At 37.8% G+C, this 63544-nt stretch overlaps 2 protein-coding genes across 2 annotated transcripts in view; both read left to right on the forward strand.

Annotated features, from left to right (window-relative positions):
- The window catches only part of TYRP1 (tyrosinase related protein 1), a 14332-nt gene extending 6229 nt beyond the window's left edge, over positions 1-8103 (forward strand). Inside the window, exons 4-7 of the mRNA XM_015816818.1 lie at positions 1948-2115; positions 5064-5243; positions 6975-7121; positions 7904-8103. Of these exons, the coding sequence (XP_015672304.1) occupies positions 1948-2115; positions 5064-5243; positions 6975-7121; positions 7904-8103 (695 nt within the window). The remainder of the gene's footprint in view (positions 1-1947; positions 2116-5063; positions 5244-6974; positions 7122-7903) is intronic.
- Positions 8104-35578: 27475 nt separating this feature from the next.
- LURAP1L (leucine rich adaptor protein 1 like) lies at positions 35579-60661 on the forward strand. Its single transcript, XM_015816820.1, has 2 exons — positions 35579-35854; positions 60141-60661. The coding sequence occupies exons 1-2, from the start codon at positions 35579-35581 to the stop codon at positions 60516-60518; spliced, it is 654 nt and encodes a 217-aa protein (XP_015672306.1). The 3' UTR covers positions 60519-60661.
- The last annotated feature ends 2883 nt before the right edge of the window (positions 60662-63544 follow it).

Below are 63544 nucleotides of genomic sequence, written 5' to 3' on the forward strand. Positions count from 1 at the left end.
AAGGTCTGGCTTCTCTTAAAGTATATTTAATCTAACAATTTTTGTCACTTTATTTATGTGGCTGCTTCAATGTTTAGAACAGAGGAAGTCCTTAGTCAGTGACTCCATTTTTAATATTTTTCCTCAACAACCAAGACCTGTAGAAGGTGAAGTAATTATATCATTATATTACAAGTTATATATTTCTGATTATATATTTATGACTTTTGCTTGGTTGGGGGTTTTTTGGGGTGGTGGTAACCTTTTATTTTGTTTGTCTCAATTTGCAAGAAATCTCACTTCTAATTTTTATCTATTTATTTTGGTGATTTGCTCTTGAGTTCTTGAACAAACTCAGGGGATTCCAAGATCCTGAAAAAAGAGCTTATGGGTTGCAGGCAGATCCATATTGCATAGCCCTAGTTTCAATTAAAAAAAAGTAGACATCTAACAGCTCAGCAATTCTCATCCCATTTTGTAAAGCCTTCCTTTCCTAACAGAATAAGCATATGGCAAATATTATTTAAAGTATTTTGTATTGAGTATTCTGTAAAACAATATTATAATGTCAGATAACATTATTTTTGCCATATTGAGAAGATGAGAGAAAGTAGTGGCTTGCAAAGCCAGTCTATGGGTATCTTAACAGATGTTAATCATTCTTATTTCCAGGAAGACTGTCTCAGTAAATTTGAATAGTTATGTATGCATGTATGTATGCATATATGTATGTGTGTATATGATTGTCGCTCAAGGCAGAATGTCTAGCTTTTTTCTGGGACACATTGGTTTGAGATCCACATTGGAGGTCCCAGTTCAAAAACATGGTTCTTCCCTGTGTTAATTTTTTCCCTACTATTTCATTAAAAGTTACAATTTTGCAACAACATTTTGCAGAGGCTATATGTGTTGTGTACAAGAGGTTGAGGGAGACAAATGGGTCTCTAGCACAATGTTTCTCAACCTTGGCAACTTTAAGATGGGTGGACTTTAACTCCCAGAATTCAGTTGAAGTCCATCCTCCTTAAAATTGCCAAGGCTGAGAAACATTGCCCTAGTGCAGGGGTCTTCAAACTTGGCCTTTTTATGACTTGTGGACTTCAACTCCCAGAATTCCTCAGCCAGCCACTCTGGCTGAGGAATTCTGGGAGTTGAAGTCCACAAGTCATAAAAGGGCCAAGTTTGAAGACCCCTGACCTAGTGTCTCAGCATTACATCTGTAATCTAAGCCATTGATTTAATTAATGGCAGAGGCAAAAATTAAATAAGAATCTTTCTGACTCAATGTCTTAAAAGTAGGTCTTAATATCACAATGATCTATTACCCTTTATATAAGCCGAAATGATATTGCTGTCACCCTCCTTCTACTACCATACAAGAGCCCCAAAGTAGCAGAGAAAGAGATCTATTCAGACTAATGTTTTGTGTTTAAGTGATTCAATTTACCCTCTTCAAACTTACATAAACACCAATATACCTTGTATATATCAATAGCTGCACATTTGGAATTTTCTAGTTTAATTCACAGCTCAAAATATCTACACCAAAAATATACATATTGGGAAACAATGTATATGCAAATTAATACCATTTATTTCATTTTATTTTTATCCAGCCTGCTTTGGGGAAAACGAACGCATAAATAGAGTAAAATAAAGTTCCAGTTAGGGAGAAAACATAACAATTGAGCACAAGCAGATCATGTATAAATCACCTATATATTTTCGGTATTTAGCATATGATAAGTTACCTTTGGAAAAATAAAAGGAATTCAGCAGGTTAGGTAGTGACATGCAACATTAACTGTGAATAGTTCTTAGCTAAAAAGGAAGAATATGGGATTTTTTCCCCCTAAAATGCCTTCCCTGCATTATTTCTTAGATTATGAGATTAACCTGATAATCCATTAAATCTTATTCCCCCTGCCTCATGCCCATGTTTTGTTTTTGGTTTTTTTCAAATGTCAGGCACAGAAGGTGGTCCAATTAGACGCAATCCAGCTGGAAATGTAGCCCGTCCCATGGTGCAGCGCCTTCCAGAGCCTCAGGATGTTGCTCTTTGCTTAGAAGTCGGATTCTTTGACACACCTCCGTTCTACTCCAATTCAGCAGACAGTTTCCGTAACAGCGTAGAAGGCAAGTCACTCCAAAGGAAACAAATAAACAAACTCTTGAAGCCAAAGGTGAAATCCACCACACTCCTAACCCACACTGAAGTGGGTAAAAACTGTTCAAATCCTTTTGTGGGAAAAGAAATGGTTTAGGACAGGGATAGGCAACCTTGGCTTTTTTATGACTCGTGGACTTCAACTCCCAGAATTCCTGAGCCAGCCATGCTGGCTCGGGAATACTGAAAGTTGAAGTCCACGAATCATAAAAGAGCCAAGGTTGCCTACCCCTGGTTTAGGAAATCCTCCCCAAGTTTCATTATCTGATTTTCCAAGTCTGGAAACAAATAGGATGAGGGGAACTCTTTTATTGAATTCAGTGGGTTTTCTCAAAATCAGTAACCCTGCCAGTTATTGGCGAAATTAAAGCAAATGTTGGTCTTATCAACATCAGCAGTAATACTATTTGAAGCTAAGACTTACAGTACTTTGTCCAGAGAATGATTTTTTTATTATTATTAAACACTTCAAAGCATAGCATATTCTTGATTTTATTAAAAGCAGTGATATTCTCAAAATGTCCATCTCTCTGCATATTATATTATACCTATACATGTTAGGCAGCACATAGGCAGAGGAATATAGGTCATAGCAAATGTCTTACCCATCATTAGATCATGATTTATCAAGCCTCAGGGTAGCCCATCCCTGAGAGATCCAGGGTCAAATGGAAACTCCCAACTTTCTGGTGGGCCCAGGAAACCATTTTGAGATGTCTCTGGAAAATGAAAGGCTAAAATTGGAGGATGGGGTGGGATTAAAGGTGGAAATGAGATACGGAGACCTTTGAGATACAAGCTGCTAGAATTCCTATCCTTTAAGTTACACACACACATGTGCACACACACACTCCATTTCAGAAAATAGGCCCAAAATAGTCCTCAGGGTTACTTTGATGTGAGAATAGGAACATGAAGTTTTAGGGAGATAAACTACTACTGTTGCTATCCTTCAAACCCTGTTAAGACTTGAAAACCCCTTTGAAATGCTGCTGCTGAAATTCTGCTATTTTGCCACCAGGTTTTGGTAATATAATCTTAGTTTTATAGCAGGCATCATTTTTTATTGTGCAAAGTGGACTTTACTAATGTACAAAAAGCATTCTAAATAAAATTAGCATGACCTTTCCCAATTCATTAAATTAAGTGGCTCCGCCGATCAACTTTGATTTAATTAAATATATTGACCGAATACAGTTAAATATAATATGGGCCCAACTGGACAAATTATTTACACAGGCCCAGTTTAGGTGGTATAGCTATCCTTATATTAAGATATGGAGGCAAGTCAGAAAAGAACCACCGACAGCAAACAATTCAGAAACCCAATTCAGCAGAAGAAATACAGGTAGTCCTCATTTACTGACTGCCTCATTTAACAACACTGACTTTTTGTCTCAGAGGAAAATTATCATGGTTAATCTAAATCATCATAACAGACATGTCCACAGGTATTTTTACTTGTATCACATTTGGAGATACAATATTACAGCTTAATATCTGACATGATCAAATGGCTCAATACATTTCACCTACAAGACTGAACGGTGAAAATATATAATCCCGTACCCTATTTCAATTGATGAGAATGTCATCTTGTCCTCAACCTTAAAAAAAAAATAAGTATATCTGGGAAATAATTGGTTGTATCATCTTTCCTTATGTTATTGCATATTTAGAATAATATATTTTGGTACAACCAAGTTGGCTTCTGCAGTTAAGGTGTACCAACACCTGATAGGAGAGTGTGAACTCCCAATTATTAGTTAAGTATGCAGGTTCTGGCATTTTGCTTAATTGCTTTGTATTTACTAGCATTGAACAACATGGATATTTTATGCAAGCAAAATTAACAGAGTTTTTTTCTTTTCTTTTCTTTTTTCTTTTTTGCCGAGACATGGCAAACATCAGAACATCAATAGCAAATGGAGGAGAGGTGGAAAAGAAAAGGGCTGAGAAAAATTAACACAAAGTTATTTATGTGGATTTAAATTTGGCCACAGGCACTTCAGTTGAGTTGAGCATTTTTTATATATATGTATCTGGTACTGACTATTTTTTGGTCTCCTATAAAAACTCTTGAGCTCCTGATGAGAGTGAGCAGGGGAATATTTCTCTCTCTTTCTCTCTTTTACTCGCTCAGATTTTGATGAAGGCTAAAAACATAGTCAGCACCAGATACATATTTAAAGACAGAGTTTTAAGAATGAGAAATATCCCAGAACCTAGACAGGGCTGTTCCACAAGTGTGTTAAAAAAAAAAAGCATAGTAATATTGCAAGAATGAATTTGCAAGGAATTAATATACAGGATGCTAAATACACTATACTAAATACTTAATTTTATTCACTCCAGCCACCTAACTTCATCCTATCATTAGGCTGAATAACAATCGAGATTCATACATCCCAAGAATCTAGAATGTTGGAACAGTTGGGTTTTTCAGAAGCCCAAAGTCACTTCACACATGGAGAACTGAAAAAAATATCTTCTTCCCTGGAGAGCAGAGGAGCACCCACATTTATTAAATGCATACAGAGATTTCAAGTATATTATTGCCAATTTGATACAAAGTAATTGTTTTATTCAAGGATGGAAAGCACATTCTCCCTCTTCCCTCCCTCTTCACTTTCCGTGTCTTCCACCTCATTTAGTGCAACAAACATCTGAGCCCAGCATATTGTAATATGTTGCTAAAAATCACTGATCTCAAGTTTATCTGTTCTTGGGAAACAAGAAGTTATGTCAGGGCTATGGGATGATCCGTTTTATATACATACATATAGCAATGCAATTTCTGCGGAGAAAATCAAGACAGTTTTCTGATGTTATGTTAGGCAGGATTGTGCTTAGCTAGGACAGGCAAGAGTTCCAGAATTGCTTCTCAATTGTTCCTCTTCTTTATTTCTATGTCCAGGCTACAGCAATCCTTCGGGAAAGTATGATCCAGCAGTGCGAAGCCTTCACAATCTGGCTCATCTCTTTTTGAATGGAACTGGAGGGCAAACTCATTTATCCCCAAATGACCCCATTTTTGTCCTCCTCCACACGTTTACAGATGCTGTTTTTGATGAATGGCTGAGAAGGCATAATCCTGGTGAGATGTCTGGATTTATGATATTCCTCTGTATAAAATCCGAGGTACAATCCATACCCAATACAAATGCTTGAGATAAATTAAAGAAGATGCTAAGATCCCATCGCAGCAAGGCAACCAAATGCAATATCATCCTTTCTCTCTTCTTACTAGAAGCAGAATAAAATCTAGTCCCCAAAAGGAATTACTATATATACTGTTGATAAAGGATAAACCATACCAGAAGAGCTTATGGTCTTCTGGTATGGTTTATCCTTTATCAACAGTATATACAGTAATTTCCTTGCATCAGCAGATCCAAGAAACAGAAATACTAACCTTTTTTTTAATCTCCTAACTTCACGAATGTGTATCTGTTTTTCCATCTCCCAAAAGAAAAGCAAAACAATACACACTCTGTTGTAGTGTATACATTTGAAGGTAATCTTTAAAAAAAAATCTTATGGCAACACTCTCTGTGTGTTTTAATAGCAAGTCAAATGGCATTTCTTAAGATTCATATGACTGTTCATTGCTGCAGGAGAATTCCTTAAGTTCATGCCATGCTTTGCTGAGCAAAAACAGCCAAAAGGAAGTGGCACGGTAGAAGTTAAATGGTTCTTTGTGAGTCTTGCAGAATAAAAAAATGATAATAAAAAGAAAATTGTAGAGACTGTACCATGAGAGCAACAGCTTTCAAATGCACTGAAAGATAGGAAGGCATGATAAGTCTCACAAGATTATGTCAGCAGAAAATTAATACAGTAGTTGACTAAGAACTTGCTCAGTTTATTCATTGCATCCATGATCAGCGTCCAAGCTTGAATATTCAGATGAATAAATTTTCAGCTTCCATGAAGCAAAAGTGACACTTTGTGAATATCACAAATATTCACAAGCCGTTGTAGCGCAAGTGGTTAGAATGCAGTATTGCAGGCTACTTCTGCTGCCTGCCGGCTGCCTGCAGTTTGCCAGTTTGATCCTGACGGGGCTCAAGGTTGACTCAACCTTCCATCCTTCTGAGGTCAGTAAAATGAGGACCCAGATTGTTGGGGGCAATAAGCTGACTCTGTAAACTGCTTAGAAAGGGCTGTGAAAAGCACTGTGAAGCAGTATATGAGTGCTATTGCTAGTCATGAGTGGGGAAAATTCCTTAAAACAAGAATAACAACCTGGATTTCAACTCCCATCAGTCTCAGTCTTCATGGTCATTGTCAAGGAGTTGTGGAATTGTTACTCAAAGCATCTGGAGTACATCCGATAGACCATCCTTATTTTAGAATGGGTTCTAGAATACTTTTCAATACAAAAATTCTATGGAAGGTTCACAGGGATACTCCAAAGTATAAGTTCAGATTTTCAGATGCTTTAAGGCACCTGAATGGTTTAGAAATACACACACACACACACACACACACACACACACACACAATTGCAAATCTTTGATTCACTCAACGAACAACATTATTATAGAATACTGATTGGTCCTATCTGTGAATCTATTCTAAGCTTTGCGAGGTTTGGCAGTTAGGTGAACATTATGTTTGGTCCCATAGTCAGCTTTTTAAAACTGGACTGGGCATTTTTGTCGATTTATCAAGTCCTTCCCAAAGGCCTGAGATAGGCAGATACTGCTGTTTAATCTAACATTTAGTATTGTTTTATCTGCCACGAATAATGTCAAACCTGAAAACCTATTTAAATATTTAATTCCAAGTTCTCAAATTTTAATAATTACTTCCTTTTCTTTAGATAACTCAACATACCCACTAGAAAATGCCCCCATTGGACACAACAGACAGTACAATATGGTACCATTTTGGCCTCCTGTAACCAACGATGAGATGTTTGTTACAGCACCAGAAAACCTGGGCTACAGTTATGAAGTTCAGTGGCCATGTAAGTTATGTAATCTTTTCTTTTCATCATGCAGCACATTTTTTTTTCACTTAGATCAAAAGAAAATGTACTATTTGCAGATATATCATGTGCAAAATAACCATAATGGGTTGTATTGATTTTTGCAGCTGCTTTGACTTGTTTGAACCATTAAATACTAATCAGGCTAAGCATCAAATACATGGTTTTTAAAATTGGAATATCTTGGTTGATCTGTTTAAGAAAAAATATTTGATAAATGGTGAATGCTCCTTTTTAGAATCAGCAAAATACAGCAAATAAATCTACAAGACAAATCAATTAAAAATTGCAATGTCTTGATATGACAAACAGCCCGATTTTTAATGACGAAGAACAAATTTTCTGAGTTGACTACATGATATTTTCTAGTAATGTTACCAAAAGCTTTTGTTTCATTTCATGCGTTTATATTTCAGAGTAAACAGCTCAAGGTTTGAACTGAATTCAGACTCTTATAGGATGCATTCCATCAATTCAGTATTTCAATTGGCTAAAAAAAAGAAAGAATGGTTTTGGGAACTGGGCAGCTTAGAAATGCTTAGAAACAAACAACACATAAAGCCTATAATTTTAGATCTATGGCAATTTAAGGGGACATTTTTTAAAAATAGCTGTTTCTAGAGGGATAGGGCTGCAGTCAATAAGATTCTGAAATTATTGGAATAAGGTTAATTTCCACATTGTCTAAAAATAAATTCCCAAATGGGTTAACCAGCATACAAAACTGAGACTCTCTTTATGTTTTTCCCCATTTCTTTCAGCTCCAGCTCTCCGTGTGACTGAAATCATAACGATTGCAATAGTTGCTGCTTTGATCCTGGTTGCAATTATATTTGCGGCTGCCTCTTGTATTGTATATTCCAAGAGACAGGAGGAACATCAGCCACTTCTCACAGATCATCATCTGACCTATTCAGATGATTATGACAGCATTCCAACCCCGAGGCAATCAAATGTGTGAAGATAAGTGACTTATCTGCATTTGATGGCATCTATTGTGTCTGATGCAAGCTTTCAAGAAAGCACATTTCAGAGTGAGAAAAATCTTCCTTTATCTAATATTTATATCTCAAATCCATATTCTTTCTTAGACCGGTTCAACGTTTCTACTGATTTCACCCACTTCAATCCTGTTCTATCTACAGTATGTTCACATTATAAAAGACTAACAATGAATATTTTACAGAAGTTAAAGTAGTTATTAAGTATGTATTAACTGCTTTTATGTGGAAGATGGTGCAAAAATTAAGTTTATGCTGATCTTGTTCTGAGAACCAGTTTGATGTAGTGGTGAAAGCATCTGGCTAGAAAGCATCTGAGTTCTAATCCCAATTTAGGTATTAAGTTAGCTGGCTGACCTTCGTCAGTCACTGTCTCTTAGCCCTAGGAAGAAGGCAATGGCAAACCACTTCTGAAAACCTTGCCAAGAAAACTTCAGAGAAGCAGTCTCTGAATTGGACATGATTGAACAGAAGGAAAAAAAAAACTTGTGATAAGATATCACAAAATGCTACTAGCACCAAGGAAAAAGCTGTCCTGTTTTTTAGGATTCAGTCACCAGCTAGTCTGTCTCTGTACACCTCAATAGCAAGCTAATTCTAGTATCTCAGCAGCCTATAACTATGTGTTTTTCTGAAACTAAGTTTATATTGAGGTATGCCCAAATAAGGCTCTAAGCATTTTTGGGAAAAATTCCCTCAAAGAGATATTAATATTGTAACTCCTGAATCCCAAAGATCCATCCATATCCATCCATCCATCCAGGTTAGGCATTTGTCCAATCCACTGATGATATCAAAGAAGATCCTCTCAACCTCCTCAGGCTGAACAAGATCCCTCTGTAAGAGGTTACCTCACTCATCATGCTAGATCATGCCCAACTGACATTCAATCCAACCAAACACAAATGACTAAATCTGAAAAGGAACTGGAAAACATTATCTTTGCAGTCTGCTAGAGCAGAGGTCCTCAACCCCTTGGGCCACAGCTCACTATCGGGCTGCAGACTGTTCGAAACTGGGCTATACAAATGGAGCTTTGCACATGAGCACTCTCTGTTCGTGCAAGTAGAGCTTTACATACGAGCACAAGCGCTCTCTGTTCAAGCGACCTCCACTCGTACAACTGGAGCTTTGCATGTGAGAATAAGTGCCAGCCGCTCATACCAGTGGAGCTGTGTGTGCATGCATGTGTGTGCATGCCACACACATACACACACACACACACACACACACACACAGGCTTGGCCGGGCACCAAGCTGGAAAGGTTGGTGTGCTAAAGTATATCTTGCCTTTCCTTCCGTAACAGATCTAAGTAATTCTGAGCAGGTTCATTGGACAAAGATCTACAGATGCAATAAGAATGCAGAACTATTCATACTTTGCCATTCTCATCTTGACAGTGGAGGCCCAAATCTGGATTCATTCATATTCACTCCAGGATTCCTTTGCCAATATTGTTCCAGGCAAATATATAGTGGCTTTATTTTCCAAATTGCCTCAGTAAATCAAAGGCATCCCCCTTCCCCAAGGATAAGCAACTGTAGAGAGCACATGGGAGCAATCTTGTCCAATGCCCTAATCATTTCTATACAGGTCCTAACTGTGGTGATAAGCTGAAGACTCCCTATATTCCAAAGATATATAATGAAACTGTCTATAAAATCACTGGAAAAATCCCCAAATGCACTCAGAAAGCCCCCAGGGTCCATCTGGTTTTGTACCATCTGAACTAGTCTCCCATCTTCCCAGACATAAAGAGTACCAGCAGTCTAGAACTTGATGACAAAATAAGTTCACTGCAGCACAAAATTGATATAAAAATATCATCCATCCTCAGATCCTCTACTGTGATCTAACACACACCTCCTTGCGTGAACTGGGATTAAGATCAGTTGGGATAAACCCATAGTTGCAAAAGAGCCCCAAATTCCCAAATCCCTCTGAGTATAGCAGTCCCAGAACAAGGAATATGACAAGATGTTTTGCGGGGGGGGGGGGGCGTTGATGTTTTTTATTCAGATAATCTGTGCCTTTTCAGAGGAAAAAAAAATCATTAAATCAAGCACATTCGTAAACTGTAATATGAGCCATTACGTTGGCTGTTGAGAAAAAAAGAGAACACCCATAGCTTTTGTATGTGTGTTACTTGTTCCTTTGCTTCCATTTCACTTTTCCTTTAGAACCTCAGGGCTGTATATACTGTATTTCCTCTTCCCTTTTCCCCCCATAACAACAACTCTTTGAAATACTTGAGCTGAGAGAGAGAGAGAGAGAGAGAGAGAGAGAGAGAGAGAGAGAGAGAGAGAGAGAGAGACTGGCCCAAAATCCTCCGAGGTTTTCAATGGCTAGAGTGGATTACAACCTCGGTCTCCCCAGATTTGTCAACAGACATGTCAAACTTGCGACGTCACGTGACGTCACATGACGTATCGGGATTGTTTTGCCATTGCCGGCAATGGGGTGGGCGCGGCTTCCGTGTGACGCATCCAGCCCGTGGGCCGACAGTTTGACACCCCTAGTTCAAGCTCATTTAATTTTGTTCTGATATCAGTACATCAGAGATCAAAGGTTTCTTATTAACTCTACAACATTTGATCTGCCCAGACAAGAGCAATTTGAGTGGGTTAGCAGCACAGAAAAGCATGTGCTCATTAATTCTGGTGGACAGAATTCTTGGCTTTCCTTAGTTATGTTGGCTGAACCGTAGCGCTGAATTGTCGTGTTGAATTTATGCACAGCTGATATAATTTTCCAGTTTTGAGGGGAAGGGGGTTGTCCCCTTTTCCTGGGTATGGATTTAATTATATTATTGTGATTATATTCCACAACTAGTCTACGTTGAAGTGAATAAGTTCTGCTAGGTTCAGTTTAGTTAGGATTAGCATGGATCAGCACAGGGCAGAACAATAAGAAAATAATTTCTTGGATTAAAATTGAACTTAAAGATGGTAATATTTGCATTGTTCTTAAATAAATGGTGTGAGATGCTAAAGTTCATACATGATCCAAAGGGATTGTGAAATTCAATGATATTTATAATTCAAAGAAAACGGGGTTTGCATTGTGTATGTGCTGTCAAAATGTTACATTTCTGATGATTAAATAAAGGACACAGATGGAGAAAATAGATCATAGAGAAATATATCAGAAAGTATAAATATTTATATGAGGAAGAGCACTGACTGTGACATTGACCGAGAAGCATTATAGTTGATATTTGGGGATCTCATTAGCAGTGATATTTCTTAGAAGCATACACTAATTGCTTTAAACACAAGTCACATACTTTCTCTTTTGCCATCGTGAAGCTACCTGACTACAAGTGAGCAAATAGGATCTACAGAGTTGATTTAGCCCCAGGATTACAAGCTGCGAAGCCCAAGAATGAACAATTGTTTATCAGTTGTTTAAGTGCTCCAGATTTCCTACAAGGAACAGGTTAGCTGGCAATAAAAGTAGGAGCTTTTTTATTTTTTTAATAAAAGAAAAATCTTCATCAGGGTCCAGTCCAAGCCGGGAATAAACAACATGGCAATTGCTTTAGAAAGAAGGTTGTAAAATCTTCATCAAATAGCTGCAGAAATAAGAGGTTGGCAGATATAGCTAGATATAGCAACATCATTTTTGGAATGGAATAGGATTGTCTTAGGGACAACCTCTCCCAATTACATCTGTCTGTCCCACCAGATCCAACAGAGAGACAATGCTTCTGGTTCCAATAGTTAGGGAGCTACATTTGTTGGGCTGTAAGCAATGAGCCTTTTCCGCTGTGACCCCGTATTATGGAATATCCTCCCCCGCCTGAAGTGAGTCACTTTTGACTTTCCAAAAAATTCTCAAGACCTGCTTGTGCCATCAGGCCTGGGAACCCCAGGGCACTAGTGAATTATTGAGGTGGCTCTGTTATTATTTACATCTCTTCAACCAATTTTTTTCTTTTTAGCTTGTTTTTATATGTTTACAACAATAATAACAACAATAATGGTTTGATAATTAGTAACTAATTTTTTTAGCCTGGTTGTACACCATCCAAAGTCACTTGCTTTGTAAAATGGATGGCTATATAAATTGGACAATAAATTTGACAATAAATAAATTGCACCCTTATTCCCATTTTTCATTTCCATGTGTTACTCAAAGACATTTTCTCAATACTTCCTAACATGTACATATAACAATATTGGAACATTTGGAAAAGTTAGGAATAAAGCCCCAGACTAAATATTTTGGATTATAACTTCTTACAATCATGCTAACTGCTGTGGTTAGGCAGTAGTTTAATCAAACATAATTGTCATGAACCAATTCCAGAAGAGACTGGAATAAATTATTTTCATTCTCTAAGAAAATTCACCTTAAAATATGTATGTTTCATTATTGTTCATGTAGGTTTCATGTATTGCCAAGTGTTTCTTTTAATTCCTTGTTTGGAGAAATGCCAATCCACATCCAACTTTGCCAAGTTAAATCAATTTCTCTGGTCCAAAATCCTTTCAACTTGCATAAGTTATAGCTTGTATCAGTTTGGCATACAGAGTAGAAACATTTTAGATATTTCAATGCGTTTGTAACTGTTCCTATTATTTGCTGTCACATTGGCTTCTAAGCTTCCACTGGCACATCAAAAATATGAAGAATCCCATTTGGGCAAGCACAGAGGGAGAAAAAAAGGAAGAAATGGACACCTGCTAGAATTTACACTTTGAATAATGAGATAGATCTCAAAAGAGTTACAGGATCTTGTCAATTCAAAAAGAGTCATAGAAATTGGAATGAGCCCAACAGATTCTCTTGTTCTGCATTAACTGTGGTTATTGTTTGGTCTCACTTGCATAGCACTCCATAAATTCTAAATTTGAGCTGCTATTAGTTGTAATTTCTAAGTGGGCCAGTTATATATTTTAGTGCTGTGTCTAAGGAAACAATCATTTTATAGCTTAAGGACATACCACTCCTGTAGGTATTATTATAGATCTAAGGCCTACCTTTGAAAGTTGTATAATTATATAGTTATATACTTTTTAAAGCACACAAAGCATGCTGAATGCCTATACAGGATATGTGTAGCTTGGTAAATAAGCTTTTGTTTATTTATTAGATTTGTTTTCTGCCCATCTTGCTTCAAGGCGACTCTGGCTTCCAGGCGATCCTTTCATGATGGAATCCAGTCTATATTACTTGTTTCAAGGGTCTCCAAGTATTCTTTCTTAGGTATTCTTAAAAATGTGGAATGAAGAAAAGTTACAGCAATGTTTATATTACAAATATCCAAAGTAAATATGTTGGAATAGGATTAAGGTTACACTTAAGGTCAGGGTTACTTTGTCCTCAATTGTCCATACCCATCAAATTAATTATATTTTACCCCCTTCATGTTCATTTGCTAAAATATTCTCAGGCTTCAAGGTAGCTTTTTATACTTATACAATAGAAAACACATACACAATGCTATATAATTTTTTTAATATTGATGTTTTTCGCTGAACTATTTCAAAGATGGCCTCACTGGGAAACAGAGTGAGGTCCAAGAACTGATCAGTCATCTCCAATTATATAGTGCTTTTGATCACAATTACCTAACAATATATTGGTACAGCTATTCTATAAATATAAAAGTAGGAATGAACAAAACAATGCGGGGAAAAAATTTTGGCATCTTTTCTCAAACAGAATACCTTAAAGCAGTAGCTAAGTAAATCTGAACCTATCCATAAAAGTTTATGGAGTTTGGGAAAAAATAAATCTCTATTTATTACAGTTTTCTGAAGAATGTTCAGAAATTCTGAGAATCACTGAAAATGATTTTAGCTGCAAACCTGTACCTGCTTATCTAAAGTAAATATCATGGTATTGTACTATTTCTGAACAGATATACACACACACACACACACACACACACACACACATATATACATACTGTTAGTACAGTTCATCAAATATCACATTTCTGGAACACTAAGTATGAAAAAGACCAGAACTATGTAGAGAGCCAGATTGGTGCAATATACACCAGGAAACTTGAGTTCTAGCCCAGTCTTACCAACAAGGCCAGCTGGGTGATCTTCGGCCAGATAGTCTCTCTCTTTCAGCCCTGGGAAGCAGACAATCCTTCTGAAATTTTGCCAAAAAATCCTGCAGGGACTTGTCTAGGAAAGTCACAAGGAGTCAAGACTGACTCAAACATAAAAAAAAAGCAGTGACCCTGTATACATGACCTACTAACAATAGTCAATGATTAAATATTAAGAATTGCCTCCTGAGAAATACAGTAAGTGTGTAAATTAGTCATTTGCAAGGTAATAATGGGAGCCTTGCTCTGATGTTTTAGCTTGGAATGATTCTTGATTTTTCCAAACTCCATCTCAGCATTTATTTATTTGTTTGTTTGTTTAGCAAGGTGGGTCCATCAAACTTCCATCAAACTTCCATGGCTCTGAATCTGCTCCTGTTTTCATTGTCAGGAAATCAGAAGAAAATGGATGCACCTTTGGATGCCATGATGTCACAAGAGGCAGGAATACAAGAGTCACAGATTCTGAAATGCCACAGAGAGCTGTGGGCATGGAACAATACAGGGAGCAGCAATTCAATTGCAGCTATGACAGCTATTGTGTAGCAGTCACTGGGCACCTTTGATAAATCAGCCGAAGTCAGAATCATTTAAATCTCTTTCTAATTGGTCTTATGGAAGAAAAAGGACTCTCTTGAGCCAAAGGAGATGCTGTTAGGAATACAAGTTTGTTCCATATTTTCCCTTTAGATGTTCTGGCAACCTTTTGCAAAAGATTCATGCTTTGAATGGGTTGAAAAAAAGGACATTTAACGAACATTTGAAATTATTACAGACCACCACCACCAAAAGTCCCATTTGTCCCCATTTCAAAGTTATGACAATTGCAGGGGGCCTGCAGTCATTTGCCCTTACCACTGCAGCACCTTCTCACCTTTCTCTCGCAATCCCAACCTGATCCCCACACAACCCACACTTACATTTTGAACCCTCCAGATCTCAGGTTGTGGAAGGAAGGCCATACACTAAAGATGTGGTAGGATGAAAAAATTGCTTCATTTTGCCGCCTTAACAAGGTCACCATAGTGCTGCAGAAGCTTCTGAAATCTTTCGCAGCACTGTGCAGACCTTGGTAAGGCAGTAAAATAAAGCAGATTGTCCCCGGCCTGTGAAGCAGTAACCTTAATGCGGCTGCCATTTTGTCCTCCTATTTGTGGTCTGGATAAAATGGCGGCCACTAGACAAACTGCCTTAGAAAGGTCTCCACAGTCCTATGAAGCTTCTGAATGCTGCAGAAAACTGGAGACCTTGTTAAGGCAATAGAACAAAGTAGTTTGTCCCCAGGTTGTATAACAGCAACTCAGATACAGCCACCAATTTGTCCCCATTCATGAGCAGCACTGAAAAAGTGGCTTATGACCATTTTTCACACCACCATTGCAGCATCTCCATGGTCATGTGGTCACTTTTTGCGACCTTTTGACAAGCAAAGTCAATTGGGAAACTAGATTCACTTAACAACCATATTACTAACTTAACAACTGTGGTAAGAAAGCAATAGCACTTAGCACTAGCACCTAGACTTATATACCATTTCACAGTGCTTTACAGCCCTTTACAGCAGTTTACAGAGTTAGCATTTTGCCCCCAACAATCTGGGTCCTCATTTTATTGACCCTGGAAGGATGGAAGGCTGAGTCAACCTTGAGCCAGTCAGAATCAAAGGAATCAAATTTCTGGCAGTGAGCAGAATTAGCCTGCAATACTGCATTCTAACCACTATGTCACCACAGCTCTTGGGTCATAAAATGGGGCAAAATTCATTTAACAACTGTCTTGCTTAGCAGTGGAAATTTTGGGCTCAATTGTGGTCGTACGTCGAGGACCATCTATATCAGTTTTATGAAATTGGAATATTTTCCAAGCTGTAGCCTTTCCTCAAGGTAAATCAGCATTTCAAGGTATAGACTTTGCAGAAAAATTACCCACCACATCATGCAACACAGGATGAGATGTTTCTTCAGAAATAATTCTTATCACATAAGAATATTGCAAGATGAGGAATGATTATTCCTACTTCCCAGATGAACAGACCACAGTGTGATAACAAATATATTCTAGGTTTCTAGGTTTCTATGTGATTGCTCTTTCATCCTCTTGTTCATCTGATTTGTAGCACCTGCTAAGTAAGCATAAGAAGAAACCTCAAGAAACGGGTGCAAGCAACAACAAAAGAAATTTAGTAGCTTTGATCACTCTAATGATATGGAATGAGATCTTATCTATTGCCATACATAATACATTCCTGTGCCAAATCCTTCTTCAAGCTGAGAATGATTTCACCAATTGCACTTAGCTGACTCAAGGAGTGGCATCTGTTATGATTAAGAATGAGAGTCTATCCATAAAATTTACCTAACCAAATGCAATTCCAGATTCAACTTTTCCTTCAAGATGTGATTTAATGGGAGCAAGCTGGTGAACCAGATGTGCTCTTGGTGAAGCCAATATGTATTTAAGAATGTTTTCTTCTGTACTTTATATCTGTATATCTTTTCATCCAGAGACAAAATTGTAAGGTAAGCATGTCCAACCCACAGCCTACGGCTGTATGTGCCCCTGGATAGCTAGTAATGATGCTCCACAAGCTCATAAACTTTTATCATCATTATGTGATTTCTACACATTAACTAGATTATATATTTTATATGCAACCCAAGACAATTTCTCTTCACTCAGTGTTGCCCAGGCATGCCAAAAGGTTGGACCTCCATATTTTAAGGGCTTGGTCTTATCAGACCTGGACAATTGGATCCTCAATGTTTCTTTCATTAGAATGCCAAGATCCACTATTTATTCTTCCAATAAAAGAGTCCTGGAACATAATCTTGGATCTGGAATATATTTTCATGAGCTGAGATCACAATCTTGATGCACAAAAATTCATTCTTCTTCTCCACCTCATACACACCCTGTTTTGTTTTTTTCCCATTTCAGAAGTCAGACTTAGAACAAGGAAGAGACTATGTGTTCCCATTGTTATATAACCACTGACTGAAAACGCATTCAAATCCGATACAGGAATGTCTATTAAGAAAGAAGCTGGTGAGACAGGAATCAGCAGTTCCCACACTCAAGAGAATTGTTGGGTCAACATAGCCAGTTTCTTCTTTGACTTTGAAGGAACAGCCAATACAATTGACCCAGAAATATGAGTCTAGAAATGCCTATAATTTAACTCTGGAATAAATGGAGACAATGTAGTTTAGAGGTTCAGATGTACAACAGGTACCAAGGAGTCCCAGTTCCAGTCTACCTTCAGCCTCAGAAACTTACTGGATTTCTTTGGGTCAGTTACTCTCACTGAATCTAATATGTAATATACAAGTTGTTGTTATGGAAAAGTGGGAGGACAGAACTCTATATATGTCACCTTGAGTTCCTGAATGAAGTACAGAACATAAATCTTACAGATAAATAGGTAAATGATTGTCACATTGCACTATAGAATGTGGATCTTTTCTGTTAATATGGCTTCATTTTTGCTATAAGTAAGGAACTGATCTAAACATGTGATGTTACTGAAGCTTCTGGCAAGAAAGCAGATCTTGACCATGGGGTCAAATACTTGAAGAGCTGGGCTTTACTGCAGAAATCTAATACTTCCGAGGGATCCTTTCCATTCCAATGGATATTTTCTGCTCATTCCAGCTCTTTAAACTATAAAATAGCTTAAGAAGAGTATGTTTTATCAAATTCCCCAAATAAATGTTGCTAAGAATTCTTTGGTCACCTTAGATTGAAAAGGCTTTATAGCCAAGCAGGATTCTTCCCTCCTCTATCCCTACTGATACTGAGCTACATAAGATTGAGGTCTTTCTGAAATGATATATATCACTTCAGAAAGACCTCAATATATTTATATAGTATATTATATAAATTCATACATTGACAATAAGCCTTGTCTCAGTCCCTGGGCCTTCCAATTGCCTGGATATCAGCTGAGCACCCTAATCCCAATGACACAATGAGATGGCTTATCCCACAGCCTTCCTCTCATCTGCACAAGGCTGCTTTGGAAACTGTTGTCTTTACATTGGTCTTTTTGCTACACCTTTGCAAGAAGGCTGATAATATTACTGTATTATAATTAATAATACAGAAAGTAATACGGGGTACAGTGATAGGTTAAGAGCTATAAGAGAGTTGGAGGGATTGATGAGCTGAAGACACTGACTGGCAGAGTGGCAGGAGAATGAGTGGGGGAAGAATGTTGGCTCCTTTAGGACTCACAACAAGACTCTACAACAGAGATCTTCAAACTTGGCCCTTTTATGACTTGTGGACTTCAACTCCCAGAATTCCTCAGCCAGGCACGCTGGCTGAGGAATTCTGGGAGTTGAAGTCCACAAGTCATAAAAGGGCCAAGTTTGAAGACCCCTGCTCTACAAGGAAGAAGCAAATGACTGAAGAGCTCTGTGCTGATCCCAGGTGTTCTTCCCCTGCTGGTGTATAAATCCATTTGTTCCCTCCTTTCTGAAAAGGAATCATTATCTGGCAGAATACCCAAACTTTAAAGAAGGAGAGGCAGTCCAGCACTAGGAGGAAGGAAGGAAGTTCAAAATTCTGAGACCTATTTTGATTGCCCTTTGATTGTTTCATATAGCATAACACAATACAGTATTAATGCAAAAAATTCACAAAAACACCATATAAAATATATACCAAAATGTAGAACCCCAGAACAGTGAATTATTTTAAAAATGCACAATACAAATGATGAATAAAATAATGAATAAAATTAAATTATGAACAGTTACTAGAGTGGTTAAACCAGGTGTGTCAAACTGGCAGCCCACAGGCTGGTTGCGTCATGCGCAGGCCATATCCACCCTGGCTCTGCAAAGGCAAAAAATGTCACAATATGTCATGATACATCACAATACATCACGATATGTCAGGTGAAGCAATCAAGTTTGACACCCGTGGGCTAAATCTCTGGCTGAATATCTAGATTGAAATAAGAAATCATATTCTGTTTTCACTGGAAAATGCCCCCTTCCTGCCAAATCACCTTGATCTGATTTCAACCTGCTTCAGGCTGGCACCAAAATAACAGGTCTCATTGTGAGAGGATAATCCCTGAAAATGGTAAACAGGCCATCTCAGAGCCAGGCAAGGCGAGCTGGGCAAGTCAAAAACTGGTCAACAGAATACATCTCACAGATGTTTTTAGATCCGCATCCTCTTTTTCAAGGATCTAAGAACAGACTGGAGAAATTGCAAGCTACTCATGTAGTTTGAATCATTTATTTCTCAATAACTTGTGAACTCACTTTTGATTTTACCACTCCAGCTCTGAATAATCTGGTGACTGCCTAGCCACATAGTAGGTGCTTTTGACTGATAAAAACACAATACCGTAGATGATGAGCCATCTCTCTTTCACTGAAAGACATCGGTATCAAATGGGTGAATGATTCAGCCTAGATACAAGACAGAATGTCATAGCATCTCACATCATCTAAAACAGAGGACTTTACACTCCTTTGTACGTTTAACAGAGCACCACATCAAATGGAAAAAAACAAAATGTTCTGTGAGATGACCTAATCTTAAGAAAAGGGAGAGGTAGATAAACAAGGAGATAGGCACTTGCATAATAAGACAAAGCCCTGTAGATTTCACATCCCACGCATAATGAGAAGCAAAGAGAAGAAAAGAAATTTTCCTTTGATTCTTAGATTTTTATATAATGAATAGAGATTATTCAAAGCATTAGGACTCTCGTTATAAAAGGTAGTGGTGGTTCTTAAAAGAAGTCCTTCTGGGTAAATCTTTTTGCTAGACAGTTGGAAAAAAAACAGCAAATTGAAGAAAAAAAAGGAACAAAGCCCTTGACACAAATTAAGTAAGTATAAGGTCATGATTTGCCTAAATAAGAAAAGTGGAATTGGCACTTCAGTGATCTAAGTGCCTCCAGGTTGATAACCAATAGAATTTGGTAAAATGAGATGTGGTTTTGAGTATAACTTCAGCCAAACATTTCTACACTAGAAGAGGATACTTCCATGTATAGGTTGGAGACCTGCTCAACTCATTAGCAAGCTAAACCTTTATATTTCACATTTGGAACTTACAAGCTTAAACAGCACAGACTTAAATAATTAGAAGTTACTTGGTTACATCAGAACAAAAAGAAGAGCTGAAAAATATAGAGGCTGCCTCTAGAAACCAAGTATTTTCCCCCAAACACACACACAGATATCCATTTCAGCATGATGTAATGCCAGGTTAAGTATCACCTCAACCATTTTTGAAGGAAACCTATGGAGCAAAAATAATAGAACTTTCGGTGAAACTGACAACAGAAGAAGGATGAGAATTTCAGACAGAGACCTGATCAACTTTTATAGGCAGCTGCTGCCACTCATTAACGTGAATTTTGAATGCCTATCCATACATTTATTTTCTACCTCTAAGAACACACCAAGTTTCAATGTAAATAGATACATGAGGTTTGGTAGAAAAAAAGTGTATGAAATTAGCAAACTAAAAATCATACTAGAATTTGCCTAGATCATAATGGCAAACCATAATACAGCTATAACTGTATATGAAGAAAAAATTATTTCCTGCAAATTAATTACTTATCATTTTACAAATCTCTTTTCTCCAGCTATTTTCTTGGCCAAATTACTTCCTCTTTTGAAATCCAATAGAAGATAATATATGGGAAGGGGAAAGGAATACAGTCTCCATTACGTGTTATGTGAAAATTGAAACTAGCAGATGTTCTTCTACAGTTTTTTTGTGCACTTACATCATTTATGGTTATTTAAGGTGTGGGTTTGATCTTTAAGTGACCTGGGGACCAAAGATGGATATTTCCAGAACTGAGAAATGAAGATTTTCTCCTTTTTTTCTTCTTTTTTAAAAATTATTTTTACAATTTTTATTGAAAAAGAATTTTAAACTATAGAAATGTAAAGAAAAAAGTAGAAGAAATAAAAAAAATATAAAAACGTAACAGAAACAGTGGGAAACAATAAAAAGAGAAACAAAAAGAAAGGTATTTAAAGAAGTGACTTTTGATCTTTTTTGCAACAATTAGAAACATAATTATTAATATTTCCATCCTCCTAAATTACATATCATGGTTCCTTCTTCCCATGAAAATTTATTTTCCATCAGTAAATTGAAAATAATTTACTGATTGATTGATTCCTTTAAAAAACCCAAATCCTCCAGAAGACCTGGATTACTTTGGTCTATATTATATGGCTGGTAGGAGACACTGCCTCTTACTTCCTGCCATATTGTACTGGTACAAAATGGTGAATATTACCGATCACCAATTCATTTCTTGTTTATTTTCAGCAAAACCATAAAGTCCAGTCTTTTATAAAACTCTTTTTTTCTCTTGGTGGATAGATCAGGGATACAAATACAGTAACTTTCCACAAATGGATCAAATCTCCAGGTGAGGGTTGAATTCCTAAGAGTTTATTCACACTCCAAATAAGTGCCTGATATCAGTAAAGCAATGTATAAAGGTAAAGAAATTTTAATCTCCAACAAGTCAGGAGGACTTATGAACTGTCAAAAGGCAATGCAAGGAATATGTGTTCAACCTTTGTTGAACAGGATTATATCTTCTTTGAAAGTCAGGTTCATAGTTTGATGTGTTTTTGGATTCAGCCCTGAACAATATCCAGGTTCCAGTGATTGCCAAGAATAAGTTTGTTCAGCTAACACTAGACTGTCATCAGCAGCATTCTTAAGGATCTCACTATGATGACTTTTGTACTATTAGAACGCAACTGCCTAAGGGTGCCTCACATTCAAAGCATGTGGCAAGTTCAGCAATTATAGAATTGGTTTTGGAAACCAAATATTAACTTTTGAGCAGATATCTGGCATGCTGCCTAAACTTCAGAGTCTGTGCTAAGAGAAGGAAGGAAAGAAGCTCTATCCAAGAGACAAGACAAGGTAAAATTTGCAACTTCGTTGAATACATCACGGTCACGTGTAAATATATCACAAACTTCTCAAGTACTTAATAAGTTAGACATTTTAAAGTCAACTCCAATTCTCTGTCCTAGTATTACCTTTAAAAAAAATCCTCCAGGAGACTTGGATTACTTTGGTAGGAGAAAGTGCCTCCTACTTCCTGCCACACTGTACAGGGAAAAAAATGGCAAATATTATCTGCAGCTAGAAGAATACATGTTTAATGTTCAGAAATTTAAAAGGGAAAAAGCCCAGCTTTTTTAAATGGATACTACAAATGTAAAAAAAAAAAAAAAAAGGACTGGAACTTCAAGAACACGGTCACAGCTGCCATCTTGATTTTTTTCCTAATTGGAGATACCCCAAGTTACAAAGATAGGAATTCCTGTACTTGCTACTAGTTTAAATTTTGGGTGTGGGGAAAGGAATATGCTACTGTTCAACTACAGTTACTCTAAAATCCTTCCTAGATTTCCATTAATGTTTTTGTTTTAAGATGGTGGCAACCATTGATCACCATGGAAATTTTTTTTTAAAAGATCCTCCCAAGTGTGGAAAAAGACAATAAGGTTCAGTCTTTATGTTAATGATTAGTTAGACTTCCATTTACCAGCTAAATACACTTAGAGGTAAGAGCAGGCAATTCCTACAAAACAAATGGATAGAACAGTGTTTTATTTTGTTTCCCGTCTCAGCTTCTAAGACAGCTAGAAACTTGTTTCAAAAAATGAAAGGTGGAAATCTCGAGATTATGACTCTCTGGAGGAAAAATGTATCCATGCTAACATCCATTACTGTAGTACCACAATTGATCTTAAGTCAGATGCTTTTGAACCGTGAGCCAGTTACAACATTCATACTAGTAAACCTCAGCATAGTCAGAGGCTGTTAACTCAACATTGTTGCCATGAATGAACAAACTTTGAAAGTCTGTTGCCAAAGGCATTATTTTATGCTTAATGAAACATTTTCTATTTTTGCATCTTAGTCATTTACAGTAGCTTTAACTAACGTTGAAGGAATCTGAAAATTTTGAGACTGGAGGGCAGCATGCTGAGGGAATTTTGTTTTAATCTTTTCCATGTTTTACCCTACAATCTTTGCAAGGCATACAAATAACCACAAATAGAAGCTCAAAGATTCTGTTTCTTCGTTTGTACTGAATTTACTTGAAATAAAATCTACTTTTTCCCAACTAATTGGAGATGGGAAAATCACCTTAGATATCCTAAAAAAAACATCTAGGCATGGCAGCTGATGAGGGGCCCCTATTTAATCCCCATTTTTGGGGAGGAGAATAATATCCTTTTGGGATATAAATAATACACATTAAAGTCTCATGATACAGAACCTTTCCTCAAAAATATGCCCCAAGAACCAGTTTTTTCCTGCTGTGTTTCCATATTATATATGGGTGAACATATTTTTATGCCACTGCAGTCAAAACAGCAAAACAAAAAACAAAAAACCAGCCAATCTAAAACTGACCCAATAAATAACATATAATAAGATAAGGTGAATAATAACTCTTTCATCTGTTCCCCGGTCCATACCTGAGGTAGCCTTAAGTCATCTATAGTTGTTCCAGTATTAAAGAAGTACAGAATAACAGGACCTTGGAGGTCTTCTAGTCCACCCCCTACTCAAGCAAGGGACCCTGTACCATTCCAGACAAATGGCTGTCCACTTTCTTCTTAAAAACATGATTTCCCCTCCCCCCATACCCTAGCATTTTCCCCATGGATTAAATCCAATCATTTTTTTATTTAATATCCTGCCTTGATTATTTTTTTATAAACAATTCAAGGCAGCAAACATACCTAATAATATTTCTTCCTCCTATTCTCCCCACAACAACAACCCTGTGGAGGTGGGTTGAGCAAGAGAATGTGACTGGCCCAAAGTCACCCAGCCAGCTTTCATGGCTAAGGCAGAACTAGAATTCACAATCTCCTGGTTTCTAGCATGGCTCCTTAACCAATAGACGAAACTGGTTCTCTATCTACTATTCTGTGCAGTCCGAATAGGTGTAATCAGTTGACCAGAGGGTTGAGAATAAACCAACATTCATTGGCCACTTTAGGCTGAAACTGCTATGTTCCCTCCGCTCTAATCCCATGGCAATGCCTTCCAGCAGTGCATTCAATGGAAACTGAAGTGTGGCTCGTTATTGAAAGAAAAAAAAATCCAGAAAACATCTTAGGTGGAAGGAGAGGGAAACATTGATGAGAACTTGAGGGAAATAATCCTTCAGGATCTTATAATTCACCGTAGCTGTGCTTTACACACAACAGAGCTGGGTCCGAAGAAGAAACTCTGTTCTATCTGAGTAGGGTGGACCAGGGACAGCAAGAATATGCTTGCAGGTTCGGATCAAGGACAGTGTCCTGCTTTCTGCACTGACTATCCAGTCATTCATGTATGCAGTGAATGATCCCAAATGATCTCATTATTCAATGAGATGGATTTGGTGTCCAAATTTTGTCATTGCTTTTTTTTTACAAAAAAATATATATGCAGCCATGGCAACTGCAAACTAAAAAGCCGGGGGGTGAGGCGGATGTAATTATAGAGGCGTGCAGGTATGGAAAGAGAGAAAGAGGAGATTATAGATCAGCAAAAGGGCAAAGTTTTAAAATGCATGTACCATTGCAAAAAAAAAAAGATGTTTTTTTAAAAAAAAAATTCTATCGGGCGTCAGTATACTTGGCTGATTGTTATCATGTTGTATTTTGGCCTTTGTATGTAAATGTAACAGGTTATTTTAAAATGGGTGTATGCCTTCATTATGCAAAGAGATTATAGATGCCTTGTGTTGTTTCAGATTACAGTATTTTGTTTTTCAAGACAAGAACCTATCATGTTTTCATCTTGTATACACTGCTGAGGCCTCAAGAAAAGAAAGCCATGGCAGATTAGCTGCTATTCTTTTTAAAGGGCAGCCCATGTGAGATAAAAACAAATAAAAGATCAGGTAAAGTGGTTCAGCCTGTTCCCCACAGTTTAGCAATAATGCAGTCAGCTCAAGGAATCCTCTTCTTTCTTTCCATGAGTGGAAAAAAAAGAAAAGATACACTGAGCAAATATATCAGGCCCAAGATTTAGTTCCAATTCTTGGTTAAGGGTGACACACTTACTGAGTCAGACACGCAGGAAATCAGTGTGGCCAAAATGAGACATGGCATGTTACAACCAGTTATGGAAAGAGGATATTCTGACTCACCAATCATTTAGCGACTGTTTTACATAGCAACCATTTGCGTTTATTACACTGCAACCAGTGTAATATGTTTGCAACCAGTTCTTATGTTTATGACCTTGGTAAATCTATAATGGAAAGCTAAAATTAGATCATAAGCACAGCTACAGTTTCACTTAATGACTGCTTCACTTACCAACTGAGATGCTGGTTTCAAATGAGGACTACCTGTATGATGAGCTTCTCAATCCACGCTGGGAGGAAGCGAGCAAAGAGAGACACAAGAGGAAAAAAAAAGAAAATTGCTCAAGGATCTGGACAGATAATGTACAAATGGTCCTGGCACTGCAAACACCTGCAGCATATACTCTACATATAAAAGACCCTATAAATGGCAATGTAAAAACTCACGTTTTGAGTGACAAGTCTCAGAAAAATGCTATATGGCAGAACAAATGTAGTGTAGTCAGGGCTTCTTTTCTGATAGAACGCCCAGAACGGAGTTCCGGCACCTTTTTTGGATGGAACCTTATAGGGTAGGCAAGGCAGGTTGTATGACATGTGTGAGTTCCGGCACCTTTTTTTTTTTTTTTTAGAAAAAAAGCACTGAGTGTAGTGATTAAAATGTTAAACTAGTATCGAAGAAGACTGGGCTCAAATCACTTGGTAGCTTTAGGCCAGTCATTCTCTCTCAGCCCAAACTGTCCCACATGGCTGCTTTCAGGGTAAAATGAACTGAGGATCCCCATTGAAGCCACCTTGAGATCTTGGAAGAAAGGCAAGATAAAAAAATATATCAAGTAAAGAATGAATGGAAGAATAGAATAGAATAGAATAGAATAGAATAGAATAGAATAGAATAGAATAGAATAGAATAGAATAGAGTTGGAAGGGACCTTGGAGGTCTTCTAGTCCAACCCCCTGCTCAGGCAGGAAACCATATACCATTTCAGACAAATAGTTTTCCAATCTCTACTTAAAAATTTCCAGTGTTGGAGCATTCACAACTTCTGGGACCAAGTTGTTCCACTGATTAATTGTTCTGTCAGGAAATTTCTTCTTAGTTCTAGGTTGCTTCTCTCCTTAATTAATAATAATAATAATAATAATAATAATAATAATAATAATAATAATAATAATAATAATAATAATAATAATAATAATAATAATAATAAAGTTGGAAGGGACCTTGGAGGTCATCTAGTCCAACCCCCTGCTCAGGCAGGAAACCCTACACCATTTCGGACAAATGGCTGTCCAGTCTCTTCTTAAAAACTTCCAATGTTGNACTTACATCATTTATGGTTATTTAAGGTGTGGGTTTGATCTTTAAGTGACCTGGGGACCAAAGATGGATATTTCCAGAACTGAGAAATGAAGATTTTCTCCTTTTTTTCTTCTTTTTTAAAAATTATTTTTACAATTTTTATTGAAAAAGAATTTTAAACTATAGAAATGTAAAGAAAAAAGTAGAAGAAATAAAAAAATATAAAAACGTAACAGAAACAGTGGGAAACAATAAAAAGAGAAACAAAAAGAAAGGTATTTAAAGAAGTGACTTTTGATCTTTTTTGCAACAATTAGAAACATAATTATTAATATTTCCATCCTCCTAAATTACATATCATGGTTCCTTCTTCCCATGAAAATTTATTTTCCATCAGTAAATTGAAAATAATTTACTGATTGATTGATTCCTTTAAAAAACCCAAATCCTCCAGAAGACCTGGATTACTTTGGTCTATATTATATGGCTGGTAGGAGACACTGCCTCTTACTTCCTGCCATATTGTACTGGTACAAAATGGTGAATATTACCGATCACCAATTCATTTCTTGTTTATTTTCAGCAAAACCATAGAGTCCAGTCTTTTATAAAACTCTTTTTTTCTCTTGGTGGATAGATCAGGGATACAAATACAGTAACTTTCCACACATGGATCAAATCTCCAGGTGAGGGTTGAATTCCTAAGAGTTTATTCACACTCCAAATAAGTGCCTGATATCAGTAAAGCAATGTATAAAGGTAAAGAAATTTTAATCTCCAACAAGTCAGGAGGACTTATGAACTGTCAAAAGGCAATGCAAGGAATATGTGTTCAACCTTTGTTGAACAGGATTATATCTTCTTTGAAAGTCAGGTTCATAGTTTGATGTGTTTTTGGATTCAGCCCTGAACAATATCCAGGTTCCAGTGATTGCCAAGAATAAGTTTGTTCAGCTAACACTAGACTGTCATCAGCAGCATTCTTAAGGATCTCACTATGATGACTTTTGTACTATTAGAACGCAACTGCCTAAGGGTGCCTCACATTCAAAGCATGTGGAAAGTTCAGCAATTATAGAATTGGTTTTGGAAACCAAATATTAACTTTTGAGCAGATATCTGGCATGCTGCCTAAACTTCAGAGTCTGTACTAAGAGATGGAAGGAAAGAAGCTCTATCCAAGAGACAAGACAAGGTAAAATTTGCAACTTCGTTGAATACATCACGGTCACGTGTAAATATATCACAAACTTCTCAAGTACTTAATAAGTTAGACATTTTAAAGTCAACTCCAATTCTCTGTCCTAATATTACCTTTAAAAAAAAAATCCTCCAGGAGACTTGGATTACTTTGGTAGGAGAAAGTGCCTCCTACTTCCTGCCACACTGTACAGGAAAAAAAATGGCAAATATTATCTACAGCTAGAAGAATACATGTTTAATGTTCAGAAATTTAAAAGAGAAAAGGCCCAGCTTTTTTTAAACGGATACTACAAATGTAAAAAAAAAAAAAAGGACAGGAACTTCAAGAACACGGTCACAGCTGCCATCTTGATTTTTTTCCTAATTGGAGATAACCCAAGTTACAAAGATAGGAATTCCTGTACTTGCTACTGATTTAAATTTTGGGCGTGGGGAAAGGAATATGCTACTGTTCAACTACAGTTACTCTAAAATCCTTCCTAGATTTCCATTAATGTTTTTGTTTTAAGATGGTGGCAACCATTGATCACCATGGAAAATTTTTTTTAAAAAGGTCCTCCCAAGTGTGGAAAAAGACAATAAGGGTCAGTCTTTATGTTAATGATTAGTTAGACTTCCATTTACCAGCTAAATACACTTAGAGGTAAGAGCAGGCAATTCCTACAAAACAAATGGATAGAACAGTGTTTTATTTTGTTTCCCGTCTCAGCTTCTAAGACAGCTAGAAACTTGTTTCAAAAAATGAAAGGTGGAAATCTCGAGATTATGACTCTCTGGAGGAAAAATGTATCCATGCTAACATCCATTACTGTAGTACCACAATTGATCTTAAGTCAGATGCTTTTGAACCGTGAGCCAGTTACAACATTCATACTAGTAAACCTCAGCGTAGTCAGAGGCTGTTAACTCAACATTGTTGCCATAAATGAGCAAACTTTGAAAGTCTGTTGCCAAAGGCATTATTTTACGCTTAATGAAACATTTTCTATTTTTGCATCTTAGTCATTTACAGTAGCTTTAACTAACGTTGAAGGAATCTGAAAATTTTGAGACTGGAGGGCAGCACACTGAGGGAATTTTGTTTTAATCTTTTCCATGTTTTACCCTACAATCTTTGCAAGGCATACAAATAACCACAAATAGAAGCTCAAAGATTCTGTTTCTTCGTTTGTACTGAATTTACTTGAAAGAAAATCTACTTTTTCCCAACTAATTGAAGATGGGAGAATCACCTTAGATATCCTAAAAAAACACCTAGGCATGGCAGCTGATGAGGGGCCCCTATTTAATCCCCATTTTTGGGATATAAATAATACTTTTGGGATATAAATAATACACATTAAGGTCTTGAGATACAGAACCTTTCTTCAAAAATATGCCCCAAGAACCAGTTTTTTTCCTGCTGTGTTTCCATATTATATATGGATGAACGTATTTTTATGCCGCTGCGGTCAAAACAGCAAAAAAAAAAAAACCCAGCCAATCTAAAACTGACCTAATAACATACAGTAAGACAAGGTGAATAATAACTCTTTCATCTGTTCATACCTGAGGTAGCCTTAAGTCATCTATAGTTATTCCAGTACTAAAGAAGTACAGAATACAGAATAACAGGACTTTGGAGGTCTTCTAGTCCACCCCCTACTCAAGCAAGAGACCCTGTACCATTCCAGACAAATGGCTGTCCACTTTCTTCTTAAAAACATGATTTCCCCTCCCCCCCATACCCTAGCATTTTCCCCATGGATAAAATCCAATCATTTTTTTATTTAATATCCTGCCTTGATTATTTTTTTATAAACAATTCAAGGCAGCAAACATACCTAATAATATTTCTTCCTCCTATTCTTCCCACAACAACAACCCTGTGGAGGTGGGTTGAGCAAGAGAATGTGACTGGCCCAAAGTCACCCAGCCAGCTTTCATGGCTAAGGCAGGACTAGAACTCACAATCTCCTGGTTTCTAGCATGGCTCCTTAACCAATAGACGAAACTGGTTCTCTATCTACTATTCTGTGCAGTCCGAATAGGTCTAATCAGTTGACCAGAGGGTTGAGAATAAACCAACATTCATTGGCCACTTTAGGCTGAAACTGCTATGTTCCCTCCGCTCTGATCCCAGGGCAATGCCTTCCAGCAGTGCATTCAATGGAAACTGAAGTGTGGCTCGTTATTGAAAGAAAAAAAAATCCAGAAAACATCTTAGGTGGAAGGAGAGGGAAACATTGATGAGAACTTGAGGGAAATAATCCTTCAGGATCTTATAATTCACCGTAGCTGTGCTTTACACACAACAGAGCTGGGTCCGAAGAAGAAACTCTGTTCTATCTGAGTAAGGTGGACCAGGGACAGCAAGAATATGCTTGCAGGTTCGGATCAAGCACAGTGTCCTGCTTTCTCCACTGACTATCCAGTCATTCATGTATGCAGTGAATGACCCCAAAGAGCTTATTCAATGAGATGGATTTGGTGTCCAAATTTTGTCATTGCTTTTTTTTACAAAAAAATATATATGCAGCCATGGCAACTGCAAACTAAAAAGCCGGGGGGTGAGGCGGATGTAATTATAGAGGCGTGCAGGTATGGAAAGAGGGAAAGAGGAGATTATAGATCAGCAAAAGGGCAAAATGCATGTACCATTGCAAAAAAAAAAAGATGTTTTTTTTTAAAAAAAAATCTATCGGGCGTCAGTATACTTGGCTGATTGTTATCATGTTGTATTTTAGCCTTTGTATGTAAATGTAACAGGTTATTTTAAAATGGGTGTATGCCTTCATTATGCAAAGAGATTAGATGCCTTGTGTTGTTTCAGATTACAGTATTTTGTTTTTCAAGACAAGAACCTATCATGTTTTCATCTTGTATACACTGCTGAGGCCTCAAGAAAAGAAAGCCATAGCAGATTAGCTGCTATTCTTTTTAAAGGGCAGCCCATGTGAGATAAAAACAAATAAAAGATCAGGTAAAGTGGTTCAGCCTGTTCCCCACAGTTTAGCAATAATGCAGTCAGCTCAAGGAATCCTCTTCTTTCTTTCCATGAGTGGAAAAAAGAAAAGATACACTGAGCAAATATATCAGGCCCAAGAGTTCGTTCCAATTCTTGGTTAAGGGTGACACACTTATTGAGTCAGACACGCAGGAAATCAGTGTGGCCAAAATGAGACATGCCATGTTACAACCAGTTATGGAAAGAGGATATTCTGACTCACCAATCATTTAGCGACTGTTTTACATAGCAACCATTTGCGTTTATTACACTGCAACCAGTGTAATATGTTTGCAACCAGTTCTTATGTTTATGACCTTGGTAAATCTATAATGGAAAGCTCAAGTAAGATCATAAGCACAGCTACAGTTTCACTTAATGACTGCTTCACTTACCAACTGAGATGCTGGTTTCAAATGAGGACTACCTGTATGATGAGCTTCTCAATCCACTCTGGGAGGAAGCGAGCAAAGAGAGACACAAGAGGAAGAAAAAAGAAAATTGTTCAAGGATCTGGACAGATAATGTACAAATGGGCACTGCAAACACCTGCAGCATATACTCTACATATAAAAGACCCTATAAATGGCAATGTAAAAACTCACGTTTTGAGTGACAAGTCTCAGAAAAATGCTATATGGCAGAACAAATGTAGTGTAGTCAGGGCTTTTTTTCTCATAGAACGCCCAGAACGGAGTTCCGGCACCTTTTTTGGATGGAACCTTATCGGATAGGCAAGGCAGGTTGTATGACATGTGTGAGTTCCGGCACCTTTTTTTTTTTTTTTTTTTTAGAAAAAAAGCACTGAGTGTAGCGATTAAAATGTTAAACTAGTATCGAAGAAGACTAGGCTCAAATCACTTGGTAGCTTTAGGCCAGTCATTCTCTCTCAGCCCAAACTGTCCCACATGGTTGCTTTCAGGGTAAAATGAACTGAGGATCCCCATTTAAGCCACCTTGAGATCTTGGAAGAAAGGCAAGATAAAAAAATCTATCAAGTAAAGAATGAATGGAATAATAGAATAGAATAGAATAGAATAGAATAGAATAGAATAGAATAGAATAGAATAGAATAGAATAGAATAGAATAGAGTTGGAAGGGACCTTGGAGGTCTTCTAGTCCAACCCCCTGCTCAGGCAGGAAACCCTATACCATTTCAGACAAATAGTTTTCCAATCTCTACTTAAAAATTTCCAGTGTTGGAGCATTCACAACTTCTGGGAGCAAGTTGTTCCACTGATTAATTGTTCTGTCAGGAAATTTCTTCTTAGTCCTAGGTTGCTTCTCTCCTTAAATAATAATAATAATAATAATAATAATAATAATAATAATAATAATAATAATAATAATAATAATAATAATAATAATAATAATAATAATAATAATAATAAAGTTGGAAGGGACCTTGGAGGTCATCTAGTCCAACCCCCTGCTCAGGCAGGAAACCCTACACCATTTCGGACAAATGGCTGTCCAGTCTCTTCTTAAAAACTTCCAATGTTGGAGCATTCATCGCTTCTGGAGGCAGGTTGTTCCACTGGTTAATTGTTCTAACTGTCAGGAAATTTCTCCTTACTTCTAGGTTGCTTCTCTCCTTGATTAGTTTCCATCCATTGCTTCTTGTCCTGCCTTCAGGTGCTTTGGAAAATAGCTTGACTCCCTCTTCTTTGTGGCAGCCCCTGAGATATTGGAACACTGCTATCATGTCCCCCCTCATCTTTCTCTTCGTTAAACTAGACATACCCTATTCCAACAACCGGTTTTTTATGTTTTAGCCTCCAGTCCCCTAATCATCTTTGTTGCTCTTCTTTGTACTCTATTTTCTAGAGTCTCAACATCTTTTTTACATCGTGGTGACCAAAACTGGATGCAGTATTCTCCTTGGAACACTGCTCGTTGGAACACTGCTATCATGTCACTCGTAGTTCTTCTTTTAATTAAACTAGACATACCCAATTCCAGCAACCGTTTAATTAAAAATGTACCTAATTTCCATGTCTCAAGGGAATTAGGTTCTCCAATATGTCTCCTTCATTACAGACAACTCTGGGGAAATAAATTACTCTTAATGTACAAACAAAATAAATCAATGAATGGATTCACCAGTTCTGCCTAGGATGTGCAGCAAAGAAGCAGCCTTTAACAAGAAAGTTTCTGGTCTTCTTACCTTACTTGGAAAAAATATGGTATGATATAAAATGGAAATACAAAACCAGCTAACTGGTAGCTTGAGATGGATGGAAGATGGTGACAATTGGAGACAAGTCTTGCATGGTCCTTCAACTTCATTTGTTACCTTTTTCCCCCTTCATTGGGCTATAAATATTTGTTTTATGAAACTGGTCTTCGTAAATCCAATGGGTATTTCCTCCAAATCTAGTTGCTATTTCAGATAAGAGAAGAAAGAGTTAAACTATCCCTGTCATCATCACTCAATCAAATATTCTTGTATCTGAAATGCAAAATATAATTTATGGTTGTGTTTTGATGTAATTAAACTTTGAAATCCTATATCTAGTTTAATGCTTAAACTTCAGTGCAACCTATTTTTTTCATTGAAGGAATAGATTTTCAACAGGAATTTTAAGAAAGAGAGAACATGAAAATATTATGAGTTTTCAGTTTAGAAAAAACTTTGGCTGAGTTTTTATTTTGTTGTTGTTTAAACTTATTAGTTCTCCTCTTCCAAATATATCTTTAAGGTTTATTATTATTTCAATTTACTGTCAAGTTTCCTTAGGGCAGAAATACCAAAACAGAATATGGAACAATTAAACCTAATTGCTGGTTTTGAGCTAAAACAATTGCTAATCCAATGACAAGTTTCTGTTTGAAAAGGAAGACAGAAAATTTGGACTGAAGCACAATTCCTTAGGAAGTGCATTCCATAATTTGGGAGTGATGCAGGAAAATGCCCTTGATAATATAGTATTATTATAGTACAACAACAGGTTAGATGGTGATTATCTCCAGCTGAATTCCCAGTAGGGTTTCATCTTTAAAAAGTCTGCAAATCTCATTTCCTGAGTGATTTCTTAGGAACCATCTGCACTGATGGGAAGGTATCAGAAGTTTGAAAGAAACTGGACAGGTTGCAGAATTCAGTAACATAAGCGATCCCAGAAGCTCCAATAATTTATTGCTGGTGGATAAACAAGAGAAAAAAATGGAATGAAATATCCTAAGGAAAGGCACTGTTGGCTGAGCGATCAAAACACCCAACAGGCACCTTTTGCACTGCCATATTTTGTTGCAAGCCCCAGTTGTGCGCCCTTAAAGTACAGAGCAGGTATACAATTTTGCTCCTGAAGAAAGTACCCCTCCCTAGAGGTGCAATGGAACAGGAATGTACTTTATGATTATTGTCATTGAAGATACATCTTTGAGATCAAACTTATGATTGGCAACATTTAGCTGCAGGTTAACGTAAAATAGGGGAACAGGCCTCTTCTCCAGGCCATGGAGTAGAAGGTCTGTCCCCATCTGACCCTTCGGCCTCAGGGGTGTAAATTTTCCAATTTGTGGGACAACTCAAACCGGCTGTCCGAAAACAAATTTGCCTCAAAGTGAAGGATGAATATAGCACAATTGTTGCGAAATGTGCTCTGAACAGAGGCGTGCCATAAACACAGCCTTTAATCCAGGGATGTCCAATCTTGGCAACTTTAAGACTTGTGGACTTCAAGTCCCAGAATGCCCCATTCCCCATGAGGAATGGCTTCGCTGGGTAATTCTGGGACTTGAAGTCTTAAATTTTCCAAGGTTGGACACCCCTGCTTTAATCCAAGGCGCTGACTCTAATATTAAAACAAGACTACAGGTAGTCCTCGACATACAACCACATTTGAGCCCAAAATATCCGTTGCTAAATGAGACATTTGTTAAGTGAGATTTGCCCCCATTTTACCAACTTTCTTGCCACAATTGTTAAGCGAATCGCTGCAGTTGCTAAGTTGGTTACCCAGTTGTCAAGTGAACCTGGCTTCCCCTTTGCTTTTGCTTGTTAGAAGGTCACACAAGGTGATCACATGACACTGGGACCTTCATAAATACGAGTCAGTTGCCTAAGTGACTAGATTTTGATCATACGACCATGGGGGGTGCTGCAATGATTGTGAGGGTGAAAAAATGGTCATCGGTCACTTTTTTCAGTGCCGTTGTAACTTCGAACGGCCACTAAATGAACTGTTGTAAGTCGAAAACTACCTGTACTAAAGATGAGGCGATGGGGAGGGGGGGGAATGGCTACTACCTAAGACCTCCCTTTTGCCCTCTTCTCTGCTGCTGCTGTTGCTGCTGCTAGTAAGCGAGGCCAAGGCTGCCTTGCGAGGCGAGATCGTAACAGCCCGAATGAAAGAATAACAACGCCCCGCAGGTTCTTTTGAGTGTGCCCGCTTTCCGTAACCGCCCTCTCCCCGCCCGCAGCTGGTGCAACCCAGGGGCTGGGGTTTGCAAGCCAAATAATGCTGCTGCCGGAAAGCGGCCGTGGCGACCACTCGGGCTGCCTCCTACGGCGAGTCACCTGGCCGCCTCGCCGCTCGCTCCCGTCCCCCGCTCCACCTCTGACGGTCGCGGCCGGGGTGGATTACAACCCCAGCGGGACGAACATGGGAAGGTCGCCGAGTGTCGGGCGGCACGGCTGAAGGCTTAGCATTTCCCCGTCAAACACCCCCCCCGCGCGCCCACCCTCCCCTTCCCCTCTCCCTCCGCGGCTGCTGTTCCTTAATCCGAAAAGCCGCCTTCGCCCCCAAAGCCATGGACGATTGCGCTTTGCCCGACCTGCGGGACGTCGAGCTAAAGCTGGGGCGCAAAGTCCCCGAGAGCCTGGCGCGCTCCTTGCGCGGGGAGGAGCCCGCCGTCACCCGCGACAGGGAAAAGGACCGGGAGCAGCCCGGCGGAGGGCCTGGCATCGCCGGCTTCTCCGCTGCTCGGCCCCCCCGAGCCGCCATGGTCGATGGCGGCGGCGGCGGCGACGGCTCCAGCGCGCTGGAAAGACTGGAGACCAAACTTCACCTTCTCAGACAAGAAATGGTGAGTATTCTTCCCAGCCCTTGCCTTGCCATTAACAAGGCAAGCAGCGCCGGATCTGACCATTGTGCGCTACTCCTCCGTTTGGAGCGCTGCTCCTCGATTTGGCCGGGGTTTTTCTTAGGGGGGACCATCAAAGGCAGGGGCCGGGGAATGGCTTTGGCCCCTTCTCCAAGAGAAATTGAGAGCGAGAATAAACTTTGGAGGGAGGCCAAGGACGCCAGATGGGCCCAGAGATGATTAGGGCTATTTAAAGCAGGGCAGAATTGTGTGTTTGTGTCTGCGTGTGTGCCTGTGTTGTGATTTGAAATGCAGTGACGTAAAAAGTGTTTCTGAGCGTGGTACAAGTGCGGGGAAAAGAAAGGCAGAATTTTCGTCACTCCCTTGGGATCCTGGGATTAAGTATTAGGTGGGGAAATCTGAAGCTGAGACCCAGCTTTCAAAACAAGAATACTTTATTGAGATACTTTAGCAATGTGTTGTATGCCTCCTTCCTTCTTAACTCCTCTGAGAGTATGTTTTAGGTGAGTTTCCTTAGTTACCCTTTTTCCTCAATCACCTGTCCTCAAAACAGGTCCAGGTAAACTGATGGACTGAATTCAAAATGTGGGTAATGGTCATGTTGTTTCATATGGACCCAGAGCACATATTCTTTCTACTGCCATGTGTCCAGTCTTGCTTTAAAAGACTGGAAGGCGGGCTGTAACCCAACTGTGGGTGTGCTTGTGTGAGCAATTTCTCTTGCGTGTTACAAGTTACCAGAGTAAACGTCCAACTTGTAAGTATTTGAATTCTGTTTTCTCTCTGTAGCCAATAAAGTACTGAGCCCTCTGTAATTTTAAAAAGAAGTCACTCCTTTATTAATTAAATAACTTGAAAATAAGGAATACTTCCTAATGAAGTGTTTACAAATTTCTGATCTTACTTAGTCAGGAGTCACAAATACAGGAGGATTATTTTGATAAATTAAACATTTCCTAGCTGAAGGGCTGTCTACCACATGGATTCATCTTTGCTTAAAATTCAGTTGTTTCTCTCCTTAATGCACACCACTCCATTCCTTGGGATTCTTTCAAAGCTTTAACTTGTACCCTGAATTTTTTCTCAGGACCATGGCTAGTTCCTATAACATTTTTATGTCACTGTAAGGAAAGATGCCACTGGGCACATGCAGAGTATATGCAATTGACCCGCTGGAACCATGTACATCCTAGGGTTCTTGAACCCAAGAAATTTAACTATATCAATCAATCGTTGTACTTAGTGTATTGTTCATAATCTTAGACCCATAGTTCTATATATTGATTTAAATATTTCATGGTACATACAGTAAAGGGTATATATTTTTGTTAGGAAAAATAGAATTGCAATACATAATCTTAGAGCACCCATTACATGCACATCTTCTCCTTTTAACTCTATCCACAAAGCAAACAAACATGGAAAAACTGCCTCACGCTAGTAATTCATTTCACATAGTATTGTTTTGAAGCAAATTATATATTTTTTCAGAACTATTCAAGATGTACAGTCCCGCTTTTTTTCTATGAAATTCAAAACAGCCAACCACATAATAGGGCCATGCAGTCCCCATTTATAATATCAAAGTTTTAGATGGGGATTCCTTCTCAGTCTCCACTATCACCACGATGTAAAAAAGATGTTGAGACTCTAGAAAGAGTACAGAGAAGAGCAACAAAGATGATCAGGGGACTGGAGGCTAAAACATATAGGGAAAGGCTGCTGGAATTGGGTATGTCTAGTCTAATTGAAGAGAAGGACGAGGGGGGACATGATAGCAGTGTTCCAATATCTCAGGGGCTGCCACAAAGAAGAGGGAGTCAAGCTATTTTCCAAAGCACCTGAAGGCAGGACAAGAAGCAACGGATGGAAGCTAATCAAGGAGAGAAGCAACCTAGAACTAAGGAGAAACTTCCTGACAGTCAGAACAATTAACCAGTGGAACAACCTGCCTCCAGAAGCGGTGAATGCGCCAACACTGGAAGTTTTTAAGAAGAGACTGGACAGCCATTGTCCGAAATGGTATAGGGTTTCCTGCCTGAGCAGGGGGTTGGACTAGATGACCTCCAAGGTCCCTTCCAAATTTGTCATTATTATTATTATTATCAGGTTCAGCAAACTCTAAAAATTACAGACAGCAATAGCAGCATTCAAAAGAAAAGGAAAGTCTTGCTACAAAGACTGTTGGTAAATTAATTTAGAGCCTTGGCCTGTTCCGACTGCTCCTTCCTTAAATTAGTTGCTGACCATCATGCCCATCCCAACGGCACTCTCCTGATCTCCTTTGCCCTTTTTGCAAAGATGGAAAAAATGAAATTGAATGTGCTGAAACTTACCACCCTTGACCTATGGTTTAGATGCCAAGGAAGATAAATTAGTGACGTTCCGTGCATGTGGTTTAGCCAGGCCATCTCTCCTTGTTCAGATAATTCAAGGATTACTATGTTGGTAAATCTGTTTGTCCGTGTGCTGCTAAAAAGAGCATCTAAAGACTGCATCTGAGGCACCTGCTCTACTCTAAAGACACATTCAGCAACTGCTGTTCTTCGTCTTGAGATGCAATCATAGCTGTCAAGTGGCAGTACCAGGGAAGCAGTTGCCAAAGTAGCATTACATGGTTCCCAGACATATCCTTTTGAAGATACATTTCATATTTACAGAAGTTATACTGTATAATGTGAACGTGAGTAGAGTTTGAGCTGTTCCATTTTACTATCTTATAGCTGTTACTTAGGAAAGGACTAGGGTTCCTTTACACTACTGCCTTTTTTCACACAGATCCTGGATAGGTGGACATATATTCATCAGAGATATTTAATTTGGGAACTTGTAAGAAATACTAGGACTAAATTCACTTCAATGATCCCTCTATTTTTTAGATGACAGGGCTAGATTCTTTTGAAAATTCTGAGAGACCAGGACCACAATGTTGATTTGAGATTTCTGTCCTCAACTTTCTTCTCATTGTGTCCTATCTCCGTATTAGATTTTTTTTCTTCTTTTGTTTTTGTCTAACAAATCCAATAAATGGGAGTTTGTAGGGAAGTGCAATATCAGAAGTAAGTCTTAAAAGTATAGATAGTTAAACTTTCTTGAATGTGAAATATAGTAGAATGCTTGGTGCTCCCTAAGCTTGGTTGTTTGTTTGCAGAGGTTTCATTACCCAACTAGGTATCTATGGAGATTCTCAGTCATTCAGGTCATGGTTGTCCCAAAGGTGCTTTTTCAAGAGGCAACTGGACTTTCTTGTTTTTCTTTGAAGACGTTTCGCTTTTCATCCAGGAAGCTTTTTCAGCTCTGATTGGATGATGGGAAATGGAAGGATTTATATTCCTTGCAGTCCAGTCACTTCTACACTGGGAGGAAGAATAAAGGAAGAAGATATGAAAGACATAAAAAAGGAATATTTGAAAAAGAGACAATAATTGGTCTCATCCATGTGTTTCAGCCCCACCTTTGTTGACAAGCATCCTCCTACAGATTATCCCAAGGGAATACAGCATGAGGTTGTCCACCACATATTGTGGTGTTTTTTCAACATGACAGGATTTCCAGAACAACTAGAAGGTGTTTTGTAAACCTTTCTGGGATTCAATTTTTCTTACCACCATATTCTAGCTGTACAAGTAGCTTGTCCAATAATGAAGAGATGTTGGCAGATATCATCTCAGATGTCAAATTGAAACAGCTGGGAAAACAGGCCAAAAGAATTTTGGACGAAAGTTCACAAAGAATACAACTTTTGGTGAAAAGGCAATGAAAGGCCTTGCTGCTATTTTCATCGCCTTCTCTTTGTGAAAATAGATTTCCAGACCTCACTGCAATTAAATATTGAAAAACATTGAGACTCCTTTTGTTTATTTGTCAGATTATATAATCTGCCATCTCACCAAAGGTGACTCTTAGTGGTGAACCACCATCAGATAAAAACACAAAAAAATGAAAACATACAATATGAAAAACCATATTAATGCATATGATAATAATGACAGATAGAAACCACAAGAGAGGGAGGTTTAAAATGGCCACCTGAACAATGGAACCATCTGAACAAGTAGCAAATTGTAACTTCAGAGCTTTACAAATTATCAAAAAGGATGGAGCCAATCTGATTTTGAGGGGAAGAATGCTCCATAAAGCACATAACCCAGTCCCATGCCATGAAAGGCTTTAACATTTAAAACCAGCACCTTGAATTGGACCTGGAAGCAAACTGACAGCTACAGCAGTTTGTGAAGCAGAAATATAATATGTATACATAACTGTCTGCATTCTTTACCCACTAAAGCTTCTGGATATTCTTCAAGGGCAGCCCCATGTAGAGCTCATTGCAGTAGTTCAATATGGAGGTGACCAGGGTATGGGTGACTATAAATAGAGCTTGCTGATGCAGCAAAGAGCACAACCAGTGCACCAGATAAAGCTATGCAAAGGCCTTCCTAGCCATGGTTACTGCCTGCTTTGTGAAAAGGAGTTATGAGTCTAGGAAGACCCTCAGATTGTGCACTGGGTCAATCTGGGATAATGCAATCCCATCCAGCAACAAAGATGGCAAAGCCTGGAGCCGGTGGGCCCACAACCCAAGCTACTCACTTGCCAGGATTCAGCTGAAGCCTGTTATTTCCCATCTCTTCACAACTTCCAGATACTAGAGCAAGACATTCATGGCATCACTTAAATTGTTATGGGTGGAGATATATTATTATCATCAGCATACTGATGATACCTTGCCCCAGGGGTCCTCACACTTGGCCACTTTAAGACTTGTGGACTTCAACTCCCAGAATTCCCCAGCCAGCCATGCTGGCTGTGGAATTCTGGGAGTTGAAGTCCACAAGTCTTAAAGTGGCCAAGTTTGAAGACCTCTGCCTTACCCCATAGTGACAGATGACCTTACACAGGGCCTCATGTAGATGTTAAAGAGGAGAAGAGAAAGCACCAAATCCTGGAGCTGAAGATGGGATCTCTCTTCCTGATCAACACCAACTGGAATCAGCTTTGAAGGAAGGGGGTGGACATCATGCAACCCACCCCCCAATTCTTTGAGATGATTCAGATTGATTAGTTGATGGTATTGAAAGCCCCTGAGAGGTCAAGTAGGGAAAAGGTGGATGTAGTACACCCATCCTACCCACACCAGAGGTCATCTAAAAGTGCAACCAACGCCGTTTCTGTCCCATACCCAGATCTGAATCCTGACTGAGGATTTACAGTAACACACTCATGCTAGATATGATGAAATAAACCGTGTGCAATTTGATATAGCAAATTAAGATTTATGGTCAATATCTTAAATGAAAGGAAAAAAATAAGGAGTATTATTAAAACATGTTTTTACTTCAAAATTAGTTTTCTCATTTTCTTAGTGAAACATTCAAAGTCTTGAGAAACATGCCTTCCAAGTGGAATGATCAAGTACATTGTGAGAATGTCTTCTCTCACAAATCTTTGATCTGGCCCACTGGACTTAGAGCTTGTCGATAGCCAGGATGTTAAGATTTTATTCTCTTGAAAAGACACCTTTCCTCCTATCCTATAGATCAGGGGTCCCAACCCCAGGTCCGTGGACCAGTACCAGGCCGTGGCATGCCAGCAACCAGTCCGCAAAAGCAAGCAAAGTCCCATTGGTGGGATGCAGGCAGCACACAAAACCATGCACCCTCCAGTCCGCGGAAAAACCTCTCTCCACGGAAGTGGTCTTTGGTGCCCAAAAGGTTGGGGATCTCTGCTATAGAATAGGTACTTACTGACTAAATCAGATATTTCAGATATTTCTGCTAATAGTTCTCCTGTAAAGAAACTTGAGTTCTTTTGAAGATAACAACCTTCTGGTTGCATTGATACTTTCCCTTCAACTCTCTTCAGCTTAGCATCTGTTACACAAAGGAATCAGAGGCTAAAAGAAGATCAATGGCTGCTATCACAGTATAGCAATTGGCTTGGCCTTCTCAAGTCATTTTACTTTGCTCCTTGACATTTTCAGCTTTCATTTTTTAAAAAAAGCTCTTTATCTTAGGAAGATATACAGTAGGATTGGCAACAGCACTCAACATTCTCAAATTTTTGCTGGAACACAATCATCCCAGACACTTGTGCAACAGGATCCAATCTGAGTCGGTCGCCAGGACCACAGGTTTATTCTTCCAAGCTTTTGGGTTCATGCTGGAGTTCATCATCAGGGAATTTCTCTCTCTTCAGAATACGTGCACTGGACTATTATACCAATTGTGCTTGTATGGTGCCTGGTTATGTATAGCTTTTAGCTGTTAATTAGGGTGTTGGTGGCTGGGTATTAAGTCGTTGATTGTTGTTTCCTTGTGCCACTGCACTCTCAGCTCCTAAGTACCTAATAAGTAAATCAGCGCTCCTGTTGACTGACCCAGGGTGCCTGTTTCCCAAGCTTCAATTATTTCTCTGGCTATTTTTGTCCCTGCTCAGCCAACAATTGTAGTAGCTGCAAAATTGAATGCATGTCCTTGTTCATTGCAGTGTGGAGCTACCAATGAGTTCAGGTCTCCTCGTCTAGCCTCTCACTCATGTTCTTGCAAGAGCTCTGGATGTTGGTTTATGATAGCAAGAGTGGGAAGCCAGAGCACCTGATGTCAAGTTATTAAATTTAATCAGCATGACAAGGTAAAATAAGTATAGACAACCTAAGGGCCCCCCTGGCCCTTCAATATTTATCAATAAATTGGCCAGTTTAATGAAATATGTATGCAGTATTCAGCTGTTTGGTCAGTTTATAGTACTATTTTCCTCTGACCCATGGCCTGAAAGCCCTAATAATGACAAGCTGAATAACACAATTTATGCAATCTCCACCAGGAAAATAGGTATTTAAATGATTAGGGTAATTGTGGAAGCAGGGATATTCATCTGGAAATAAATTTGACATAATGTGGCTTTTTGAGAAGAGGCAGTCAGCAATGGCATCAAGTCCATTACTGGCTGGAATCAATCTGTGTGGTCCCCTTTTTAATATACTATACTTGATTCCCTGCCAGGCAAGGCGCTTGTAAGAACAAGCAAATTATACTGCAACCATGGCTATTTTCATAGCTAAAGTCTATTCAGGAGATTGCAGGTAATGGAAATTTAAAATTGAAGGGGGATCATTTCTTTCTACTGACTTACTTTCATTCTTTAAGGAGGTATATTTCTTACCTAGCTAGATGGCAGCACCACCAATATTGTCTGATCTTAACAAAATAAGCAAGGCAATAGTAATACTTGGATATCAAACCAATCTTGTTGCTTGAAAAAGCATTCCACAAGAAAACAATACAATACTTTCTATACTGTTACCAAAAGAATCACATCATCTTGCTTATGAAATCATCAAGAATACAATATTTTTTTTCTTATTTTTGCCTGGTAGTAGCACCTAGCTAACATTTTCTGAGCTTTTATTTTTAAGGGTTTTTTAAAATCCCACTTTTATTACTTTTTATAAATAATGTTGCAAGCCTATCTAATACTTTTTTCCTTCCTATTTCCCCACAACAGCAACCCTGTGAACTGTGTTGGGCTGAGAGAGAGAATGACTGGCCCAAAGTCATCCAAAACTTTCATGCCTAAGGCAGGACTAGAACTCACAGCCTCCTGGTTTCTAATCTGGTGCCTTAACCACTAGAACAAACTAGCTCTATAACTACTGTATACCGCTTTAGCTTGCTTATTGAACAACTTGGAAGCTAAGAAGGATTTGGCCTGGTTAGTACTTGGATGAGAGGCCACCAAAGGTAGACTGAATTCTAATCTAGACTTTTGAGTTGAACTTGAATAACTTCTTAGAAGAAGACAAATGGCAAATCACTTCCATACCTTTGCTTTGCATAATTATGTCCATATAATTATCAGGAGTTGAAGCTGACTCAGGACTGTCCCTTCTTCTCTATTATCAGGGCTGTAGGAAAAGTGGTGCTGCAGAAGTGGAATGTGGTATATATTGGATATATTTGTACTGAACATGACGATGTGAACGATTTCCTACAAATCTATGATTCTGCTTTTCTCTCCTGTGTATGTATTGTGTGCGAAAAAGGTGGGTCTGAGATGGAAGAAAAGTAGAGCAGATGTACTATTAGCAAAGTGGGGGGGGGGAGTACAGACTTTGATTATTACTTCCAGCTTAAATTATTTGAGGTTTTCTCAGGGTCTGCCTTCTCGAGTTATTTGATACTTGGTGGGGATTGCAAGATAGTCAATGATAATAATAATAATAATAATAATAATAATAATAATAATAATAATAATAATAATAATAATAATAATAATAATAATAATAATAATAATAATAAAGTTGGAAGGGATCTTGGAGGTCATCTAGTCCAACCCCCTGCTCAGGCAGGAAACCCTATACCATTTCAGACAAATGGCTATCCAGTCTCTTCTTAAAAACTTCCAGTGTTGGAGCATTCACCACTTCTGGAGGCAAGTTGTTCCACTGGTTAATTGTTCTAAGTGTCAGGAAGTTTCTCCTTAGTTCTAGGTTGCTTTTCTCCTTGATTAGTTTCCATCTGTTGCTTCTTGTCCTGCCTTCAGGCGCTTTGGAGAATAGCTTGACTCCCTCTTCTTTGTGGCAGCCCCTGAGATATTGGAACACTGCTGTCATGTCCCCCCTCGTCCTTCTCTTCATTAAACTAGACATACCCAATTCCAGCAGCCTTTCCCTATATGCTTTAGCCTCCAGTCCCCTAATCATCTTTGTTGCTCTTCTCTGTACTCTTTCTAGAGTCTCAACATCTTTTTTACATTGTGGTGACCAAAACTGGATGCAGTATGGCAAGAAAGCTATTAGGGAACAAAATATAACCTAGGTAAGGGCTGTGATGTTAATAGGTAAAAGAAGAAACATAGGTGGCAGATATACTGGCTAGTATCACTTCTAAAAGAACCGAGAGGTATATTAAATAAAGAAATGTGAAGGACATGTGCTTTTTTCTTTCCTTCAGGTGGCAGGGGTAGGCAACCTTGGCTCTTTTATGACTCGTGGACTTCAACTCCCAGAATTCCTGAGGCAGCCATGCTCCAGGGCAACATATTTGTTGAGAATTTGGGGAGTTTCAGCAATAAATCAATATAATATACTGTAATAATATAATATAATATAATACTGGGGGTATACCAGGTTTAGGAAAACTGCCAGATACTGTAACTCTGTTTCGTAGAAATTTTGATTGGCTTCCTTATATGGACTCTTTCCTAACAGGTGCTTAAAATAATATGCAATATAAATACCATTCAACTATTCACAGCATTCATTGTATAGTAACAATGAACTCTGTTGCAGTATCATTCATAAAACCCAACCTAAGATATATATTACAAAGAATACTATAGAATAAGATAAACAATCTCGGGGCATTGTTAAAATAAAAATCTAACAAAGCAAAGCAATCTTTGCTTGCTAAAACACATAAAAAACTAATTTCAGGGATAGTATCAACCAACAACGCTTTTGTGGCTGGTGAATATATACAAGGGGTCTGATAAATATCTTCAGGAATAAGCTTCTAATTTCCCTGTTGACCCTGAAGTTTTTTTTAAACAATCTGATACTGTTACAGTGGAATCCTTGGTGCTCTCTGGACTTGTTTGCTTGCAGACATTTCATTACCCCACTAAAGAACGTCATCAGTGCACTATGTCAGGTGTCCCCAACCCCCAGTCTATGGACCGGTACTGGGCCATGGCATGCCAGCAACCGGTCTGCACAAACAAGCAAAGCCCCATCCGTGAGATGCAGGCAGCACATAAAACCTTACACTCTCCGGTCCGTGGAAAAACCTCTCTCCATGGAACCGATCCCTGGTGCCCAAAAGGTTGGGGACCTCTGCACTATGTTACTTAGTTGGGTAATGAAACCAAACAACCGAGCTCAGAGAGCATCAAAGACTCAACCCCAAGCTACATATACTCTCTTCCATTAGTAATAGTTTACTGTGCAATCTAATGATGCATAGAATAAGATAAGCAATCTCGGGGCATTGTTAAAATAAAATCTAACAAAGCAAAGCAAACTTTGCTCTCTAAAACACATAAAAGAGCCAATTTCATCTCAGGAAGGAGTTTCACAATCAGGATGCTACTATGAAAAAGACTTCAGGGATAGTATCAACCAACAATGCTTCTGTAGCTGGGGAATATACACAGGAGGGGTTGATAAAAATCTTAAGCAGCAAGCTTCTAATTTGCCTGTTGACATTGAAGGCTTTGAAAACAATCTAATACTGTACTATTACTTAATTAATGTTCTTTATGCATTGTTGTTGTTGTTGTTAATTGCGAAGTCATGTCCGACCCATCGCGACCCCATGGACAACGTTCCTCCAGGTCTTCCTGTCCTCTGCCATCTTCTGGAATCCATTTAAGTTCACGCCTACTGCTTCAGTGACTCCATCCAGCCACCTCATTCTCTGTCGTCCCCTTCTTCTATTGCCCTCAGTCTTTCCCAGCATTAGGCTCTTCTCCAGTGACTCCTTCCTTCTCATTAGGTGACCAAAGTATTTGAGTTTCAACTTCAGGATCTGGCCTTCTAAAGAGCAGTCGGGGTTGATCTCTTCTAGGACTGACCAGTTTGAATGCCTTGCAATCCAAGGGACTCGCAGGAGTCTTCTCCAGCATATAGTTCAAAGGCCTCAATTCTTTGACGCTCAGCCTTTCTTATGGTCCAACTTTCACATCCATACATTGCAAACTTTATGCATACTCCTTGCCAAACTATATCCTTGATGATAGAACAGCTTCAGCCTACAATTCTCATATTGCTTCTCTTTTTGTAAGGAAATGAATTTTTCTGGGCTCAGCATAAAATCATGCGTATTTATTTTTAATGCACAGAATTTTAAGCTAATAATGTAAAACTAGCTATCCCATTTATTGCCTGCACTTTCAATACTTGGTGGATATATACTTTGATGGGAACAATAAATGTTAAATGTAAATATACCATAGCAAATATTATTGTTCTCGTCCCCCTTTCCCTTAAAAATCTCCACTATCTATTTTTATATCTAAAACTCAGTTTAGGAGAGAGCGCTTAGTAGTTCATAGCCAGCAATTATGCATTTGCTAGATATATGAACATTTCCTCTACATGCTTTAATTGCTATTTATTCAAGGAAAGGAAAAGGATAGTTTTGGTTTTCATGTGCTGGCAAGTTAAGCTCCAAACAATGTAATCAGCAGATTACTTTACTCTTGTAAGTTTATTGTTGTCAAGTTACACATTTTCAATACACACTAGGAAAATAATATTTAGATAAATTTAGACTGAATGTAAGTGGGTACTATTTGACATGGTCTTTAGTACGGGCCAAACATTCAGGAAATCTGTCAGCTACACATTTGGCCAAGTTGATAGTTGAATTTAAAGAAAAAAGATTTAAACTTGGATGGACAATATTTTTGTTGTCACAGCACATTATTTTTACCAGTTTGGAAGGGGGCTGCCAGAAATTTCCAGGAGAGGACAGTGATACCTTCCACGTGAACCTGTCATGTACAACTTTTTTCATGCCATAGTGAAACTCAGACAGAGGCCTAACATATATTCTGCCAAACAACATTTTTTGCCTGTGAATGTCAATGAGACAAAATGGGGATGGGTAGGATAGAAAAGTGCCCCATAGTTGGAAAAAAATTGGAACCTCAGAATGTATATGCACCATCGCTTATCCATCCAAGATCATTCTAAGCAGACAACCAAGTAACCTGTCAATCAGAAGCTGAAGACATTTGAAGCATCCTTCTAATATTCAACTATGATTCCTTTGTTTCCTTCCCAAATATCATATACTGTAGGATAAGCTGTGGGGATTGGTAACCAACTATTTTTAAAGTACAGAAGTACTCTATCCCTGCTGTAGAACAACTTATTTGAATACAGTTGCTATGATTAATTCTTTGCAAACATGTCATACTTATATAGCCCTTAGGTTACAGTTTAGTGCTCTCAGTATCAGATCCCAAACCCCTTGTATGTATATCAAGACCAAGAATACATATGATATCCATACAGATGGATATAAAATTTATACAGTATAGCTGTATGTGTATATCCCACTTGTAGGAAAGAGGATGCTCAGAAGCTACCACATATTCAGAAAAGTGTGTCTTATTTTTATGGCCAGATATTTCACCCTATTGTGCAACAGGAAAGTAGAGCTGTATTAAGTGCAGAAGAGGTATAGCTGTGTAGAAGTAAAATGCTTTTCAGGTATAGGAACAAACATAAGAGAATGTTATCAGCTACATCTTATTGTTGTTGGAATAACAATGATCCAAGCTTGTACAACTGAGAAAGGTCTAGGGCAATTTCAGAAAATTTATTAAAAAGATATTATTTTGACTATTTGATTGCAAGTTTTTGCTGATTCTTCAGCAACAGAACTATTTACTTCCCAGCAGCTTTCAAAATGTTTTTTAAGTTCAAAATTTCCAAGTAATTTTACTACTATTTCCATATGTACTATCAGTCTATTCAAGTCACCAAATTGAATTCAAGACTTGGTGATTTCATAGACCAACCCTATATGAATGATATGCCCTTATATATTTCAAGGTTATTGTAGCCCGTAGCCTGGTAATTTCCCATCCAGCTACTAACCAAGCCCAGTTTAACTTAGCTTCCAAGTTCATACAAGATTAGTAGGTGCTGCTGAGCCATGTGTTCTAGAAATAAGCCTCCCCACAAAACAATAACAAAGGGGTGGTATACATTACATCTACTACTCCAAAATTGGCCACTCTGGAGGTTTTTAAAAAGGGATGTTCTTCAACTAAATCCCAGTTCCTGATCATTTCATGAACTTACCATGTAATTTTTTTCAGCATTAATAAGAATTGATTTGCATTCAAGGTTTCGAATTCAAGGTCTTTCTGGATTTTTTTTTTTAAATTTCCCAATCCATCCTATAGACCTAGAATTGCCTGATGATCTTCCATTCCGAATACTAAAGAAGCCCAATCCTGTTTAGTTTCCAAATGTAGTCAAGGCCAGACAAATGTTGCATTCAGCTGGGGTATTAAATAGGTTAGACTGCAGCTCCCATTATCTTCAGCCATGTCTTTGAAAGGGGACAGGTTAGAAAAGGGTGGTATGCCTTAAAAAAAAAACCTTATATTTTAAAATCTTACTTGTAAGATTTCTCCTGACCCAATATTCCGTGATCAAAAATCCAAAAGATCAGGCTATGAACCAATTAGTTTAAGAGGAATTGGTAACTCAGAATCCTCATGTATCTACCCAAATTCGAGTACAAACAAAAAATGGTTTTCCTCACGGTTAATATGTTGTCAATCATATGTTATTAGTCTGCATACATTTATATCTATAGACATGTCTCTGTCTGTTTTTATTACAAAAGAATGTGCAGTGCTAAGATGTTCCTCCTACTCCTTTTCCTTCTCCTCCTCATCTTCTTCTTTCTCTTACTCCTCTGGATAATGTACACTTTTAAAGTCTCTCCCTTGACTTTATATTACGCAGTCTTGTTCAATATGTAGCATGTGTTCTAAAATTTTCTAATTTTCCTCCCTGCTCTGGCATCACTCGGCATTGACCTAAATGTTTACATTTGTTTTATCAGATCAGTAAGTTTGTGGCAGGAATTTTCTTTTTTTTTCTTTTTTTCTTTTTTCTTTTTTTTTACAAATTTTATTAATTTTTCAAATAAACATATGGACAAATAATACAAATATAGTATGTTTCATTAGAAAAACAAACACATAAAAAAGCCTACTCAGTAAATATTCAGAAATAACCAGCGGTCCCCCCCCCTGCATCCACACTCCCTCAACCTTCCTACCTACTTCCCTCTTCCTTCCTCCCCCTCTTAACCACGACCTCTCCTCTTTCCTCCTTTCCAACTATCCTACACATCCCATCATCTTCTTTTCCACCACCTCGGATGCAGTTTAGGGGTACTAGCCGATCATCTCCTCTTCTTAAAGACAAACATTTACATTATATTTATAAATACACCAAATTTTATATAATTCTACCCCTTCATCCCCTTCCCCCCTCCCCCCCCGGACTTCCCAGAACTGAGTACAGGGATAAATACATAACATCCCAAGTCTAAAATAAGCTATCCATTCATAATACAAACAAAATTAACATACTTTAACTCTAACATACAATAATAAACTTATAATATATATATATAAATTATATTAAATATATAAAAAACATTAGAAAAGAAAAATATTTATTCAAAAGCTATATGATAATTAATCACTTCATACTTTCTCTTAATGTGGCAGGAATTTTCTAATCACAGTGTTTGCTTCCTTCCGATGAGAAATGTGGACCACCTAAAATAGTGATGGCAAACCTTTTAGAGACCAAGTGCCCAAACTGCAACCCAAAACCCACTTATTTATCGCTGGGTGCCAGGTGGGCGTGGCCCACTGGGTGGGCGTGGCTGTGGTGGTTATGGCAGACTGGGTGGGTGTGGCCAAGGTGGGAGTGGTCACCTCAAAGTTGCTCATGGGGAGGGATGCCTGTGGGGGGTGGGCAGGGTTGGGGGAGATCCAGGGGGTCTCTGGCAGTGGAGCGGTGGGCAGGAGGCTTGTCCTGCAGGGTGAGGTGAGGCAAGGCGAGGAGGGCGGGGGTGCCATTGTCGCAGGGCAAGGTGAGGCAGGGGCCGGAGTGGCTGCTGCCTGACACCATCAGCCCCCGTACAGAGAGGCCAGCGAGCGCATGGGGGCAACAGTGTCCGTCAGCAGCCACAGCCTGCCGGCCCCTCAACTGGCATACTCTGGGGCTCCGCAGCCCACCGCTAGCAGTTCAGAGAAGCCACCTCTGAGCTGGACAGCCGGCTGACAGCTGAGGAGGCAATGCAGTGGGTCATGCCAGGGAAAAGGAGAGCATGTGAGGCCAGTAAAGATGGCCACGTGAGACCTCAGCAAGTTAGCGGGTGGTTGGTTGAAGAGGGACGGTTGCTATCTCTGGGACATGGCACACGTGCCCACAGAGAGGGCTCTAAGTGTTGCCTCTGGCACATCTATAGAAACTCAGGATAGATGTGAGAGTCCCAATCTACTTGACTTTATCCATCCCTGTATCCATGAAAGGGAAAAAGAATTTTTTTTAGGTTCAATAATATCCTTTCATTGTGGCACATCTACTTTAATGTCATATTACATGTTATTATGTCATTACAATACAAAACCATTCAAGGTAGAAGCAATTCCTGCTTATCACTAATATCCCTAGCGCAATTAGGTCCTTACTTATCTTAATCAGTCACGCTGAAGATCATAATCTTCATCTTATATTTGAGCTCCTGAATAAAGGGTTTTGCAAGATTGTAAAATGTGTTTTGTTGCGGATGATGTTTCTGGCTTTTGTAGAAACATGCAGGAGAAGCCTATGAAATAGTGTGTGAGAGAGAATGCTGAAATATCTACATCAGCATTGCTTTTCTTCCTGTATACAGAGACATGAGACGTTTGTATTCTTTTGCTGCTGTGATCTCTGCTAAAAGTGGACGTGTCATGGTAGAATGGTCTTCTGAAATGTGGGAGAAATAAGAGAAATCAAGCAGAATTGGCCAAAAAAAAAAGGCGGGAAATGGTGACAGGAGGAGATGGAAGAGGATAACAAGACCAGTTCATATGAGCAAAGAGATCAAGTGGATAATCCTACCATTAGCAAAAAGAATGATCCAAACCAGTGTTTCTCAACCATTGTCCTTTTTAAGAGGAATGGACTTCATGCTAGTTAGAGAATTCTGAGAGTTGAGGTCCACACTTCTTAAAAGCACTAAAGTTGAGAAACGCTGCTCCAGACAGTTTTGGCAATAAGGTGTCTAGTAGGGTACTGGAAAATAGGTTTACATTACATGATCTGCCTTTCTTGTATTCCCTAAGGTGGCTTGTTGCCTTTAATTGTGATAATAGATTCTGTTCCAGAATTTGAACAAGTAAAACAAGGCACATACAAGTTCATCAGCTAGTAGAATCAGTCCTTGATTGTTTCTGAAATCATTTCTATCAGTAGCAATTACTTCAAAGTCCCTGAGCAGGTTCTCTCACACAGTTATTTCAGAATTAAGTTTGAAACATTTTACAGATGTCCCGCCCTCACAACACACAAATAAACACTTTATACACGCTTGGTGTTGTGTTATATCAGTTAGTAGGATCATGGCTGGATATGCTTAGTTAATATAAATTACTATGTTGATTTTGTCAGAACATTCTTCTGTCTGTGCCTGACTTGCAACTGAAATACATTTGATCAGTGCTTTTTTTGTAAGAAAAAGGGTGCCGGAACTAACATCTTGTTAATCTTTTATTAAAAAATAATATATTCAGTTCTTAACATAAATTTAATTTATTGTATTTAAGGCAAATGTTCATAGTAAAGTTTACACTAAAAATTAAAAAAAGATTTTCAATTCACCAACGATTATTTACCTTTCTCGTGTAGTTAATCATGTACACACACCCACACACATCAGTTGTGTAACAAAACATAACAGTCATTGCCTGCAGTAAGCACTCAGCACACGACCACACGACCAATCACAAGCCGAGCAGTGCCACAAGCCAAGCAGCGCCATCACAACCAGTGCGGATGAAGTACGCATGCATCAGACTCGACACACAAGCAGCCAGCATGCATCGTTTTAATGATTTTGCTGCCGATCTGCTATGCTCGACAGGGTGATTCAAGTCCATGTGGACCAAACATCAAATTTTCAAAAGTTACTTTTAAAATTTGGAAAATCCGTCAAAAAAAGGTGCCGGAACTCTGTTCCGGTGCATTCTATGACAAAAAAAGCACTGCATTTGATGAATATAACTTCATTCTTCTGTATGTGTGTCACATCTCAGCAGAAATAAAGAACATTAATTTCAGTGTTAAGTGCCAGTTAATCTATTACAGTAGTGGAAGATTTACAATTTACATGTCTTTCATTCTTACTGTTAAAATATATAGAGGATCTTGTGCTAATATTTCAGGACAGTATTTTGTTAAGGACATTTTACCATTCAAGATGTAAATCTAGGTAAATCTTACATGTTTAAATCAATAGTTTTCCTTCTGTTTTGTAGTTTTGAGACAAAGATGGATGTATGGTCAGCTCCCAATACCTTTGCATTTGTACTATAATCTATTTTAGAGCTTTTAATCTGTTTTTAAGGCAACTGTAAATAAACATTATTTTTATTTTGAGTTTTTGTCTAGAATAAAAGGATTTATAATTTATAAAGATTTGTGAACATAAGACAAGTACCTGTATATGTGGATTTTCCTTGGAACAAAATAAAAAGATTTACATTACAGAGTGCCACAGAAGTGAATGAAATGAAAAATGAAATGAAAAATGCAGTGGGTAAGAAAAAAATGCATAAGAGAATGATTGATGCAAAAAAATAAGAGTGCGAGAAAGATAACGAATATACAAAGAAAAGGATAATTGCAAAGAGAACACACAATGATTAAAAGAGATCAAGCAAATGTGAAGTCCTTTTTGTTATGTAGACATTGGATGTATAAGGAGAAACAGAAAAAGTGGAAATGGATTCTTACAAAGTATATAGGATAAAAACAGGAGGTATAAGGAATAAATGGTTGGAAATGAAATAAATGTGGAATGAATGAACAAAAAGCTGCAGTTGAAGTGATTTGCTCATATGAAGAGAACAAGGATTGAATTGCAAACCAATATATAATGGATTAATGAATCTATTGAAACTGAAGATCAAAGAATTTGAGGCTATGCGCATATCCATCATGCTAAGGAATACCTTAGAATATACATACATACATACATACATACATACATACATACATACATACATACATATGTAAATGTAGCCTTATCATTTCACATATTCAAGTCTTTAGTATTCTGTTGCTTCTAATGACATATCAAGAACTAGTAAGTGCTAGTAAGGTCCAGTGCAAATTAAATTGCAATTTATCTCTAAGTGTTTTTCAAGAGTGTGCTGTTGCATTATTGATGAATCAGCTAACTGCTTTTCTTGGCTCATGAAATTTGTATCTGAAAATTCGTTTACCGCTGTGTGGTACAAATGTTCCTTTTTGTCTTAGTTATTCTGCAGATGCTATGGTTTTGTAAGTTGTTAAAGAATGTATATCTTACTGTATAATAAAACCACATATAAAAATGGGAAGTCAGTTCTTCAGTTATATAAATATATTTACATATTCAACCTTAAAATAGTCAAACAAATGAGAATAATCAATTTTAATCAATTAAAAACCAGTGAATTTAAATTGCAAAATGAAACAAATGTTATATTTAGCGTATTCACTGCATGAAGTAAATAGGATTTCAAAGGGATTTAACTTGTTTGGTTCATCTTATAATTTATGCAACCTAATTGTGGATATGCCTTGAAAATGGGCTTTGTCTTTATAAATAATAATGTAACTAAATTATGTTTATTTAATAGCAGGGTGGATTTGATTTAAATCAAGTCGATTTAAATCAGAATTTTTAAAGAGCAACTGTCATCTCTGTCCCGCAGCGGCTCCTCCTCTGACCTGCTGTTGACTCACCGACAGTTCCATTCACTTTAATGTGATGGCTGGTGATGTGGCAGTGACACAACAAGGTGAGGGACGTGACAGGCAGCAGGTGAGTGGATGCCTACTAACAGGCACTGCCATGATGGATCTGAAATGACAGGTGCTCTTTAAATGTAAGGACTCATTCTTGCTGGTAGTTAGAATCTTTAATATTATTATTTGCAAACAAAATGAAGGTTTCCTATTCAGAATAATAAGCTGTCAGGTTAGTAAAACAGCGATATCAGAACCGATTTTAGGTTAATAGATTAATCACATATAGTTGGAGAACTACTCAAATTCTTTTATTTAATTAAAAAAACTTAGAGCCTGGTACAGATGCATTTCTCTTCAAACAATCGCACAGCTTGTAGTGTACATAGATTTGCAAAACAATGGTTGTTTTATCTCATGGTTACTGTGAAATTGTGTAAATGCATCGATGCAGTGCAGGTTATCTCAGCTTGCAGAGCTTGGATTCATTGAATGAGTTTACCAAAAATGTAAATATTGCAGAATATACAACCTCATGCTACATAACCAAGCTCCATTTCATGCTGAATGAACTAAATTATTAATGTATATTAAATAGAAAACTATATTTAGATAGATTTTTACTCCAAAAGCATTTTATTAAAATAAATTTGATAAAAATTAAAAAAAATCTGATTTAAATAAAAAATATGATTTTTTTATTTTTTTAAAAAATCATCAATTATCATCCACCCTATTTAATAGGAATCTATAATTGGGCTTTTGTTTCCATTAAAATAGATTTGGTGCTGACCAATAATTTATGGGCTGGCAAAAAAGAATGCTGTGGGTTTTTTTAAAAAATAACCCACATAAACTTTAGGGAATTTGTTAATATGTTTTCAACCTGGTTATAATGGTAGCATTAAAGATTTCTGTCTCAAATAATTCTATGAACATTTTACAGATGTAAATATAAAGTAACAATCGATTAAGAATAAAGAGTATAAGGTAGCATTAAATATGTTTTCCAGTTATGCATTAAAAGAAACCATCTGTTTTCTCAGTAGTTTAATATAATGATTCACCACTGGGAAATGAATTCTGACTGAAACAAGCACTTTTTTTACAGTTTGAAGTATCAAGTATTATGAGTTATGCCTAAATGGGCATTTCTGCACCTGGTGACTACAAATAGGTTAGATCTTGGAGGTTCTGTTGAGATAGGATCATCTTGTGCTATATTCTTTCTTTCTTTCTTTCTTTCTTTCTTTTTTCTTTCTTTTTTCTTTCTTTTTCTTTCTTTTTCTTTCTTTCTTTGTCTCTCCCTCTCTCTCTCTCTCTCTCTTTCTTTCCCTTTCATTCATTCATTCATCCCTATTCTCCTTTCCTTCAAGAGTTTAAGACAATACACATATTCTTACTCATTATTTTATTCTCACAACAACTTTGCAAATTAAGCTAGGAGAGTCATTCAGCACTTCATCACTTAGTCAGCACTTGTGGGAACGAGGGTTTCAACTTGGGTTTTCCCATTCCCAAGTTAATCACCATATCATGGCATTTGTCATAACAACAAAGGTTTGGGTTACATAGATATTTAAATCCATATTGTATTCCTTCTAAACACTGATGGTACGAAAGACATACCTCATACAACACCAGAAGCCCAGGAAAGTGTACCATGTTGCTTCTTTATGGCACTCAAGAATAATGGGTAATGAGACAAGTATGAGGACATTTGCATGTTTAGAGTCCTTCTATGTGGTTTGCAGATTCTTACATTAGTTTTGAAAGACAGGAAAAAATAATTATAATCATCAATATCCTGCTTTTTCGTACAGGAAAGACAGCAAACATATGTATCTCAAGCCACATGCAGAATAGAATGCATTGATTTAGTTGTTTTCAGTAGCTTAGTTGTAATGCCAGGATTTCTGTGTGTCTGCTAGAATGAAATGGGCCAATTGCATTGGGAATATAGGCATGTTTATCTTTTTAACAGCTTTTACATTTACATGTAACATAAGACCATATATTTACAAGTGATTTTGCTAGGTACAGTATATGCAGAGTAGGGCTAAACATACGCAAAAACAAAAGTAAAAATTACAGTTGCTCTGATGTGAGCAGTTTTGTAAGTAATTTAGCCTCTATTTTATTTGTTGAAAAAATGTTTCTGGTCTGAAACATTCAGAAGCTGGCTTAAAGTGTAAGACTAAAACATGATTAAATTTTAGATAACTGAAAACCTGAATAAGATGTTCAGGGAATAGAGTATTGATACTTTGCACAATATTGGCTCCAACCTACAACTTACTGGAGCAAATTAAACCATGCAAAGTAGTAAAAAAAAATATTGTACAGCACTGGAAAATTGCTATGAAATGTATTGATGAATTTAACCACAACCATCAGCTGCCATAGCTAAAAATGAGATGCTGAGAGTTGTAATTTACGAACATCTGAACAGCCACAGATTAGGGTTAGGTTCTGTATACTTTTTATCACATTGCAAGGTCAGTGGGAGTTGTAAAATGTTGGTGTAAGTATTCTATAGGGATATTTATATGGTCATACTTCCTAATTAATTAATGTTTTTATTACCACTCATTTGATGTTTGGAAAAATTCTTGTGATATTTACCTGTTACTCTAATATACCAACGGCAGTTTTCTAATGTTATAATGAGAGCCCTTTGGGTTTGGCTGCTTGATGATAATAAGTTCACAATTTGCTCTTCGCTGTTTAAGAAGGATGAGTATAGATATTGTACCTAAGTCTTTCATTATAATAACATTGCATTTTTGCAATAATGACAGTTTAGAATAGTAGTTAAGAGTTCCTATTACAACACAACTGAAATTATTTCATGATTTGAAGTGGTGCATGCACTATTGTACTGTACAGGAAAAGCCATAGCAAATTAAAACCAGAAATACTAAAGGAATGTTTGAAATAATGGCTTTTCAAAATTTCTACTCAAATGCTAACTCCTGAGTGAGAACAGGATATGACTATAACTGTTGCTAGTCTTTATAACAATTCCCAAAGATGTTTCTGAGGTTCGTCCAGTTTGTTTATCTGTGTGACATATTATGAAGGATTTTTGTTTGTTTTTTTAAAACATGATAGACTCATAAAAGGCAATGTCCCTTTTAGCAATACCAGTAGCACTTAGACTTATATATCACTTCACAGTGCTTTACAGCCCTCTTTAAATGGTTTACCATGTCAACATATTGCCCCCAACAATCTGGGTCCTCATTTTACTGATCTCGGAAGGATGGAAAGCTTGAGTCAACCTTGACCCAGTCAGGATCGAACTGCTGGCAGTCGGCAGTGAGTTAGCCTGCAATACTGCATTTTAACCACTGCGCCACCACAGCTCATACAGAATGGATTTACTTACAGAATGGATTAAATAATAACTTTCTGGACTGGAAGAAAGAAGAGGGAATGATATAGGTGTCTCACTCCTAATATAAATACCAGTGTCCAGTCTGCCAAGTCATAACTTTCCTATAAATCTGTACCAGATTGTATCCCTTGATGGCTGCTTACCACTGTGCATTTAATGGATCTTCCTCTTAGGAGAGGGGGTAGGCAACCTTGGCTCTTTTATGATTTGTGGACTTCAACTCCCAGAATTCCTGAGCCAGCCATGCTGTCTCAGGAATTCTGGGAGTTGAAGTCCACAAGTCATAAAAGAGCCAAGATTGCCTATCCCTGTCTTAGGTATATATGTTTATGATATAGCCTAAGGATTGAATTATAAAAGAGGCAAGGTCTTCCAGGAAAGGATGAAAATGTTGGATCATGAAAAAGAAAAGAATGAAGATGGGTGATTTCAGAGGTTGAAGATGGAGTGTGAAAAATGAGGGGGGGAATAGTTACAGAGGGTTCTTAAAATGCAGAAATGAAGATGAATGGAGGAGAATGGAACAGATGTGAGAATTGTAGAGGAAGAAGAATGCACCAGTTCTTTGGTTGGTGGTCAGGAAACAACCACCAGAATAATCATTTGAAAAAGAAGGCAATGTGTAAAGGAGTATATTTGGACAGAATTGAGATTTTGAATGGGTGGGGAGAACAATCATGGAAAGAATTATATGCAAAAAAGGAAATGTGCCAAAAACAAGATAAAGAACTCACTTCCTCAGAGTCTGGATTTTTTCCCCAGCTTATTGTGAGCTAATAATGCAGATGTTATATGCGTATATCAAAAAACAAAGGGCTTAAGAGTGGTGGATAAAAGTCTACACTACACAATACATACTATTCATTTTCCCCATTTAAAACCTTCCATCCCCAAAAAATGTCCACTTTAGCTATCAGCAAGTCTACGGAGACTGTTGGATCCAATTTGACTACTCTGGATTAGCTGGGTAACAAAGAGGTTGACTGTTAATTTTGTATAAATACACATAGATATATGCATATACACTGTATGCCAGTGCTCTGTGTATTTATGTTCTCACTTGAGATCCAATGTTTTTCAATGTCTCTTATTTTAATTAAAGCCCTCCATTTTATTTTAATCAGTAAAAATAAGTGCATACATATTCATATTTAGTATGCTAAATGGCACAAATTATCAGGTAATGTTTGGTAAAGTAACTAAAATTAATTGTTTGAGAGGAAAGAGCTATCTATTTCCTGGACAATATACTGTTTCTTCCAAAATTCATAGTTATTGGGTTTTGTATTACACAGAGATATACGCTAGGTATGCTGTTCAGTTAAGGTATGAATGTATATCAAACAATTAAGTTTTATTCCCCAAATGGAAGAACTGAACAGAAAAGCTTGATGCGCATAGGCTAAAATATAAACAATTGATTTTTCCACCTATTATTACTGAAGGGAAGTTCAATATACATTCTATGTGAGAAAGTAACAAACTGTAAGTCTGTTTGCACATAAACTTTACTGCTGGATGCATATCATCATCTTAGAGTACTGAAGGAAATATGCATAATAAGGATTCAGTAGCTAGGTTATTACCAACTGTGCTTTTATCCATATGCAAAACATTTATTATTATGTTTAAGAATTAGTCTGCTGCTTTTGGGGGGTGGGTGGGAAGGGTTCTGTTATCAGTCCAGGGGATATAGATGCCAATCCAAAACAAACAGGAAATAAAAGTAATCTGATAGGACCAGCAAAGTAATAGTCTCTATCCATAGTTGTTTGCCTTACTAATAATATCTCTATTTCCCTAAGCAAAACAATTATTTTACTGGATTTTATTTTTGTAGTCTCTATGGCAGCCCTGCAGAACAAAAATATGCAATGCAAAGCAGATGCCTATTTTGAAGTAAGCCCACTGAATCTAGTGGGACCTACTTCCAAAATAAGCATGTACAACATTGTAGCTTAATAAATAATAGGAAAGGATGCTGAAACCAGTTCTTGCCAACCCATTCAGCTGTAATGAAGATTTATGGAGTGCATTTTTATGCACAGTCCAGCATTTAGTGGGCATTTTAACTATTAGTATATATTTTTCAGGCAATTACAGAGGAACCAAAGGCTGATGAAATGTGCATGAGAGATTGGCCTCATTTTGCTTGTGCTAAATGAGAATTCAACTGGCTAATTAATACAATTCAGCATGTTGCATCTTGTATCACATTTGACATTTTATGCATACCAGGGGTACAGAGCCACGGGGATTCTCTTGTGACCCTTTTCTATGCTGGTAATAGTCTAATTGGATGCTTGTCCTTGTGGTTGCAGGTTGATCTCCGAGCCGCTGATGTCAAGCTAATGCGACAGCTCCTGATCATCAATGAAAGCATTGAATCCATTAAATGGATAATCGAGGAAAAAGGAACCATCACCAGCCGGGGCAGCAGCTTGAGTGGCAGCCTCTGTAGTTTGTTGGGGAGCCAGGAGACCTCCCTGAGAGGCAGCTACAACAGCTTGCAAGACTGTAGTGATGGACTGGATGGGATATCAGTGGGAAGTTACCTGGACACTTTGGTGGATGATATCCCTGGCCAGCATACTCCTTCAGATGTGGACCAGTTCAGTGACTCTTCTCTCATAGATGACTCACAGCCCCTACATAAACATCCCAAGATGGAATCCAATGAGTACTACTGTTTTGGTTAATAAAATGAAGATCTACGAGAGACACATGTGCACTTGTATTTATGATTCCTCTATGCTGCTATTCGATGTAAGCATTTTTAAAGCACCTTTAGCAAAGACAATGTACTTTAAATTTGCTCCTCTCTCTCAGTTGCTGCTCCTAGATCTTATTTTCCTTTCCTCCTGGATGGTTGCCCTCCTTTTGTTATTTTAATTTATTGTGATTTCTTTCTCCTCTTTTTTATAATATCCCATTTGACTTCTTTTTTTATAAAAATAAAGATAAAGGAAATTTATCTGCAATCCTAAGTGCATGAATGAACTTTGACTTAATTCTGCATCTTGCAGACAATAAAAGACTTCCATTATCTAAAGATTGGATTTAGTGTTGGCTGATGATAATTTCAGGTGTGATTATTATTTAAACCCTTTTTATTTTGGGCATTCAACCAAAAGAAGCTTACAAAGTGTCTTATAGAGATTAATAATGCAACTTTCCTCCTCATAAGCTTACAGAGTTACACCAAGATTCAAAAGTAAAATGGATTTGGGGGAAAGAAGAATGGTTATAATTAAAAATATAAAACTTTTCATAGCTCAGCTGGGAGTTGTCAAGGAAAATATTTCATTGATGATAATGGGAAAGCTCTGATGTTTGGAAACTTCAATGGGTCTGTAATTACTGATGCTGGACTAGTAAAAGTGGTGGAACATTGTTGAAAATGTTCTCCTGTTTATATATATAGGTGTTTGTAGGTGCGTGTGTGTATGTATATATATATATGAGAGCTAAAGAGCTTGAAGTAGCTATACTAGTCTCCCACTCTTTGTCAGCCACAAAAAAAATGAATTTACAGTGTTCACAGTATGTGACGTCTGCCTGCAAAACATGCTCCTAGATTGGAGTGAAACGCAGAACAGACTGATTTATCCTATACTTGGTAGACCGGGTGCTCCAGCAACAAATACACACACACATCATTTATTGAGTTTTAAAGGGTGAGATTTGATTTGTCCTGTTCATGGTTAGTCAGTAGAGTCAGTTGAGTAGAAAAGTAGGTTTTAATTGAGTAACAAGATAGATAGTCTGAATATTGTATGTTCTTATCTGCAACCAAGAATTTTAGGTGCCAAAATCAGCCAAAAAAATTAGATTCAGCTTATCCATGGATAGACATGATCAGATTTCTAGATTGGTGGAGGAGAAGGTGCAAGGTCTAGAGGCATGTCTAACCACTCTGAGTCTCATCCATGAAAATGAGGAATTTTTCAGAAAGGCAGTAGTCTATATCCAAGTTAAATGCAGCAAGAAAGGATCAATTACAGTGAAAAATGGTGCCCTAGAAGAAAACCAATGGCAACATATCACTCGGAGGAGAAAAAAAGTGTCCCTGTCACTGGAGTGAACAATCAATTTCATATCCTTCCCCTTGAAGAAAGCAAGCAGGCATCTGAAGTAGGGTTTTCGTCAAATATTCCAGTGATAGGAAGAAAAGTAGTTCAGTCTGTTACAAAGAGGAAGAGTCCATTAGTCCCCCCAAAAGAAAAGGGCATGTGGTGATGATTGGTGACTCACTTCTGAGAGGAACAGAATCAGCACTTTGTAGACCATCAGACAACCTAACAAGGGAGTTATGTTGTTTCCCAGTTGCAAAAATCAAACATGACCAAGAGGCTTATCCAAATAATCAAGCCTGCTGATTATTATCCCTTTCTCCTCTTTCACATTGGGACAAACAATACAACAAAAAAGAGCCTAAAAAACAAATTAAGGGAGTTATGAGCAGCTAGGCAAGAAGGCAAAAGAATTAGGAGCACAGGTGATTTCATTTCTACTTCTGACACCCAATGAGAGAACTGACTATTTTAGAAGTAACTTACCCACAAATATATATGATAATACTATTTAAAATTATTCATACATCCTGTATAGATTCATGTGTAAGTCCAACCATGAATAAATTGACCCTTGCATTTTAACCAAAAGAGCATAAAAAATAAGCTAATTGTGAAATTTATTTTTTTTTTAAATTGAGGGTTAGCTTATATCCATGGTATTTTCATGGTATTTTAGTTAACAATTTTAGGATCAACTTATCTGAAGATAGACATATACATGAGTACATATATAGTATATGACCATCATCTTCTAGCTAATTTGTCAAAATAATAGTGGTGTTTACTTTTATTATAGCTTTTGCAATACAGTAAAATTCCACTTTTATTGTCAAATAAAAGTAGAGAAAGTGGCAGAATGGCTACTTTCAACTAGCCATTAATCTCAAAGCATGAATTTGGTCTCTTTTTTGTCTTAAGCGATACAGGGAAGAAAAATTTTATCCATTCACTTTACTGATTGTCATTCCTTCTATTTTTAGTCTTTCAAGAACTAGTGTCATATATATTTGTTGGCCCCTGGTAATATTTACAGCCACAGATAACTATAATAAAAATCTATACTGTTAAACTCTCAGTGTTTATTTGTAGCCTTCAGCTGGTAAATGTTGCATCATAGGACAAGTCTTTTTATCAATGTACTCAAATGTGCTACCTTAAAGAATGCATCCAAAATCTGAGATCCATTATTTCCATGGAATTAAAATTCGACAAAGTTGTGGCCATTTCAGCACCACTGCACTTTCCGACTATACCTTCCAGAGACTCCCAGGTTATGTGTCATCAAAGAAGATGAAAGGGATATATCTCCATCCCCTTTCCCACCCTCCTCTGATCCCAGGTCCGATTGGCTGATGGTAAAACTTGAGGGGTGAGTAGTGATTGGCTGATTTGAAACAGGCCAACAGTTGAAATCGCTCAATGGCAATGGGCAGCAAGGAAAGGAGGAGGGAATATATATATATATATATATATGTAGGTCTTTAGTTATTCGGGTTTTCTCCCGCGTAGAATTAAAAGTACCTTGGCGACGTTTCGACGAAGTCACATTCGTCATCTTCAGGCTGGTGTCTTCAGCTTCGTGCTTCTAAGAGTGGTGTGTGATCGCAGCTGTTTCTTCCTTTTAACTGCCAGTGGGGTTGGAGCTGATT

The sequence above is a fragment of the Protobothrops mucrosquamatus genome, unplaced genomic scaffold, assembly GCF_001527695.2.
Source record: "Protobothrops mucrosquamatus isolate PMUCROS unplaced genomic scaffold, P.Mucros_1.0 scaffold504, whole genome shotgun sequence".
NCBI lineage: Eukaryota > Metazoa > Chordata > Lepidosauria > Squamata > Viperidae > Protobothrops > Protobothrops mucrosquamatus.

What these genes read in the sequence shown, in the direction of transcription:
- LURAP1L (XM_015816820.1), top strand. Translation starts at nt 35,579, where the DNA reads ATGGACGATTGCGCTTTGCCCGACCTGCGGGACGTCGAGCTAAAGCTG. An exon ending in ACCTTCTCAGACAAGAAATG is followed by an intron (nt 35,855 to 60,140) that starts GTGAGTATTCTT and finishes TTGTGGTTGCAG; the next exon opens with GTTGATCTCCGAGCCGCTGA.